General features: G+C 40.5%; 3 protein-coding genes across 8 annotated transcripts in view; 1 reads left to right on the top strand and 2 right to left on the bottom strand.

Moving 5' to 3' along the window:
• Window positions 1–5,178, top strand: part of LOC120569817 (TSC22 domain family protein 1-like) — an 8,729-nt gene extending 3,551 nt beyond the window's left edge. The window contains exons 1-3 of one of the 2 annotated variants that reach the window (XM_039817932.1): window positions 797–1,162; window positions 1,581–1,632; window positions 3,450–5,178. In XM_039817932.1, the coding sequence (XP_039673866.1) occupies window positions 1,041–1,162; window positions 1,581–1,632; window positions 3,450–3,719 (444 nt within the window). In that variant the 5' untranslated portion in view covers window positions 797–1,040 and the 3' untranslated portion in view covers window positions 3,720–5,178. Of the gene's footprint in view, window positions 1–796; window positions 1,163–1,580; window positions 1,633–3,449 lie in introns of those variants that run through there. The other variant, XM_039817933.1, reaches the window with a different exon arrangement.
• A 2,035-nt stretch (window positions 5,179–7,213) lies between these two features.
• Window positions 7,214–12,294, bottom strand: serp2 (stress-associated endoplasmic reticulum protein family member 2). The gene is made up of 3 exons (XM_039817233.1): window positions 12,114–12,294; window positions 8,569–8,641; window positions 7,214–7,299 (listed from the first exon to the last, which is right to left on the bottom strand). The coding sequence occupies exons 1-3, from the start codon at window positions 12,195–12,197 to the stop codon at window positions 7,259–7,261; spliced, it is 198 nt and encodes a 65-aa protein (XP_039673167.1). The 5' UTR covers window positions 12,198–12,294; the 3' UTR covers window positions 7,214–7,258.
• Window positions 12,295–39,114: 26,820 nt separating this feature from the next.
• Window positions 39,115–70,837, bottom strand: LOC120569768 (alsin-like). Of its 5 annotated transcripts, XM_039817830.1 has the most exons (42): window positions 70,606–70,836; window positions 69,971–70,030; window positions 69,415–69,614; window positions 68,626–68,786; window positions 67,336–67,560; window positions 66,941–67,131; window positions 66,684–66,716; window positions 66,393–66,587; window positions 65,341–65,465; window positions 65,007–65,221; window positions 64,777–64,864; window positions 64,255–64,430; window positions 61,061–61,229; window positions 59,623–59,719; window positions 59,243–59,320; window positions 58,546–58,773; window positions 58,058–58,229; window positions 57,569–57,764; window positions 56,262–56,327; window positions 55,767–55,926; window positions 54,813–54,944; window positions 54,017–54,145; window positions 53,662–53,685; window positions 51,854–51,924; window positions 50,350–50,416; window positions 49,627–49,805; window positions 49,156–49,221; window positions 48,761–48,859; window positions 48,338–48,502; window positions 47,877–47,988; window positions 47,137–47,214; window positions 46,703–46,839; window positions 46,247–46,402; window positions 46,022–46,136; window positions 44,901–45,058; window positions 44,658–44,756; window positions 44,286–44,468; window positions 44,102–44,147; window positions 41,909–41,970; window positions 41,190–41,339; window positions 40,896–40,992; window positions 39,115–40,689 (listed from the first exon to the last, which is right to left on the bottom strand). In XM_039817830.1, exons 3-42 carry the CDS (start codon window positions 69,432–69,434, stop codon window positions 40,651–40,653), a joined length of 4,959 nt encoding a protein of 1,652 aa, XP_039673764.1. In that variant the 5' UTR covers window positions 69,435–69,614; window positions 69,971–70,030; window positions 70,606–70,836; the 3' UTR covers window positions 39,115–40,650. The 5 variants fall into 5 exon arrangements, with proteins under 5 accessions (XP_039673764.1, XP_039673766.1, XP_039673763.1 ...); XM_039817832.1 differs by having other exon boundaries at window positions 46,247–46,399; window positions 69,971–70,837; XM_039817829.1 differs by lacking the exon at window positions 69,971–70,030.
• Window positions 70,838–72,089: the final 1,252 nt, after the last annotated feature.

The raw sequence follows: 72,089 nt of genomic DNA, 5'->3' as shown, positions 1-72,089 counted from the left end.
TTATTTCTATCTGATTATTATCCTCTGGACATACAGCTTGCGTTACTATAGATAGTATGGATAATGTTGATTATTTCATGCAATGTGCTGAAAAATATGGTGTGTCACATTTTTGTTGTGGGTGGTGTCTAATGCTGGTATAATTGTTTTTGACATACGGTTAGGGTAACCATAGCCTCTGTATACTACTTTAAGGGCTATAGTATAAAAATGCTGTGGTAAGCAAATTTTAACATCCCTGAAATTGAGGTAAATGATGCAACAACAACAAAAAAACATAATAGTGCATTTAATAAAGACCAAAACCTCCAAAATAGTTTATATTTATTAACATTCTGGAGACGAATAGCTGACTCCACATATCGTTTTTGTATGAGTCACTATAAAACCAAATAATTAGCCGAGGGATTCCCTGTTACTGGTCCCCAGGGATGAAAACCACTTCGTCGTCGTATTATGGAGATTAAAAACATGATCGCATCTCTAAGGTTAAGATTGGGTAAATTCCTGTTTTTAATAATGTCCAAGGCAGCACTAGTGGCGGGCACATTCACATTTGAACAGAGGCTGATTTTAATGTGCAATTACATTTTTGGGCTGTAATTCAACCGCCCAAAAATCCAGCCTTTCCCCTGACTGTTTTTCAGTACTACCGCTCTTTCTTCTTCCTTTCCCTATCCGGTTTTCCCCGGTTCCATCCACCTACTTCTTGTTCTTGGAATATATTATGCAAAAAAACGTGTCAGCTGAGCGGCAGGTGGGGGCGTTCCTGAATAGATTATTCAAACGGCCTCTCTCTCGACCAATCAGGGCCCGGCCTCTCAGCGCGTCGCTGTATAAATTATGCGGGCTTGTCCAGAGCTGCAGATTTCTGTGTAGAGACGAGATGAGCTGACCTTGGATTGTATTCGTACCGCTACGTTCGGTGCACGAGCTTTAACGGACAGAATATAGAATAGCGCGTGTGGATGTGCTTTGCGGCGCTGGTCGCGTGGAGGTCGAGTCGGGACACTGGGCCGTTCGTCAACGGACTGTAAAACATGAGCAGCATGAATACGCCGTGCTACACCGTGGCTATGGATCTAGGCGTCTGCCAGCTGAGACATTTCTCCATATCGTTTCTGTCGTCTTTATTGAGCGCAGATGTGAAGCTCGACAACAGGTAAACGCCGTGTGCTCCATAGGAGCTCTGTCCTTTTTTTTTCTTCAACAGTTCCATGCACAGCCGCCTCTGTATTCAGGGCTCAGCTCCCTTCACCAGTAATGTCACCGCTGTGTGATGGAGGTAGTGCTCAGTCGATGGATGCTACAGTATCGTTACACTCAGAGGCCACACGGCCATAAACGCTTTCCAGGAAAGGGCATGAGGAATTGTTCCACAGCAAAACCAGGCCATATATATATATATATATATATATATATTATAGAAATTTCCAGAGGCTTCCTGTAACGACCCACATTTCTAGAAAGACAAGAGGCTGGTTCTCCGTAGGCTGCGGCTCCCCATCGTTTTGTACCAAGGTTACAGAGCAGATTGGTTTAAAATGTTTTATTAATAACTCTTTTCTTCTCTTTTGCAGTTCGTCAGGAGCCAGCGTTGTGGCCATAGACAACAAGATTGAACAAGCAATGGTGAGTTTTCAACTTGTTTCTTTTCTTTACACTGTGGGAAATGTCGACTACAAGAATGCCTTTTAATCCATTTTTGTTTGTTTGAAAGATAGGATTTAATAAGGAAACATTCTGGGAATATTGGGATGAAGTAACTTAACATTGCACTTGCATTCCGTTGCATGCTCTTGTCTGCGTAGTTAATACATGTGCGGGACATGGACAACTGTGTGTGTGTGTGTGTGTGTGTGTGTGTGTGTGTGTGTGTGTGTGTGTGTGTGTGTGTGTGTGTGTGTGTGTGTGTGTGTGTGTGTGTGTGTGCATTCGCATTTAAAGTGGCAATCCTTAAGTATCCAGTCCTGGTTGATTTGGAATTTGAGTGAAAACAATGGAATTGTGCTGAGAGTTTAGCATTCTCGAGCATAGAAATAGAATGAGTCTCATGGCCTGGAGTCTTGTTGTTGAAACATGAGCTTCAAGTTTTCAGAATGGTGTGCATAGTTTCGTGTGTGTGTGTGTGTGTGTGTGTGTGTGTGTACAATAGAAAAACCCTGTAACAACAGCTTTTTTTCCCGGGAAATGCCACGCCAGACACCCAGTTTGTAATACTGCAATTATATAAATATTGTAATCTTCAGCAGGCCATATGCTCTATCATTGTGATAGATAGTAATTTAACCATATGATTTAACAGACAGTTATTTAAATGAAAATCTTCGAGATTACGGTTTTTAATCTCTGGCAACAAACGTTAAACACGACTTTTATGAGGCTTACTGTGTAGTAAAATTAATCTTACTTGGTGTTCTCGTCACTTCAGAAATAACTAATTATGATGGGGCCAAAATACTGTTTAAATGCTAATGTAATGGTGTATGTAGCGTCCTATACTCAGTATAGTAACGGTAGCTACCTCAAACTAACCGCTGTAACCAGTTTGAGACATCGTCACGATCGTGTTAAGTATTTTTTTGTATCTCTCTTTTTTTCCTAATGCATACATTTGTCGGATCAGTAGTGGTATTACATTATAATTCACAGCCACTTTCCCATAAAATGAAACTGAGTTTTATTTTCTGTTTCAGTCTGTCTGTTGTTGTCGCTGCAGCTCTGTTGCTAGGCAAACTGGAAGGCTCTCAGCCTGGTTATAAATATCTCGGCCTTTGATTGGCCCACACTTAAATGTGGGCAGGGTTAATGCTGTGGCACCCTGGGAATTCTCACATTTTCTCTTTATCATCAATTTTTATTATTATCACCAGCTTAGATTTAATATTGCAGCACTTTTAAATATCTGTTCCCACTTATGTCATTATGCATGTTTAGTTTGTATGCATATTTAGTGACATATTCCAATAGTGGACATTCACATATTATTATAATAATAATAATAATAATAATAATAATAATAATAGTCTGTATTCTTATAAATGTTTTTTTCCCTGCTGTATGACATGTTGTGACAGTTTGTTTATTTTCATTAGCGTTATTCTTTCATTTACATTGGGGGGGAATAGTTGTAATAGATTACAAAGCCAGGGAGTGCAACACATTTTGAGAAACGGCTTATCCATATCACTACAAAATCTCTGAGCAGCAATGTTTATAAAATCTTTTATATCCACCCCGGATAAGCCCAACATGTGTTGTTGTCAAATTTAATGCGTCTTAAACGTATATTTTAATATTTGATGTCAGAAATTGAATATACAATAAATAAACAAACAAATACAATACATCTGAAACAAAGACTGGGCAATAGATTAGTGCCTGACTTTTCTTTCATGCAAATTTGTCGATATATTCCAGTCTTAAAGCCATCTCTCTGTCTGTCTCAGGACCTCGTGAAGAGCCACCTGATGTATGCCGTGCGTGAGGAGGTGGAGGTCCTAAAGGAGCAGATCAAGGAACTGATTGACCGCAACTCTCAGTTGGAGCAGGAGAACACCCTGTTGAAGACACTGGCCAGCCCAGAGCAGATGGCCCAGTTCCAGGCCCAGGTTCAGACCGGCTCCCCGCCTGCTCCTTCAACATCTGCCACACCGGGACCCCCAAGCACCGCTGCACTTGCTCAGCCCCCCTCGCACAGCTCTGGCCCGTCGGCGTAGCCTGGTCTGCACTGACTGACTGACTTACTGACCGTTTTTTTTCCAGTTCTGCTACAGCAGCAGAGCTAAACCTTGCCTTCTACAGCAGGAGGTTACGCTGTTAAGACAAGAATTTGCACATATTTATCTCTCAGAAGGATGCAGCCAGCGGGACGTGCGGTGCTTTACAGCACGGTGGTGGAGGGGGGGACGATCTTGAGATGCTTTGTGGGATTTGGGGGTTGGTTTCAGAGAAGAGAATTGAATCATCGAACATTTGCCAAATAACCCTTGGACATATCAACTAGAATGTCTAACCAAGAAGAAACAAAACAGCTTATCAGTGGCGACAATATACTTAGCTATAGATACAAAAAATCAAAAAAAATCACTGTGCCTGTGTCTGGATTTTAGGCGATGTCAATTTTAGAAGGCGATGGAAGAGTAGGAGGGTGGAGGATTGTATTAGTTGTTACCTTTTTTTTTTTTTTTTGCTGAATGATGTAAATAAAAGTGGTTCTCTCTCAAGGCTAGATCCTAAAGTTACAAGCGGAGAGATTTGAGAGAGACTAAAAGCCTTCTTAGAGTGACAAATGAAGAATGTGAGCAATTATTATGACGGAGTCCCCATCTGGAATGGGGGAGTCGGGGGGAGGGCGTGGGAGGGTATTTTGAACAACACTGAGCATTGATGACGTTTCTTCAACTGTGGGTTGGTGGGGATGAACAAACCGTGGTTTCTTATGGAGATGATGATATTCTATTTCAGTATTTCACTTTCAAGCTCCTCGTTTTGCCCTGGACAAAGCTCATCGTTGCTGTTTTCTCAACCCTGCAGTGGCATGTCATTTAAACCTTATTTGACAGGGTTGAGATATTGGGCTAAGCTGCATTTTCTTTTTTTTCCTAAAAGTTTGATGGGCAGAAGATGATGTATATTTCTGTATAGTGTAAGTACCATGTAAAATAGTGAGGAGGAGAACAGAGGCTATCTTGGTCACACAGATTGAAAGCGGGTGAGCGATGAACGTGCTGGTCTTGCCCAGTCTGTGTCGTCTATTTTTAATGCTGTATTTTCAAGACTGTGGATGGACAGGAGTTTAGGTAATTTAACTGACAACACACAGCCAACCATACTGTCCATATCCCTTACTGCAACTAAAGAAACTCTTACTGTAAAATCATTTTCACTTTGCTATTTTTATTTCTGGAGTATTGCACCTTTTTTTTTTTTTTTTTTTTTTTGACCGTGAAATACTTTTTGGATGAACAATATCTTAAAACTCAACATAAAAAGAAAACTACAAATACAAACTGTAAGAGATGTTTTTTTTTTTTTTTCATCCTATGTATCAGTTGTATGCTCATGTTCTGTGCATGTTTCTGCAAAGACCGGTTGAGATATTGTAACATACATACCACAATTGCACTTGACAGCTGCACTTCACAACTTTCAATAAACGTGCTTAAGGAAGAATAACCACCTGGTCACCATCTCTTTCTTATTCTCTCTGGCTGCTGAGCTCAGTCAGTCTGGTGGATGCGACCGTGCAAATGTGCACCAAGCCTCCCAAGTGCTGACAGGCAGTTTGTCTCTGTGAGAATCCAGTCATGTGTGGAGTCCTAATGCTTCGTACATGCATGGCATGTAGTTGATTGTCCTCTGCTTCAGGGTGTTACTGAACCTGTCTACTATGTTGTTGAATCCTCTTGTTAGCAGTGAGGTTAAAGCCACAGCCAAGTGGTGTTCAGGTTGAAGCTTCTACAAGATGATGAAGTTCATAGATTCATTTTAAGGTTCAACTACAAACAAAATCAATTGGTAATGCTTAAATTCCTTATCATTTCCTTGGAAGTTTCTATGTAATTTTGCACCACTTAAATTCAGACAATATAAACTGTTTGCAATAATGTGTCTACGACACAAGCATACAATATAACATATATGGAGAATCTAACTTTAAAAGACAAAGCTATAACTTTTCAGTGTTCCATGAAGGCTATGAGAGATCCTGTATCCAAACTATAGTTGATAGTACTTTTTCATGAGTGACCGTGATGTACATGCCTCAAATGTTGTATAAAGCATTTATCTCCATCCCTTAGTTTTCTTAGTCACTTACATGAAAGACTATCCAAGACATCCTGATGCTGCTACATATAGTAATATGTTGTAGCAGAACTGTTCATTTAGGCTTAGGTAAAGTTGCTAAAAAGTTATATTTCACCAATACTGCAAAAAACTAATAACACCCAACTTTTAGTCAAACAACTTCTACATGAATTGATCATTTATTTACAGTGGTGCTCATAATTTTATGAACCCATGCTAAAGTTGACTAAAAAGAGGAATAAAAAAAATCATCTTTTGGAAATTGATCTTAATGCCTTAATTAAAAAAAATAGGAAAAATCCAACCTTTTAAGGACACCAATTTTCTTTGTGAATGAATAATGTATTGTAAATAAATTAATGTTCTTCCATAAAATACAAGGGGCATAAGTATAGACACCCCTATGTTAAATTCCCATAGAGGCAGGCCGATTTTTATTGTAAAAGGCCAGTTATTTCATGGATCCAGGATACTATGCATCCTGATAAAGTTCTCTCTGGTTTGATTAGCATTGAGAGATGATCTTATGGAAAGTACCCCATGCCAATCTCTAGGTATGGTGAAGGGTATGTGATATTTTAATTCCAAAGGCCAAGAGAACTTTATCAGGATGCATAGTATCCTGGATCCATGAAATAACTGGCCTTTTACAATAAAAATCGGCCTGCCTCTATGGGAATTTAACATACAGTAGGGGTGTCTATACTTATGCCCCCTGTATGTTAAGGTTAGAACATTTATTTATTTACGATATATTATTCATTCACAAAGAAAATTGGTGTCCTTAAAGGTTGGATTTTTCCTCATTTTTATAATTAAGGCATTACAATCAATTTCCAAAAGATGATTTTTTTATTCCTCTTTTTAGTCAACTTTAGCATGGGTTCATAAACTTATGAGCACCACTGCATTTGTGTGTGTGTGTGTGTGTGTGTGCGTGCGCATGTGTGATTACAAATCAGAAGTAAAACTGGGGTGCTTCCTAAATGTTTGACATTTATTTGAAAAAAGATTCTTCTCACATAACACAGACGAATACTTGAACAGACAGATATGGCACATTGTCAGCAGGAATCACTGGCCGCACACGCTCTCACATCAGCAGTCACAACTTCAAACACACACACACACACACACACCGGTGCCAAGTGAGTAATGAGACACACACATGTTCTCCAGCCGGCGTGGTTTTAGACTGTCAATAGAAAAGCTGTCTGTACCACAGACTGCAACACTGTAAACACTGATCGAGGGCAGGCAGATGTCCCCAGGAGGGGTTGGTGGAGGCAGTGGTTGGGGAAGCTTCTCTCTCTGAGGTCTGCTAGATCCGAAGCTTTGGCGTCAGTCTCTGGGCCTCTGGGAACGGGGGTCAGGGGTGTGCAGGTGCGGGCTAGCCAGGCTCAGTGAAGGCATGAGGGGGGACAGGAGTCCGGACGCTTCTTCTGCATCACATCCCCATTCGGATGCTCTGGATGATCTGAAATATGGCTGAGAGCACAACCAAAACACAGAAACAAAGCTGTCACAACCAGCACGTCCATAGGCCTTTTTCAAGTTCTTTAACATGTCACAGTAGGACAGCACAGGTGTAAATAATATGTTATGAAATGAATGATGGCTGAACTCCCATTTCAAGGTCAAGGTAAACTTTATTATTCCACAAGGGGAAATTCATGTGGTCATTCATTACACGCCCTTGTCACAACATATGCTCTAAACATATACACACCACAGACAAGCTAATAAACATGTATAGAGAAAGGAATAACAATACTAGAGAAATGACAAAAATCAACAATGACAATACAAAAAATCAACAATACTACAGAAATGACAAAGACAATCCGACATCTGACGTTTACGAAACATAAAAAATTGTACCATACCAACCATTGTAATTTTACCATCCAGTTAAAGTGCCAGTGCGGGATTGTGCTTGGTCATTATACAATCTGATCGCTGTAGGCACAAATGGTTCATTGTACCTTTCTGTTCTAATTCTCTGCTGTAAAATAAAAATGTTGCTTCTCATAAATGTATGATGAAGAGGCTGAGTGGGGTCATTAAGGATTTGGTCTTTTTTAGGGCTGCCGACACCTGGTCAAGTCCAATGATCTTACTGGCCATCTTGATCATGCGCTGCAGTCTCTTTTGGTCCTTAACATGCATGTTGCCAAACACACAGATAAGGCCAAAGGACAGAACACTCTGGAGGATACTTTTATAAAACATTACAAGAATGTGTCTGTCTAATCTAAAAGTGTGTAGTTTCCTAAGGGAAAACATCCACTGGTGCATTTTCTTAGTTTTGTTCAGTGCACATTCATTAAAAGTTAGTTTAGAGTCAATTTCAACTCCCAAATATGTGTAGGTTGAGACCCTCTCTACTAGTTCACCATTGATCTTAGAAGGGGGGAGGGGCTATTATTCTATTTTTGCTAAAATCTATGACCATCTCTTTTGTTTTCTTCACATTGATTTCAAGAAAATTATCAGAACACCACTGAGTGAAACCCTGTAATTCCCTCTGGAATCCATTCACAGAAGAAATGTCAGACTTAGCTGCATCAATGTCAGGGTCCTGGTATTGTCATGGCTTACTTGGAGACTACTATCTTTACTACCATGTTATTTTAAACCACCAGCATATTAGCTACATTATCTACTTAACTACTATATTAGCGTAATCAACCACCATATTAACTATGTTACTTTATTATCAACAAAGGCAAACACAGGTATGTAAAAGGTGCATACCTGATCCACACACAACAAATACAAAGAGGGCAAGCAGCCAGGGACCCACAGGATACTTCTCCTCTTGTGGTCGCTATGGGAAAGACACACACACAGATATAGTACATTAGCATTGCTGCTACAACAGAAATGTGACAGATGCCGCAGAGCAAAAGTAAAACGGCTGTGAGCGTGGATAGATTTACAAAGAGGTTTCCCATTTCCACCCACTGCTCAGGTTGCTGCTGTTGTTCCTGCTTTTTGCTTGGTCACTCTTTCACCTCAGACCTGCCACCACAGATTATCTTGTTTGCGGTGTTGCTCGCCAAAATGTCCACAATAACAACGCTGTGGTTGCACTGAACAAAACCCCAAGTGTCTAATTATATGCTAAAAGGTGCTGAGTTAGCTGGGGTTCTTTTTTTTTCTTCAAATTGTGGCTCATGTGGAAAAGAGGAGCAGAACAGAATGAGTCAGTCAGTCTAGACTGATTTAGGGAGAGCCCATCAGCTTCCCACCAGATGATATCATCTGTTTGGACATACAGTACATGCTGCTGGTGAGGGAAGTTGTTACAGTCAGGGATGGTCTCAATGATGCTGGAGGAAGTGGAAAACAGGGCCTGAGCAGCGTCTGTGTCAGTGTGTGATCTTTAAGCTACTGTTTAAACTATATTTAGTGACACAGGAAGGGGAGGATAATACATTGTCAGATTGTCAGATTGGGATTGTTGGGTTGTTAGTGAGAGTTTCAAAGGAATGAGCCTCTTAAAGTCCCCCTTCATCAATACTCTTGAGTAAAAACCACCAAGTTAAAGTGATGGTTCGGAGTAATTCACCCTAGGGTCCTTTGCACCATGATGAAATGATACCAAACGTCTACAAGTAGTACAAATAGGTTATGCTCTCATAAAACGATGGATTGGAAAGTTTTTAAGTACACCAGAAGTTTATGTAAATAACACTTGCCTGCTGGCTTCTGCTCTCTGCTGTTGTTGTTGCTACAGTCAAGAGCTATAGCGGCGCCTACAAATTACAACACCGAAAGAGATGCAACAAAAATATTTATTAATTTAACTCTTTTTTTTAAGTAAGTGCTGTAGTATAACTAGCAGGAGACAAGTAATAATTGAGGTAAGTTTGGAGACATTACCTTATTTAATCATTGAATTAATAAATATTTTTGTTGTAACTCTTTTCGGTGTAGTAATTTGTAGACGGCCCTAAGCACTCGTCTAACTGCAGGTAGCAGCAGCAGCAGCAACAGAGAGCAGAAGAGAGCAGGCAAGTGTTCATAAACTTCTGGTGTACTTACAAACTTTCCAATCCATCGTTTTATGAGAGCATAACCTATTTGTACTACTTGTAGACGTTTGGTATCATTTCGGGCATTATTAGTGGGGTAACTTACAAGATACAAACGTGGGTCCATTAGCCCCTGCGCTAAGCTATTCAGCTGATAACGCTACTCTAGCTAACTCTCCCAATGTTCGACCCAGGTGAAAAAAGCTTCTGGGGGGTGTTTGGCTCGAGGTCATGGTGAAAAGGACCCCAGGGTGAATTACTCCGAACCATCACTTTAACTGCTTACACTATGAGTTAAAGGTCCCATGACATGGTGCTCTTTGGATGCTTTTATATAGACCTTAGTGGTCCCCTAATACTGTATCTGAAGTCTCTTTCCCAAAATTCAGCCTTTGTGTGTGTGCCACAATGAGCTTTCCTTAGGATATGCCATTTCTGTGTGTGTGTGTGTTGAGGAGGAGAGAGGGGGTGTGGCCTTGACCAACTGCCACTTTGCTTGTTTGAAAGCAATGATGTCTCTCTCTCATGGGTGGGCCAAATTCTCTGGGCGGGCAAAGCAGAGAAAGGGGAGGTAATCTTGCTTCTTATGACCTCATAAGGAGGAGATTCCAGATCGGCCCATCTGAGCTTTCATTTTCTCAAAGGCAGAGCAGGATACCCAGGGCTCGGTTTACACCTATCACCATTTCTAGCCACTGGGGGACCATAGGAAGGCTGGGGGAACCCATATTAATGGTAAAAAACCTCATAAAGTGACATTTTCATGCCATGGGACCTTTAATTATGGTAGGCTATGTCTAAATAAACAAACACCCTTCAATAAAAAAAAATAAATAAATATACTGTCTACAGAAAATACATTCCCTTTCTTCTAATGATGAAATATAGCAGAGAGGATGGGTGGAAAAGTGTTTTTTAGTCACATATTACTAAGAATTGCAAGATTTTACAATTCTTGCAATTGATTTCTTGCAAAGATTTTAAAGTGGAAACATTTTTAATAACAGATTCAGAAGGAAGATGGCTCATATTCTATAGAGAGATAAATGGGAAAAAAAATATCCGATGCTCTGGAGCTTTTGATTGTATCACACAGTCCTCCTCAGCCTTCCTTTGTTGAGCTACTAAATGGACCTATTACAGTCAACTGCTCTTTCCAAGGTCAAGAATGAACTTTCAATGTCAACGTTTCAGCCCACATGGATGAGAGGTCATCCATCAACTAGCTTCGCTACCTTCTTCGTTGCTCTGCCTGGTTGTAGAGCTATCCTTTTGCGTGCAGTGGGAATTTGAAAGACAGCCGTTTATCCCGCCCCTCGGATTGAGCCCTGCCAATGGTGAGTTCCCAGACCCAACATCTTGATGTGGGTCTGGCTTGTCAGGCTACGAAGTTGCAGCTAATAAATCCAAACTTCTAATGCTGTATTATGGCTCATAAGCCTGCTTGTGATAATGTTGTTCTTGATTAATGAATTGCTTGTTATATTACAAGTTACTATTAGTCTATTACAAACAAATTACCATCATCAGTTTTTTCAGAGCTCAAGTTTTTGTGTTCAACAAAAATCAAAAAAGGTACTCAATTTGCAGTTGTTTACTATAGCCTTTACATTGCAATTTGGCATTTATTCAATACATCGAGCAGGAGCACTGGTTTCAACTATTTTCCAGCCGATATCATACCCCCTGCTCATCTTTTATTCTCACTATTCTACTCCAAACAAGTCCAGATACACTGCTGAGGGCGGTAAAGCGCAGAGTGAATCCAGTGTGAATAAATTACATTTTAATGAAAGAGCTCAGCTTGGTGGGTCATAATGTATAGGCTACTGAATATATCAAAGAGGAGGTGGCACCTCTGAGGTAAAATTGAACTTGGTTATTTCTCTCTCTCTCTGTGTGTGTGTGTGTGTGTGTGTGTGTGTGTGTGTGTGTGTGTGTGTGTGTGTGTGTGTGTGTGTGTGTGTGTGTGTGTGTGTGAGAGAGAGTGTGTGGCAATGGTTAAATCAAACCTCCAGAGAAGAGGTACTCCTGTATGACATAGACTCGAGGCTATGTGTGATAAGCAGGAAACACTTAACGGCCAGCTGGCATCATCATCATCATCATCATCATCATCATCATCATCATCATCATCATCATCATCATCATCATCACCATCATCATCATCACCACCATCATGCTGCTGTATTCATACCGGAGTGAACGTCACCTATCTGGGCTAATGTCATGCTGGCATCTCGCTGTCAGTTAACGGCTCACCAGCGTCTTGGCTACGTTTCCTCTCTGCGTGATGTTCTTGCTGTGTTTCTCGTTGGCCATGCGGATCCTCTGTTTAGCCACCATCTTCCGGAACGATTATAAATACCCGGGAGAAATTAGTCTGCTTTATTTTCTGAAGCTGCAGGCTGTCGACAGCACCCCTGCATCAAGCTAGGAGATCTCTGACACCACCACCACCGGATATTTGATGCCTTTTCTTTCAAAATACGAGCATGGAATATTAGTGGACGATGTTACCATTTCAAGAGAAGGCACTGAGAGACATTTTATTTGACAAATTACAGAAAGCGGATTTGTATTCGCCACGTTATTTGATCGTATTTTCCAAATTCTGAAAACAACTTAAATGTAAAGCGTCTGTATAAACTTTTATTATGAAGGGTATCACAGGAACTTACATGCTTAATTTTAGCTTTCTTCACGCGGCTCCCCTTTGCACCTGGCAGATATGAGCGCGATGCCAGGGGCGCGCTCCTCTAATCGATAATGGATTTTTATTGACAACTTTCGGGAAAAGAATAAAAGAATAAAGTATGATACGTCTATTCTGTCACTATTATATGTTTTACAAAGTAAACCAACAGACAGAGAGGAACTCTGGGAAAATGTTTACTGGTGCATATTTGTCTCAGGCTTTAAGCTATATTGCTGTCTTGTATTTATTTATATATTTATTTATTGCATATCACATTTCTGTCATACAGGCTAAAAACAGGGGTGAAAAAGAAAAAGACAAAGACAGGAAATCTAAATATTCTCCAAAGTGATAGTACATGAAGTTAGGCTTCATTGCAGGGCTGTTGTATTAGACTGCATTGGTTTGAGGTATGGTGTACTTAATAAACTGGAGTGTATTTGGCATCATGGGTTGTTTTCTTTTTTACTGCCTACTTATTCTCTAGAGCTTTGGCTACAATAATATTCTTCCGAAAGAACATTCTGGTGCATATTGTTAATGACACAAAGTGATTAGAGTTAATGAATTATTCCAACCCATATTTGCAGTAATTCCACACTATAGGATGCACACACAATCAGGGGCCCTTTTCACTCCAACAGACTGCAGCCTCTAGGCACCTTAAATTATACCCTTTGTATCTATTAATACATGGGTGCAATAACAGCCTGCTGGCAAGATCTTTTTTAAAGCGCCCATATTATACTCATTTTCAGGTTCATAATTGTATTTTAAGGTTGTACCAGAATAGGTTTACATGGTTTAATTTTCAAAAAACACCATATTTTTGTTGTACTGCACAGCTCTCTCCAGAGGCGCGGGAAGTCATTTCCAGCAGGGGGTGCGGGGTGCTGGCGGGGGGGTGCGCAGAACAACTCTACCTCTGCCTCCCCACCCCACCACCTCCATGAAGTAGGCTACATACTGCTATATACTGCACAGCGAAATATATAGGCACTAAATCACATGCCAATCACTACTGGTCAAAAGATTCCTTTGCAGCGGCCCGGTTTAAATCCGACCTGCGGCCCTTTGCTGCGTGTCATTCCCTCTCTCTCTCCCCGTTCCTGTCTATCCACTGTCACTATCGAATAAAAAATAATAAAAAGATGAATGACTAGTCCAGCTGAGCAGGCGTCAAGTATGCCTTTCCAGTTCAATAAACCAAGTACTGCCATCTGACTCACACATCACAAGACAGTGTTACAATTAATTAAATCATACCAAAGCGTTGTATGGCTCAAGACTATGGCGATATAGTATTCACTATAAATCACCCAAGCAGAAAGCACAATAGTAATTCTGAAACGTGATTGACTGAAGATACAACAATGCCATCACACAACACAGCTGAGTGAAGGTTGTTAAATAACAGTCACTTAGTCAGCTGCTACTTCACAAACTGCAAAAGCCAACATATAGGCTACTGCACTTGACCACTAAGTCTCACACAGGCCTATAGCAGCATCACAAAATTATGATGCAATACGTCTGATATGCATGGCTTTTCAATAAACTAAACTAAATATGTACATTATCTGGTCACACGGTCACAACAGATTATATTAACCTACTCAATTTACAGATAGCATAATAGCTCTTACCTTTAGAAGTTCTAATTTCTTGTCTTTTTCTTTGCAAAGTCGCAGATCAAATCCTCAAAGTCCAGCTCCCTCAGCAGCTCGCTAAACCCTACTACAGATGCGCTGCTGTGTGTTGGTAACTTTACAGGCAACGCAACAAATGTCTCCGGTGGACAGTGAATATAGAATCCACTCCCGTGGTACCGTTTCACCGTGGTGAAGGTGTCGGGTCAGTGCCTCGTTAGTGAGAGAGCGGGTCTTTCTGCCGCCAGCCTCGTCCCCCCTCCGAGATGCTGGACATTTAGCCGCCCGATTCTGAAAGGCTGATATCCCTCTGGGTATAACTTCCTCCCGGACGGTCTCTGTAATCGGTCCCCGTAGTGCAGGGTCTTCAGAGATGATGGTACCTGAGGGGCCATTACCTTTGTCTTTTTCCACAACAACTTCGCTGAAGTTAACGTTAGCTACCGTTAGCTGTGGCAGATTGTAGCTGGTAGAAGGCAGCGATTCTTCCAAGCTAACGTTGGCTAGCTCCTCGACATCCTCCTCTTCGTCATCCCAGCTCTTTTTAAAAAGCTATTTATTCGCGGGACATTTTTTATAGCAGCCGCTTCTTTCTCTCCCTTTTCCACACTTTCACTCGCTGATACAACCCAATCTGACCGGGGATCAGTTACAAATTAATTCCACTCTTTCAATCTCAACTCGTTCTTAGAAAACTGATCTTGATTCAGTGCGATGTAAACAACCTGCTCTATGCCCACCCACCTTTATCTTTAGCCAATCTACACAGTGCATGCGGCCTTCTCCCAATCATTACATTAAACAACTTTTATTTTATTCTGATTGGATAATTATCACCATAATGATTAATGCCCATTGGGTAATACGGGCTTGATCGCAGTTTGCCAACAAGGGGTGCTGCCGCCAACAAGGGGTGCTGCCGCACCCCCAGCACCCCTACTTCCCGCGCCTATGGCTCTCTCTCACTGCTGCAGATCCTCTTTTCACCTGGTTTCTGTTTTGGCTACAGAGTGAGACCTCTTTTCTTCTTCTTCTTCTGTACTATCTTTGATTGCACTCGCACATGCTCAGTAGCTCAGATGTAGATCATGTCAGCTAGCTAGCTCCATAGAAGTAAAAGACAGGCTGTTTCTCCAACTTCAGTCAGTTACAAGGCAGGATTAGCTGGGAGACTTCTAAATGAGGGCGCACATGTAAGTAGTTCTTTTGTAGATTATGGTGAACTTGTGTGTGTTGTAGCAGTGCTTTGCTATTGAGAACGAGGTACCATGCTAGTGTTAGCATTAGCGTTAGCATGCTAACGCTAACGCTAACGCTACGAGCTAACGGTTGCGGTTAGCCAGCTCATTTCGGATTGTGACGTCACAGTCCGAGCCGATTTTGAACAGCTCACCAGGAGACTGAAGGCAGGACACATTCAGAAACCGTATCTCACTCAAAACAGCATGGATGGATTTTTTTCAAAGTTTGTATGTGTGTGGAAGCACCAGAGACACAAAAGAACAGCCCAAATACCAGAAAAAGTGTTTTTTTCATAATATGGGCACTTTAAGGTCAGCTAAGTCTGGCCACGTTATTGTCATAAATGAAAACAAACAGGATCAATATGAATTCTAAGCTCAGGCTAACGACTCAGCTTTATGACGAATCAGTTACAGCTGACTTACATCATTCACTCCATCTAACAAGACAAGCTAGTTTGCTGCTCAGAGAGAAATGAGGCCTGATAAAGAGAGAGAGAGAGAGAGAGAGAGAGAGAGAGAGAGAGAGAGAGAGCAGATGTTGCCTAGCAACTGCATCAAAGGGTTTGCTTGGGAAGGGACACACAAAGTCCACCAGCGGAGAGAAGAAGAGTCGGTCGAATAGTCTATACAGCTGACTCATAATTAAAGGACAAATCCGGCGCAAAATGAACCTAGGGCTTAATTACATATGTGCACCGAGTCGACCGTTCTCTGGGATCTGTTTTTGTGCTAATCGAATGTGACCAGTTTCATCGCAAACCGCTAATTAGCTTATAACACTTGTCGTCGGGGCAGAGGGTAAAGTAGCAGTCACGACCAGTCGAACGCCGTGCTTGAGCTATGTTACTGGTTGCACGGCGTTCGTGGTTCGACTGGTCGTGACTGCTTTCCCAAGATGGCGCCTGCCCGTATACATGAACGGTACTGTCTTTCTAAACTATCTTTTTAATAAACTGTCTGTACACTTCAAAGTTCTCAATGCTTCAGTTTAGGGACCCTATTATACTACCGTGGAAGGGTGGTGCTATTCTGAGCCTTGTTTGTGGTATTGAAATAGCGATTTCTTTTTACTTTACCCGTGCCCCGACAACTAGCGTTATAAGCTAATTAGTAGTTTGCGATGAAACTGGTCACATTTGATTAGCATGAAAACAGATCCCAGAGAACGGTCGACTCGGTGCACATATGTAATTAACCCCTAGGTTCATTTTGCGCCGGATTTGTCCTTTAAGTGTGGATGGTGAAGTGCGTTACACTGCTATTCGTACAAAGTGGAGGATTCCTTTGGTGGTCTCAAATACAGTGACTGACTGGACATTTGTACTGATGAGTTATTACATATGAAATGAAAATCTGAAATCTCTTCATGTGTGAGAGAGAGACAGTTGAGGAGTTGTGAGGAAGTGAACAGAGGTCCTGGCTGCAGATCAAATGTCCTTGTGTGTTCAAAGTCACCATTAATAGGATTTCAAGCTTCTCTCTTTCCCATCCCCGGGGTCTCTGTGTGTGTGTGTGTGTGTGTGTGTGTGTGTGTGTGTGTGTGTGTGTGTGTGTGTGTGTGTGTGTGTGTGTGCGCATGTGTGCGCGTGTGTGTGTGTGCATGTGTGTCTGTTCATATCTCAATTAAGTCCTTACTCAAAAATATCACCTGTGTGGCTGGGTTAGCTCAGTTGGTAGAGCAGGCGCACATATATAGAGGTTTCCTCCTCGACGCGGTGGCCGCAGCTTCGACTCCGTCCTGAGGCCCTTTGCTGCATGTCATTCCCCCTCTCTCTCCCCTCTCATGTCTTCATCTGTCCTGTGGAAATAAAGGCCTAAAAATGCCACCCCCCCCCAAAAAAAAATACCACCTGTTTGTCATTCTATAATGTGACCATTTCTGCAATCAAACATCAATGAAAACACTTGCTTTAAAACTATCTATCTATGAAATATGTTCATCTGATAGATGACGGAGAATTTCAGTTTAATTCAGAAAACTAAAGGATTAAAAAGGTATGGATATATAGGTGTTCACAACTTTAGATGGAAGCAAAGTTTAAAATACATAAATAACTAGAAATGCAAATGATTTAAAAATCTGACTAGTGATTATCATAATGGTGTTATGATTTTGTTTATGAGCTTTTAAAATTCTTTGATCTATGTTTTCAACATTTGTTTGTCCACCAAGTTTTTGACGAATAAAGACTTATATGTACTGTATATAAAGGTTTACAACCAGTGTCACGTGTTTATGTTGCCTGGCATAAATTTAGTCAAATTCGCTCAGCACTGTGGTTTGCTTTTCCTGTCTCCTCCTTACAAAGGATTCTTTACAACTTTCCTCAAACTCATGGCGTTTTCCATCAGGGTCAAGAAAACATCGCTTGGAAGGACATGTTTTCGTCAGTATTGACAACCCATTCCTGTCAATATTGCCTCGAAATGAAATGTCTACAATAAGTTCTGAGCAGGCAAGACTGTGAGGGGGAGATGCTGTGTTGACAGCAAAGAAACAAGCTTTGCTAAATGTGCAACGTATTCATTTCCTTCTACATAGGTCCAAATGTACAGACCAGGTGTACAGCAGTTCTCCATCTGTTTAAACACTGGGTTTTAAATTTACACATAAAGATAACACAACTTGACAGTAATAACAGGGATGTAAGTACAGAGTGACCTTTATGTTGCTCTTACTTAGACCAAACAAAATGCACACAAGGGGAGGCAGTATGCAGCTGCTCTGGATGATAATTATGCAAAAAAAAAAAAAAATTGTTAACATTGTTGTTGTTAACATGAATGCACAAGCAACACAGCAGCTGTAGTGGAGGAATTTAACAGGGAGAATACCTGAGATGTTGTCGTTGTATCAGGGAAGCACATTTAAGACAATATCTGAACACAAATACAATGCAGGACTGCACACACCCGCGGTGCAAAGCTAAACCTATCTCACTTCAAAGCATCTCCATTGTCAGAAAACCCCACCCACAGTCGTAACATTGAGAAAATCTGACCTAAATTCTGGCTTGTTTACGTCAAAACCTGCTCCGGTAATTACAGTAAACGCATCCCGCGGAGCAGGAACATTGAACCACCTCACGAGAGGAGGGCAAACGGTAGTTAACGCTAACAAAATAAACCAGACATGTAGGAGATGAATTCAGGTAAAGAGAGACGAGGGTGGAGTGGTGGAGGAGGGAAGGAAGTGTTTGATGTCTGCGTGTGAGGGTGTGACATGAACAAAAAAAGCTCTGTATGAAAACATATAGGTGGGTCACTGGGTTGGAACTCATTACGCCCCAAACAAGCCCCCTTCTTTTTCTTTTGATCACCAGGCTCACTCGGTCACCCACTCCCACTGGCCTTGATGCTGCCAGGCCAGACAGAGCTTCGTCTGTGATTTCATATACAGTAACACACACACACACACACACACACACACACACACACACACACACACACACACACACACACACACACACACACACACACACACACACACACACACACACACACACACACTCCGACACACCAGCAGCTCTGGTACGTCCAGTCTCTATATCATCTCTGTCAGTAGTAGCTGCTCGCTCTCTAAATCCCTCAGTGCTACTGTCACGAATGTGAAACAACACAACACTTTTCCTGCCACAAGCGCAGGTCTTTAACAGTGCCCTGGAAAAGCCCAAAATGCTTCCAGCTGTATGTTATGTTTATTTATTTCAAATACATGGCCAGGACTTCCACTCCCAAGGAAGAAAACACCCTGCCTGTGAAAATATTTACTTGAAACTGTAACTGAAATTCTCCAGTGAGGTCCAAAAATGCAAATTGCATACCATGAAAATAACATGTCCATTAGCAACACTGCTGGCTTTTCTTTTTTTAAACAGTGAGCTGAGGGCAGACAGAGGTGAAAAGTGATTGATTCAGTGAAATGAAGGTCACTTTGACTGTAGGAAGCCGCCGGTGTGCTTCTGGTGAACTTGGTCACTTATTACCTGGTTAATGATTGTTTGCACACTCAGAGAACACCTAACCTATTTGAATCAATATGTTATTTCTGAAAAAGGAGGATTTCACGATGCGTCACAGCAAGGCCTGACATCAGTGAATCATACAGTACGAGGAGGGGATGAAAATAGGAAGCAAAATAAAAAAGAGCACTGGTTTAAAATAAAATATGTCAATGTGAAGGTTTTCCCCACAGGAGGGATACACATATAGGCTACACACACACACACACACACACACACACACACACACACACACACACACACACACACACACACACACACACACACACACACACACACACCAACACACACACACACACACACCAACACACACTTAATTTAATTTAGTTTCCCTTGACAAGAGGTGATTTACCTTTCCGAAACCTGGAGTATCTCCATGTAAATAGTGCACTTTTCAGATGATGGGGGATGCCAGCAGCTCCACCATGGAGATTAGTAAATCCTGGCATCAGGGTGACCTAAACTGGTTCATTTGCCCCAGAGACTGGGGAGACTGGGAGGGTGAGGTGTAGCAGTGTCATCCACCCCACCCCACCCCACCCCACCCTCTCCAGCTATGTGACCCACTTTGAATGCCAGACTCAAGGACTGACTGAAGTTACAGTGAGAAATATGCTCATTTTCTGAGCCACAGCCCACGCTGTTATCCCGAATTAGTTGACTTTACTAGAAATGTGCGTGGAAACCCGTTGCCTTAAATCGTCTAAGTTCTTACACAAGGTGAAACTTAACAGGTCAAGTTGTATTAACACAGAGCGGTAAGTTGATGCAGTAGACAAATCCAGATTACATTAGTAGTCATTACTAAAAATCATTAGTAAACATAAATTACTTTTTTCTGAAGTCATGTTGTCTAAAATAAGCATGATAAGTTATACTTTAGTGCGTAACTTTTTTTACATTAATGAACGTCGGTTACATTCAAGCCATTGCCAAGTGAGTTGCTACAAAGCTAATTAAGACTAACAGCTCCACACAACTCTCTCTGTATTTCTCAGTATGGCTGTGTTTAGAAACTTTCACGCGTAGAAAATCGAGTGAAGATAATGACCTCTTCTGAAGAGTCCATCATGTTTTTTTAATCCTCCATGTCCTCCTTGGCTACTAGCAACTGCGTGGAGGAGGGGTGGGGGTGGTGCGCGATCATGGATGCTTGTATCATGTGAAAGCGCCGACAGTGTTGTTGTCATTTCTTAGAATTCCTCATTGGGGAGACAGAAACTACGCACTATAGCTTTACACAAGCGTTGAGAATCATCATAACAAATATAAAACATTGGGCTACTTGTCACTACTAAAGAAATAATTCATCATTATAAATATTGTTTTACCTTTATGACAGTATAATTTTAAGAACAACATACCCAATACATTTGTTGTGGATAACATAAAGAAAACAGTACGCAGGAAAATGTCACTCAGGAAACTCAGCTATTAGATTCCAACCTGTCTACTTCTCACTGCCCAGACCCCATCGGTCCCCACCCGGGTCTCGCTCATGGTGCAACAATAAAAGTAGATAAACATGAATACTAAATCAACCATACAAAACTAAACCCCAGATAACATTAATGTACACTCAAAACATTATTAAAACACACTTTAACTAGGACAGAAACTGTTCAGAAAATCTTTCCCACCCATGACCCTTTGCATCGCTTCAGCGTAGAACAGTTCAAATGACCCCGCCCCTCCCATCCAGAAACTTAAAGTGATGGTTCGGAGTAATTTCACCCTAGGGTCCTTTGCACCATGACCTCGAGCCAAACACCCCCCAGAAGCTTTTTTCACCTGGGTCTAACATTGGGAGAGTTAGCGTAGAGTAGCGTTAGCCGCTGAATAGCTTAGCGCAGAGGCTAATGGATCCGAAGTGTCTTTTAACATTACCCCACTAATAATGCCCGAAATGATACCAAAGGTCTACACTAGTATATATAGGTTATGCACTCATAAAACGATGGATTTAAAGTTTGTAAGTACACCAGAAGTTTATGTAAAATAACCTTGCCTGCTGGCTTCTGCTCTCTGTTGTTGTTGTTGCTGCTGTAAGACGAGTGCTTAGGGACATCTACAAATTACAACACCCGAAAAGAGATGCAACAAAAATATTTTTAATTTAACTTATTTTTTAAAGTAAGTGCTGTAGTATAACTAGCAGGAGACAAGTAATAATTGAGGTAAGTTTGGAGACATTACCTTATTTAATCATTAAATTAATAAATATTTTTGTTGTATCTCTTTCGGTGTTGTATTTTTGTAAATGTCCCTAAGCACTCTTACGCGCCGGTAGTAACAGCAGCAGCAGCAGCAGCAGCAGCAGAGAGCAGAAGCCAGCAGGCAAGTGTTATTTACATAAACTTCTGGTATACTTACAAATTTTACAATCCATCGTTTATGAGTGCATAACCTATTTGTACTACTGTAGACGTTTGGTATCATTTTGGCCATTATTAGTGGGGTAATGTTAAGACGACACGATCCATTAGCCTCTGCGCGGCTATTCAGCTGATAACGCTTACTCACGCGCTCGCCCCCCAATGTTCGACCCAGGTGAAAAAAGCTTCTGGGGGGGTGTTTGGCTCGAGATCATGGTGCAAAGGACCCTAGGGTGAAATTACTCCGAACCATCACTTTAACATCTTTAGTTATCTCTGCTTAAATATGATCTGTGCACTACATACTTAAGCTGATTATTACAAACAACTAGTGTGATTTAGTAATGAACATGTTTTTTTTTAACAAAACATGAAAGAATAAGTAGTGACCACTAAAAAGTTTAATTACAACTAAATCTGGGTTAATAGTGCAGTAGCCAAACCTGAAACCAGACTCCTGCGGTTGAAACACAGGTAAAGTTCCTGAGTTCCTAAATAGGTTCCTGGATTCCTGGAAGGGTCATCTGAAACTGGATCAATACACAAACACACACCCACACGCGGGCATTAAAACATCACATATTTATGGTCATGCACCGTGACTCACTGGCTCATGCCAGAGTGCGGAGTCAGTCGCGCACCCACCCAATAGATCCTCGGTGGCCTCGGTTTGCACTGTGCTTTTCAAACACAGCCTCAATCTGACATTGATAGTTTGCTCTCCAGGACATCTAATCTGCTCTCACTGTGACCTCACACATAATCCAGCCAATGACAGACATGGACTCAGATTCAGTGTCACTTCTTTTAACTCATCCAACTTTCAACAGAAGCCACTCTTCAGGTAAAGGAGTGGGAATGTGTGTGTGTGTGTGTGTTAAAACAACTCAAACTTCATGCTGCCTGGTATGAGCTTCCTCTCATCTGTCTTTCTTTACTGAATCACTTCGAAAGAATCTTCGCTCTCGCTAGCCTTTTCCCTTGGGCTTTCAAACACATATCACGGTCTCTATCAGTCATGTGGAGGTAACAAGGGCCACATTTCCCCCACCCTTGACAACTGAGCACACACATCTGCTGGTGAAGACTGCGAGAGGTGGTTGAAAGCTCTGAAGCAAAGCGACAGTAATATGTGGACCTTGAGTTCAGATTATTTTGTTGAATTACTATTTCAAAGGTCAAGAATGATGTGAATAACAGCGAGTCACTCACATACAGCAAGATACACAAGAAAATGACCTCATTCCACACAGACGTGCAACAAACCACAACCAAATACAGGTACAAACTATTAAATAGCCAGGGTCAAGTAAAGAGACACAGGGCAGAGGCCAAGGCATTGTAACTCTTACAACGCATAACCTAGTAGAAAAAAAAGGAATACAATAATCATATCATTCACAAGTAAGAATGGTTTAAAAGTAAAGCTGTTAAGCCAAAAACATCTCTCTTTGGGAAACCCATCTCCTACAGGGGCCAGGAGCTGTTTTTTGGTGATGGATTGGTTCTCATCCCTCTTCGTCCTGATGATTAGTGCTCCCAGCACTTCTTTGTGTGGTTTATCTCGTGGTTATGTTGCTCCAGCTCACTTCATATTTTGCTGCTGTCACAAAACCAATGCCCTGGTTAAGCAGCTAACCGCTGCTGTTTGAACCACTAGTTAAACAAAGCAGCCGCAGACAAAAGAAGCACAATGACTGCAAGCCTGAAAAACTGGGAGATTGCAAGAGCAAGGGGGGGAAAGGGCACACACACACATATATACACTTACAGTATGTTTGTAAAGGCAAGGGTGTACACACACATCTCACATGCACTCACACGTGTGCATCCAGAAGCCAGCAAAAATGCACAGCAAGATGAGCCACAGAGAGTTATGCAAACAATTTCAACTCATTCTATTCAAAATTTAAATCTATTATTGTTTTGAATGGAGTGAATGTAGGGACTCTACTTTCCTGCACTCGACAATCCCCTCACCTTGTTTATGTCTCAGTCTCTTAGCTAATCTAAAATGACATACATACACACACACACACACACACACATATGGATGTGATGGATGTATGAAGTGGAAAACTGCTTTGGGTGTGGTGCAAGAAAGAAAAACAAAAATTTGGAGTCATTCTAGGATCACCGAAAACCATGATGCCATGATGTGCCAACGTCTGTTTTAGTCATTTATTTTATTTTATGTAATTCAATTGATCATTGTATCATATTTAAACTGCAAATTCTTTCTTTTACATTACAGTAAAGCATTCTTTTTCCCCAGATGATGATCTCAGCATGTGTGTGTGTGTGTGTGTGTGTGTGTGTGTGGGCGGGGGGGTGGTTGCCTGGTGTGTTTTGGAAGTTGGTGAAAAAACACTGTAGAAACAAAGGACAGTGTTTGTCCTGATGACATCGTCATTCTTCTGTTTGGGTGCATGAGGACGGCCAAACACACCTCCTTTTACTGTCACCCTGATGTGATGATCACGACAGCAGGACTCCAGATGGTCGAATAGCTATATATTGACCAATACCATTTCACATGGTATGCACAATTAACAGTGTTTTAAGTGTTGCCTTTATAAGAAATGTCTTAAATATTATGTAATTTACTGTTAAGCATACAAAGCAAATAACAAAGACAGAAACAAAGGTGAGCAGCCGGAGCACAAATTCAGGTTACTATAAGATGTTCCTGCTCATAAATACATTTCAAATACATTTGTGATCTTCGGCTACATCATGGGACAGGTCTGCTTTCTGTCCCTCAGAGTCAGAACTAAACATGGAGAAGCAACGTTCAGTTTTCACGCACCAGACATCTGGAAGTAAATCCCAGAAAATGCAGGATGCGCTGCAACTCTCAGTTTTTTACAGTAAATCAAGGCCGAAGACTTTTCTGTTTGACACTGTCTTCAAGTAATTGTCCACTTCTTACACTGCACTGTAACTTGTATGGTTGCATTTTATATACCTGTCTTATTCTATTATTCTATTTTAGCTTTTTTCATTTCCTATTCTCTTTACTGTATATGTTTTACGTAATTGCTCTTTAATGTTGAAGCACTTTGAATTGCCTTGTTGCTGAAATGCTATATCAATAAACTTGTCTTGCCTTAAATGAAAATGTTGCAACCTGAATAAGATTAACCTGAGTTACATGACTCCTTCCTCAGCAGCAGATTGATGGCAGTGGCACCTCTAAAAAAAATGTAGCTTAGTTATTTGTGTGCGTGCGTGCGTGTGTGCGTGCGTGCGTGTGTGTGTGTGTGGTAATTAAATGGTTAAATCAAACATTCCTTATTGGGATGTGAAAGAAGATCTCTGTGAGTGATGTAAGTGTGTGTGTGTGTGTGTGTGTGTGGGTGTGTGTGTGTGTGTGTGTGTGTGTGTGCGTGCGTGCGTGTGTGTTGGGGGTGGGGTTGGGGGGGGGGCGGTGGAGAGATGTAACTCCATCTTAGGCCTCCACATGACAGAAAGAGTTGCGTGTAATTAATTGATGAGCATTTCTGGAAACACATCACACTGCAGAAATTCACTGGCTGGATCCAGGATTGTGTCTACAGTAAATACAGATGAAAGGAAGAAAAATGAGGAGCAAAGGGCTTTTCTTTTATACAGGCATTGCACATTTCACATCTGAAGCATTACAGTTCAGTGCAGTAAAGTGTGTGTGCAGCAAAAGAATAACACCCAGGGGTTTAACCACTAACATTACCACACACAACAAAGAGTTCAAACATCATCAGGGCTTCTTTCCATTTGCTGTCAAAAGCCAATCTACGTGCTTTCTTGTTGCGGCCATTTCAAATGTTCTTGTTTCCTCCAGGTTTTCCAGATTAATGGATCAGCAAATATTTATCATAAACACCACATTTATCTAAAAAACTTCATTTATTTAAAAAACTGCGTTTATCTTTTACATTATTTTTTCATCTCACATAGCTTGCAGTATGAACCCCATGGCAGACAGTGCCCTTTCATTCCTGTAGTCACTGTATGGACAAGAAAGACACAAAAATATATTAGATTTGTTTTACAATTTCTTATATTTCTTAACATTTGGCATTCTCATCCTCCTGAAAATGTCAACATGTGATCAAGTTTGTAATATTTTGCTGTTTAACTTCAAAGGCCCTCCTGGGCAGCACTAGAGATGTGAGTCAGGTCAATATGAACAGGTAGTAATTAAATGTCTAATGGTGCATTCAGATGGAACGAGAAATTCAGAGATTGCACGCATGCACACACACTCACAGTTTACTGTAACAACGCAACATGTTGATTTCACCACAAACTGCAGCATCCATTTTGCCCTGCTGTAATGTACTTCAATAGGACAGCGGTTTGTTCCTGCACAGACATAATACTTGCTTGAGATAACCAATAGCCACAGTTGGGAAAGCTTTCTATATTTTGCTTTGTTAATTATCATTGTGTGGCAATGCAGCTGTGAGCAGGGACTGTTTTGGAAACTCTTCCACCGGGTGTGTTCAGGGAATATTGACTATCGGCTGTTGAACAGTTAGTCTACTAAAAGAGTTTGAATCACCCTTTCTTTATTTTCAGTAAAATAAAGAAACTTCATTAAGTTAAGTAACTCGGAACAAAAATGAAGGTCACCGCCAGCTGACTGGTGTTTTAGGGTAGTTCATTTTCATGTCATTTAAAAACATAACACTGAATTAAACAATTTACATACATCGTGTTGATTTTCTCCTGTTTTTGCCTGCAATAAGACCAGTTTAGCCAGTCACAATTAGAGAAGTCACTCTTGGCAACAGCGACATGGCAACAACTACACGGCAACGCACAGTTACCTTAATGTTTTAGCGTCACAGCAGCTGGCGCTCTTTGACAAAGCTCTTTTATATATATATATGTATTTTTTTATGCTTAATGCTTATAATGCCCATATTTAATGCTGTCTTTTTTTAAACTTTATCATTGCACTGCTATAGTTTTTATATTACTATGTTTACATTATTCTCTTATACTGTCCATATTTAATGCTGGTCTCTAGACTTTATCCTTGCACTATTGGACCTATTTACACTACCACCATGACACACACTCTCATAGAGCGTTACCATACATACTGAATCACAGGGTCAGTCCCTGCCCTGTCACTGCAAGCGGCTCATGCTTATACATCCCTTATTCATGTGGATTTTTATTTTTTATTTAGTTTTTAGTGTTTAGTGTTTAGTATTTTTTCTTTTATCTTTTATTGTCCATGCTATTCATGTGGATTTGCTTTTTTATCATCCTGTTTGTGATGTATGTGAATATTGTGTGTGATGTCTGTAAGCTACTGGGACCTTGAATTTCCCCTTGGGTAATAATAAAGTATCTATCTATCTATCTATCTATCTATCTATCTATCTATCTATCTATCTATCTATCTATCTATCTATCTATCTATCTATCTATCTATCTACCTATAAATGGATACCTACGGTACGTGAAGGTGCTGGCTCCTGTTGTTGTGGATATAAATTTATCTTGCATCTTTGATACAACAATGTTGCCACAAATTCTTCCACACGTTTATTCCGTTCGTTCGTGATGTGTTAAAAAAAAAGGCCTTTTCTTTTAAAAAATAAATGTTGGTTTGTAAAGCAAACATGCTCTAGTTAGTCATTATTGAAATGTTGCAGCACAGCCAAAAGAACTGAAACTATTGGCTGTCTGGAGAATGTCTGAAATTATTCTCTAAGAATTTGAATGCTATGCTTTTGAAAAAGCTCAGGAGGTTAGGGGCTGGAACTTGCAAAACCATCTGCGTGGGCCATCTCAGGCCAAGTCTTTCGTGAGAGGTAAGGTGCTTTGGTTTCACTTGGGCAGACAAAGAGCCATTGTGGCTGCAGACTGTCGTGTAGATAACACTGCTCACAAACATGGCTCTTATCCAAGAGCTCATATGGCTGTGGTGGTGGTGGTGTGTGTGTGTGTGTGTGTGTGTGTGTGTGTGTGTGTGTGTGTGTGTGTTTGCGTGTTTGTCCTTTGGGAGTGATACACGACACCCCGAGTCATCACTGAAAGTAGCGGTAATGAGCACATGGCGTGGGAACAGCTAATTAATGCACACCGACCAGCTGACAAAAGTCCTTTTGGTCTCACATTTTGTTTTACTAGAGTCTGACAAGTGACAAGAAGACAATTGGAGCAAATACTGACATCAATAAAAATATCATATTCATATCATTATTGAGCTGAAATATACAGAACATAGAAGTAAATTGCATGGCCTTATAAAAGTTTTTTTATTTTTATTTGTTTGTCTCGCTCTTCCACTTGCTCGCTCTCCCTCAGACTTGAAGTGCATACTAGGTTAGAAAAGGTTAATTTAAAAGTCAATAACATTAAATGAAATTGCCGTCCTTAACCTAAACTTGATTTGTGTTCACTGGCAACACGCTGTTCCTTTGCAGGAAGTAAGATTATGCAGGCTACTTGTGCAGTGAAAAGTCAGTGAGGACAGTCTGATGTACAAAGTGCATGCCTTGTGTCCCATCTTCATGCTTCAACGGTTAGCCAAGGCCATGATCTTGGCCTTAACCTTCAAGTGTTTGAGTTGCATAAACATACCAATAAAAACTTTTGACAAAAAAAACTAATTTACAAATATATTCAATATAAACAGTTTGTTAACTATTGCATAATGGCCTTAAAGCACTATAAGGCAAAGCAGACTACAGTGATGGACTCACTATTGTTTGACAGGTTAGTCAAATGTTTCTTTCTAGTAGCTCTGATGCCACCTTCTAATGTTACATATGATAGGACTGTCAGGGTCCTGCTGTGACTGCCTGCCTTTGTGCCACGCTGGTGGCCATTTTGTATATTGTGTTGTGTTTTGTGCTTGTTGCTGTTTCCCATGTGCTCTGTGGTTACCTGTCTGTCATGTGTCTTTGTCTCCACCCATCCCCTTATATAGTCTGCACTTCCTGTCTTGTTAGTTTATCTCCATTTCTGCTTTCACCTGTTCCCAATTATGGTCTTGTCCAGTCCCCTGTCTTCCTGTTAATTGGTCTGTGTATTTCTACTCCTGGTGTTCTTCTGTCCTTTGTCAGTTTGTCTGTCTGTTTGTCCTGTGAGAGTCCTGTTCGTTTGTAGTTGTAAGTTTGTAGTTGTAAGTTTGTAAGTTGTAGAGTCAGAATAAGAATAAGAATAAGAGTAGCCAGGCTAGCAGCATGCCACTGAAATAGCTTGGATGACTAACTATTGGATGGATTTTCATGAGGTTTTGTACAGACAATTATGGTTCCTAGATGATGAACCTTACTGGTGATCCTCTGACTTTTCCTTTAATGCCAGCATGAGACATTTTTGGTTTTGAGTGAAATGTTTCAACAACCATTGAATAGTTTGCCATGAAATGTGTTACATATATTCATTACCACTCAAGATGAATTGTACTTCATATAGCGCCATCGTCAGATGAGTGGCGTTATTTGGTGATGTGGTATGAAACACAAGTAATGATGCATTGGTTAACTGCACTTTGAGTTACAATGCACACAAAGTTGACCAGAGTAAAAAATGACACTTTTCTAGGGCTGTTTGGAGACTTAATTTTTACAATAACAATAGGATTTTCAATAAAATCGAATAAGACAGTAATGTGCCCAAATCTTTTACATTTTGGGTAGAGCAGCAACAACAACATGGATGCAGAAGTGTGTGCATTTTACGAATTGATCATGCTGACAATTTGTTTTTATTTTGCATGTATGTTTTGATGTTTGCGATATGTATGCATGTGATTTTACTGTAATGTAGACCCACAGTTTGAAATACATTGAATTAAACTGGCATCCATTACAGACAGACAGACACACACCCACACACACACACACACACACACACACACACACACAGTTTAGGATTTGTGTGCAGAGACATTCCTCTCAACCTTTTACAAACACCAACCCTCATTCCTTCAGTCCACTTTCAAATATACCAAAAGTTCTGCTTAAAAAAGTTACAATCGTTGGATGCAAGGCCAACCAAAACGTTTATCTAAATGTCCTGTGTACAACAGTATCTTATGTGAAAGGTAGTCCTTATTTATTGGCTTTTTTTTAACACATAGATTGCCTAAATTTGGCGAGATCAAATGCTGAACATAGGGCTAAACACATATTAATCTTGACTTTGACTTTGCAGTTTCAAACTGACGTTTAAAGCTTTGTTCTTCTTAAACAGAGATGAGGCATTTTCAGTTTCTTTTCTTCTCCATTGCATTGTTTTACTTTATTACTTTGTTGTCCTTTACACGAAGGACAGAGTAACTAAATCTAATCTGGAAATGATGAGCATGAAGTCTGCTGGTGATGGAAAATCCTTGTCTGTTCCAAACTCCCTCCTGCAATTTGCCAGTTGCTGGAATGCCAAGGAACACTGAGCACAGAGGAGCACAGTGTTTTATTACCCACCTACCCAAATATGAATCTAGCTTGAATGGGATTGCTGTATAAAGCATGCATATTTGATCAGCGGCCCTCTCCGAAATTCATTGTCATCCAAAAAATATGCAAAAAAAAAAGACAAATCACAGTGAGGCATTTTCATAAAAGAACCATGTATTTCTATTCAAGATGGATGGTATAATTGGCTTCTAATGTGTTTGTGCACAGAGCACATATTTGAACATAACTGACTTCATTGACAGCTTCAGTTTAAAATATACTGGCATTACAGTAAAAACACATACTAATTCAGTGGAAAGAAATTGGCCTTTTAGTTTATGTCCCTGGCATGTCATTAATATCCCCTTATTTCAGTAAGATGGAAAGGGTATTAGGATGTTTATTGGTGAATGAATGGTGATGGCAGAGTTACTGTACGTACTGGAGGCTTGGCCAGGCCAGTGTACCACGCATGCCAGCATTTAGTCACATCAGGTGACTGGGTCAATAATCCTGCGTCCTCCTTCAAGCCCGAGGAGGGTCAGAAAACACACACAGAACCGGAGAAAGAGGAGAGGACAAATGAGCTTTTTTTGTTTCTATTTAAAGAACAAAAGTTATAATTTTAAGACTTCCCATATTTTGGTTATAGTTCTGATCCGCTGATTTGGATTGACAGCTAGGCCACTGAGTAGCAAATCGGCCACACCACAGTAATTGTGGGCGTGGTGTAATTAATAAAGGTAAATTGGAAACATGAGTAGAAGGTTTTGGAAGTCCAAGCTTTAGTTGGGACCAAACACACTTTTTTAACAATCTAGTCATCCTGTTTCACCTTATTTGATATGATTTAAGAAACCATCAGTATTATTTAAGTTCCCTGATTCACACACATTTGGTTGGATCATAAAGATTTCTTTCTATAGGTAGGATATTTGAGTTTTATTATTATTTTTCAAACAACGAACGCATGGTGCCTGGATCAACAACTAAGGAACCAAGGTGCGTTAACACCACTCTTCTACTGCTGGGGCAGTGGCTATGATTTTGAAACGGAATAGCCACTACATCATGTTTGCATGCTTTCTTCCTTTCTAACAGCTTTCCATCCCCTCTACTGTCAAACCTTTCTGTCCTTTACATAAAAAATCACAATGAAAATGTTCTTGCAAGTTATCCTCCATTGCCATTTGGAGCTGCTGATGTGTAAATCTGTTTATATCAGACGTATCCTTCTTAGTCTGAATATAGATAACTGTTTACATCTGGTTTCTAATCTTTCAATTAAATGAATACTCACACTCAAAAACATATTCTGCTCCTTCTTCGTGCGAGCAGGATGATTTTCAGCGGGAGAAGTAAGAGGGTTAACGTGATGAGACTTTATAACTCTTTCTTTCTTCCTTCTCCACCTGCTTTGTATTCTCTTCTGTGCTCTCCCTGTCTGTCTCTCTTCCGCATTAATTTCTCTCGTCCTCTCCGCAGACAAACACAGCTGAGGTACGGGCAAACCACCAAAGTGTGGGTGTGTGTGTGTGTGTGTGTGTGTTAGAAACTGTGCCAACCTGAACCTGCTGAACTGCAGCTCTGACAGACCCTCAGCTCTTTCTCTCTCTCTATCTCTCTCTCTCTCTGCAGATGAGTTGGATGTCAGCACTCGCTGTGTGATACAGCCAGAAACACAAACCAGTCCATTTGTTATATATGCACACCTTTTTTGATTTACATATCCTCGATTTAGGAGATAAAATACGCGGGTAGGAAATTACTGATGAAACCTGACTCATATGGCACAACACGTCTCGACTGAACAGTGTGTTCCTTTAGCCAAAGGTGGCTGTAAAATGTGTGCAACGTCACATCAAGTCTGCTTCGATCCAGATAAGAGGAATTAACTGTATGAAAGAAACAAAGGCGCAAATTCACTCATTCTCTTTCCCTCTATCACACACAGTGAAGCAATTTTCACAAATTTTAACTATGAAGTTCTTAAAACTTGATTCCAGCAATGGAATCAATATTGAAAGAGGGCTAAACAATAGCAGACATACCGTGCTGTATACCAAAAAGTACTGTAGTTTGCTTTTACCGCTTACATTTTCATCGAATACATTCCAAGGTTGATGATTATGATTAAGAGATGAAGGCCAACAGGTATAATATTGATATTGTTAAAGACAGGAAGGCCTTCATCTCTTGTCGTCCTGGAGGATTGTCACACTGTCATTGTCAGCGACTGTGTTTGGTTGGTGTTGGTTGGGCGCTGATCATACTGCAGCTTTGTTATTATCCACATAGTTTTCCCCATCTCTGGGTTTCCAGGGGCTTGAAGGGTGTCTACATGATTTGCTCCATTTGTGGGCCTACCCCGTCCTTAATTAGGGTTGGGTACCGAAACCCGGTTCTACTATGGAACCGGTTCCTACGCAAACGGTAGTATTCGGACCGGGTTAGAATGCAAATTTCGGTTCCTCATTTTGGTTCCGGAAGAGTTTGAAGCTGGTTGGCATACCAACTCAACATTTATTTAGTTGTTACTTGTTAATAGTGTAACTGTTATTTGTTAAATTATTGTAGTTATGTGTTCGGTGACCTAGGTTTACTTATTATATATTGAAGTACTTTAAAACATTAATATATTGTTAAATTTAAATAATTTTTAATAAAAAAAAAACTCCATAAAAGAGCATTTCTTTTTCAAGAATCGGTTTAGGAATCGGAATCATTTTAAAAGTACCGGTTCGGCATCAGAATCGTAAAAATCCGAACGGTACCCAACCCTATCCTTAATATTGCTATTTTCTGTAGTTTCTCATCTCCCTCGCTGACCCAAAACTTGCAAGATAGTACCAGTGTAAATTGATACTGATTTCTTGGTTACATATATTAGATGAAACGTCTAAATCTGTGTAGTTCTGCTGAAGGTTTTGCTCCTAAAGGTCAGTGCCTCTTTCCACATCTAGGCTACAAAAAAAAAGCTTCCACGGTCTCTTTTGCTTCTGTCTTTCCAAAACACAAGCCAGCAGGTTTGATATTTCTTAAACACTCTGCAGTTCCTGTGTTTCCCTGAATGACCTCGGGCTTTGACACCTGGTTACAGGCCACTGACACTGAAAACAGGAAAAGTATAAACAAACAGTACCTGTTCTGTTGCATCACTATGAGATTCTGCACCAGCCATAGTTGATTTTCTACCCGTCGCAGAAATGACCATATTCCACTGCAGCAGTGCCTAAACTTGAGCCACTGGCGTACACCAATCCTCACCAGAGGATATTATTTCATAAGTCATTTGCATACTGTACATAAAACTATGTCGCATCTAAGGTAAGTATACACAAACAAACTTCTTTGTTCTGTGGTTTGAAGACAAACGGAGTTTGTGATGAAAGGTGGGTCTCTAAAATTGAACTTCAGCTCCAAATCACACATCGCTTCACACGCTGTGAATTATGACATCGACATCACCACATACATGCTCTTTTATTCATGTGTGACATTAATGTTACTGTATTCTTGCAGGAATAATCTCCGAGCATGTTTCAGCTGGACAGTTAACATGTAAAAATAAAGCAAAAAATGAAACGGTTGCAGGGGCGTAGGTGAAAGTTGTTAGAGAATAGTTTCTTCCGCTCAACATTGAGACTCAGCAGATTCTCCCAAATTAAATCCGACTCTCAGTATAATCAATACTTGGGAGGTTTTCTCTGTGCCGAGAGCAACGACTTGAGATTTTAGGGGAAAATACAGCGTCAGCCGTCAGCATCTAACTTAATGTTCCTTCACTGGTCAGTTTAATCAAATCTAACCGCCAGCAAAGAAAACTCCTGACCTAAAATTGAAATGCACAATATTAGATTCACTGCATTTGCTGCTCAGACAGACAATGAGCTGACGTAAAACGGTCTTGGGTATCATGAGAGATCCCCCCCACACTCACACACACCTACTGCAATGTCTTTATCACACCCATGCAAGTGATTAAGTGAGTAATTACAGCATGAATTAATAATGAGCAGACACCTGCTCTTGTTACAGCACAGGTGCTGATCCGTGATCAAACTCCACAGGCAGGTGTGACCTTAAGGTAACACTGGAGGCTTTGGTGGCACTGAGTTGTAAGTGGAGTAGATCTGAATCCACACTGGCTACATCTGCAGTCAAACACAGTTACAGTATCTATGCCAGGAACATTGCACATGGGCCTGAGCGTTGTCCATGACATTGATGCAAACAAAACGACCTGAATGGAACTATAATCAAGGTCTTAAACATTGCATACTGAATAGACGCATAGCTACGGTTTCATGATATAATATAATGTGTATTCCGTAATACTAAAGTTGTCAGTGTAAGGTAGTAGCCCTAAGTAGGCCACTAGGCCACTGTTGCCATTACTATAACAGATGCAGTTCAGCAATTTTCGTAGTTTACACTTGATCTGTGTAGGCCGCCATGTTTGTTTAAAACTGTATGTACTCCGTTAAGGTAAGCGGTTTAATCGGTGGCGTATACTATAAAAGTGTAAATATGTACATTGAGAACCACCCATTCAGCTCATTTGTTCACATGTTGCTTATTTAAGTGTGGAGTTACAGTTTGTAGGGTCAAGTACTGCAAATTAGTTTTTATTCACTGGGTGTACAAATTGGTTTGGGGTTAAACTATTGTGGCTAGCCGGTGGGCTAACATTAGCGGTGATCAGCATTTAAGATGACTTGGTTTGTTTAATAATTCATTTTTTTATTACAAGGAACTGGCTTAAGCCCCACACACCCTAGACCAGTGGTCCCAAAGAGTCAAAGCTGTCAATTGTATGGAAAATATAACAGCAAAATTACAATTCAGGATGGTTATTTGAAGTGGTCGCCTGTCATAAAGTGTGTTGAATTAGAACTGGAGACTTCTAACCTCTCACATCTTGTGTGTTCGTAGTAGCATGTTGATTATTGTGTATATAAGTGCATGTCTATACTACCTGTTTCTGTACCATGTTGTGTGAGACGCTTTGTCAAGGATCTTGTTTTAATAAATGTTAAAAAAAATAAATAAAAAAAATGTATGTGGCAAATCTATTCTTGTTAGAGAATTGTTTTTACACTGTATTATTTTCACGTTAGATTGTTTGTTTTGTGGATTTATTTCTAACACTAAAACTGTATGTACTCCGTTAAGGAGATGAGGGAACCAGCCTTCTCTGTGACAATAAAACCCGATGGTCTCAGCCACAATCTTCAACCCAGCGTCCCGTGCCCCCTTCTCTCTGCACTTCACCCCTAACATCTAACACAACACAGAGTATCGCAGCAGTGCCGAGGGGTACCCCTCAGACGGCACAACGCACACAGGGAGCGGGTAACATCAGTATTATTGAAAAATAAGCAACCTGTGGGTCGTCATCCTGCAGATCAAGAGTAGGACTTCAACTACTTCAGTCAATCCTCATAATACTCAATAAAGAAAGACACATTTTCATGTCATACTTTCAGGAACAAGAGAACTAAACATATTTACTGAAGAACTTTATGTATCTTGCCTTCATCAGTATTTCTTACATTAACTTAGAATAAAAGGACTATGTGTTAAGTGAAAAGAAGTGGCTCATACTGTGGAGACTCTGGAGAATTATCAGCCAACTCTGCAACCCCACGCAGCTTTTACGTGTGTATGTTGGATGGAGTCTCTCCACTCTCATGATGCCCTACCATCTCTCTGGATACGGTGCCATTGCGTACCATCACTGTGTTCTACATCAATAAAAGCAAAGAGTTCCCTCTTGTGTCCATTTTGTGCCATTACCCAACCTATAGCGTGTCGCCGAGTTGTGGTGTTGTGTCACTCAATGTCAATTTTAGTAGTGTAAATTTTCTTTTCAGTATTCTTTCACTTTTTTTGCATTAGACTGTGTATTGTAAAATAAAAAAAATAAAAAAAGCTTCCTTATCATCAAACCGCACCTTATAGGAGGCGAGGATGTGTTTTTTCAGGTTGCTGATGTTGGAGTATGTGCACACTAACTCCCACATAAGGGTATTACGTCTTCATCATGTCTGTTGACTCCCTTTAATACTGAACACAAAGGGCCCATTACACAGCTGTCTGACATAAAGGACTATGCAAACAAATAAATGAAACATCAATTAATTGGTCAAATTAAGAAGGCATTTATAAATAAATTGCTGAACAGTGAGCCAGACTGCACAGCTGTACAAAGGGGGTTTGCTTTGGTCCTGGGTTCAATCTCCATCATCCTTTAATACTGTAATAAGCAGCCACTATAAACACATGTTTAAAAGAGAATACAGTAAAATTAATTTACCTGTGATAATCTGGCCTGTTCAACAGCATGCAGGGGATGTGCCCCCCTGGTTTAAGCTGAGAAAAAAAAAAAAAAAATATCCCCATACATTTTTACTCAACATCTCAATCTGAGGTTTAACAATGTCCATGTTAACTACAGGAGAGATGAGTCCACACACAACTCACGTGGGATCTGCACACTGAATGCCACTGATCCTGTTTATTTGTATGGTGGCAATAAGAGCGCTCCAGATTGTCTTCTTTATTAACTGGGAAATTTAATGTAAGGATAAATAAAAGACTATACAAAAAAAAAAAAGTTGAGTAATTTGGTTCAGTGACCTCCACTAGCCTCCACACTGATGATCTTGTGACTGCCAAACCAATAGAGCACATTTGGGATGACGAATTCAGGCTGTTCTGGGGATAATGGAGGTCCTACCCAGTATAAGAAAGGTGTATCACTGAGTACGTTTACATGCACACCGATATTCTATTCCTATTATTTGCATGTAAACGTAGTGACCACTGAGTGAATGTGTAAAAGACAAATGAATAAATTCATCAGAGTGATAACATGAATAGGATCATCTCCAACATGACTGACGGTAAATGTCTTGCTGAAGGCAAAATACTTTGAATGACAGTGACTTGGTTTGCAAAACTCTAAACAGCTTGCCTTATACAGTCACCACAGAAAGTTTTCAATTCAGCAAGTTTAGATCATTTTCCAAGTCTGATAATCGGATGTCAGCCTGTCTGAGTACCTATCTCTGGATGATCTGTACTGCTAGTTACTGTAACTGTTAAAAGAAAGAAAGAAAAATAATATTCATCAAGAGACATTTCCAGAATGGAACCACATTTATTTATATAGTCAACACTTTTCATTTCTCACTGCATTTATTCATCTAAATTAATTAACATTCTGCAATCAGTTCCCCTGATCATCTCTTTCTATACATGTATGAAGTTACAAAAATATAGACTGTTAGAAAAATAATAAACTCAAGCCATACATTCAGCCAGGTACCTCATGGTGTAAAACCTCCAAGAAATTTAGGTTTTTACAAAAGACCATGTTTTACATGTTTGAGCCCATAAAAATGAAAACCTATGTGCACTTTATATTACTTCTACTATTACATTTTCTAAATCATTAGACTAAGTTAATTTCAGTGCAATAACATACCATAATGGAATGTTGTATGTGATGGTTGGCAGTACTGAAAATTGCAGGTGATGTGTTGATACTGGGCTAAGACATGCAAAACATCTGTCTGTCCTTTAAGCTGGAGCTATGGAGTCCAGCTGAATGCTTTTATCTCATCCATCCTTAGTTGTTACATCTGTATTACACTACACTGCAGTCGTTTTAATAACCAAAGGAAAGAAAACTGTCCCAACACATACATGTCTACATTCTGCAAAAAAACTTCAGTGACAATAAATACAGTACAAACACATTTCAGTAACGGTGAAAGAGATAAAATGATTTTGAATCAAATCTAATTGAACAGCTGCTTCTCTATCATTTTGGCAAGTTTTTTTATTTTTTTTTATTTGTGAATACTGCAGTTCAATCTGACTGACATTTATTCCTGACATTAAAACAAGCTTAGTTAATCAAGTCAGTAACATTGACGGCAGTATCATTACGCTGGAAATCATCATGGTTCTCAGTGGATTTTTAAAAGTTTAAAATTAAAATGATTAATAATAAGCCAGGGTTGTGGGAAATTCTCTCATATAGGATTTATACTTTTATTATATCTCTGATACATAATTTAATCTAATAATAAATTAATGAGTAATATTTCTTTAGTGATTTAAAGGTCCCCCAGGTTCTTAAAAAAAAACAAAAAATTGAATTGAAGTCAGTTTGTCATGCCAGATTGTATTCATAAACTTTTACTTTTGCCATAACAAGGAGCATTTTAAAAAGAAACTGAGAATTATTATTTTTGATGTCCTGAAAAGATCTGACAATACAGTACAGTACAATACAGTCACAAAACAAACTGACAGAAAAAGAAAGTTTTAAGGACCTTGATGGTTTTTGTTAGCTAACTAACAAATTAGCTGTATTAAAACACCCAGTGATAGACAATGATGGCATACATATGCCATATTTCTTTGATTTTAGAGAGTGCAGTAGCTCATAAAAGAATAGTGACTTTATAAAATGCCCCATTTTACAATGTGAATTAATCCTTTAGTGGACGCACACAGTAGACATCACTTTTTCGGGCTTAACCTTTCACCAAATTTCATTAAAATCAAAAAGTTTTTTGACAAATCCTGCTCACAAACTAACAGGACACAAAACAGAATGTCCTTTATGGAGACAGGGAACAATCCTGGAATATTTTTATGTATATTTCTATAAATATATATATATTTTTAAGGTAACCTGGATGCCAAAACGATTGCACGACAAAGTGAATATAATCTGTCTTCAAACACTCTCCTGGCTGTTTGTTAAACTAAACTAAAAAGCTGTCAGTGCAACATGACAAGTGTCCCTCGTCAGATTTGTTCATACATGCTCACCCTCCAAACCCCCGCCCCCACTACACACACATTATAACAAACTAATTGAAATATCTCAAAGAGAATGAACATTTCCTTAATGCTTAGCTAATCAGTGTTCCCTCATTACTTATCTTAAGTAAAGTAAAAAATCATTTCCCTCTGTAGTGACAGGTTACTGCCCTACTGGTCAGCTTATTGTATACTAGTTGAGAATATCAGACCTGAGACAAACTACTTCATGGTTAGTTTCAACATGCAGAAGCACGCACAGGTTGGGTTTGTATTACAGGACAGTATGTCGTAAGTGTTCAAAAACTAAAAATTATTTTAACAATCTAAAGAAACTGAAAGTCTCTTTAGTGTCACGTACACCTCCCTTGCATTCAAAAAGGTACTACATTTGTTTGGGAAGTGAGAGGAGATGCTACTGAAATGGAGCATTTTTGATTTAAATATGCAAACAGGAAGGAAGACGATTTGCATCTAATTTACATTTGCAGGAACATACTGTTACACGAGAAGTTAAGGTTTCTGAGCTGGTGATTTTGGTTTGGCTTCTGAGGAAGAAATAGCAAAACCACGGCTGAGACATCAAGTGCCTCAAGCTGTTTCACTGTTTTCACACAAAAACTCAACTATGCGACTTTTGAGTTGTATTCTGTTAAAAAAGCAGAACCCTTCATCCAGTCTGCTTTTCAGACTGACCCTGACCCTGCTGTATTAACACCATCTGTGTCTCCTGTAGCTGTCTCAACTGCTCAAAGTTAAATAAACTGCAGCTACCATATACAGTAAGGTACCCGCACCGCAGGTTTCATTCACTTTTGATATTTGATAAGTAACAGTGAATTTTACTGTGGTTGGAGATTTACTGTTAAATTAAATTAAACTTGTGGAAAATCACAACTCTAAAACCTTGACGTTCCCTTTGAAGAGTGCCTGACCTTTAAAACAATATATACATTATTGTTTCGATTTTCAGTTAATAGCCCATTATGTTCACTGACTTCATCAGTGATGTGGTTAGTAAGTTCCCTTTGTCTGGAGTAACATACAGTCCAACACCTCACAGGGACCTTACTGTATATTCTTTTGAATCACCCTTTAGGGAAAAACTGTCAAATAAAAAATACTGTAAATGAAAACTGCACTGTTGTTACACCTTTTCAACAAAATTGTTATTGTTGAAACTGAGTATTACTGAAAATCTAATGTAACGACATCTTCCCAAATGTTATGAAGACGATAATGCAGTTTCCTAACCTGTCCAGAAGAGGGTGATGTGTTACTTCCCTATTAAAACTGTCTACCATTAAAAAAAGAAAAAAAAGAACTTTGGTGTGCTGTAACATACTGAAAAGATCAACCGTGAACGAGGTAAGAGACATCATTTCTCCGTTTGACAGAAGGAGTAACACTGTGAGTGCAGCTTCCCAGTGGCATCCAGTAGAATACTGGTGGGTTGACTCGTTTTTGTTCCGGCAGCTTCTATGTGCTAAGCACATGTGCCTCTTCCGGCAGTGCATGCATTGCTGTTTGTTGACTGTGTGGTATCTTGCTTTCTGCTCCTACAAAGCCGACTCATGCTGGATCTGGATGTAGCAGGCCTGCAGCAGAGTCATTTCATTGATGATTAACTCAAGAAGGACTAACGACTGATGTTGTTGAATATATTATAGGAAATAAGAAGGATTATAAGGCTGCTCAATCCTCTAAATGTCTTAGTCTTAATGTCTTTAGTTAATAAACACATTTTTCACCATGAGGCATTATCTGTGCGTGTGTGCGTGTGTGCGCGTCTTGGGGGTCCCACCTTCAGTGTGGTGAACATCAGTCCCATCTCTCCGTGCTGAACGTTGGGATCCATTAAATCTTCTATCAGACTGACCTCAGCTCCCAGGTTCCTGATCCTGGAGAGCAGGGCAGCAGAAACACAACATGTTCAGTCACCAGCCTGCAGTGCCTGCTACGAATGAGCTAATTGGTAACAGATATTGTATACAGCTAAGCTACATTAGCTGTATACAGAGTAATAACTGAATGACAGTAAACAATAATTAAACAAAGGCTGTGTCTGTGCGTGTGTGCGTGTGGTAACACTGTGCACCTTGCCCTGAGCACAACATAGAGGAAGAGAGGGAGCAGGTCATCCATGCACCACAGGAAGTTGCTATTCAGCATAGGTTTTACTTCCTGGGTCAGTTCCTCAAATGTCTTCTGGATGACGAGGAGTTTGTCTGACGGAGTGAAGGTGGTGCTGCATGTGTCGGGAGACATACATTTTTTATTTATATACACATGATAATGCATTTTTTGGGCAATGTCCTAAGTTGCACTGTTATGCAAACAAAAGAAATTTTGCTGAAATATTCTGTCACAGCCTTGGTGAAGGGATGAGGTTTGCTTGTTTTTTTGTTTTCCAGTACTGGTGGTAAAACTTTTAAAATTGGACTTGTGGCTGAGTGAAACCTCTTTTCAGTCCCTCCATCAGTTTGCAATCTTGTTATCACAAGAATGAGTGAAAATTCAAATAACAAAAAAAAACTGTTAAAGATTTCATGCAAACTGTCTCGAGCCCCAATAATCCAACGGATTCCAACGGATATCCAAAAACGGTTTCTGCCCCAAAAGCTGTAAAAAAAGCACCATGTACCCCCCTGGCACACATCACAAGATACGCCAAATCAATGAAAACCATTTCAAACGTTGTAACTAAACTGTACCATATCCAACCATCATCTAAGACTTTCACTTTTAGAGTTTTTTTTAGGAGCGGTACATGGTCTGGGAGAAAATATAAAAACACCACAAACACATGGCAGCTACCTGATTTGTTGGAGTGTCTCTACAGCAGAAACAAAGCAGGCATCTTTACTGCTGGACACAATCTGTGATAAAAGTAAAGAAAATCAGTTATAGAGGAAAAAAAAAAAAAAATGCAACATCACACTTTACACTTATGTTAGAATCACAGGTAATCCCTTATGTGAGTTAGTGCTGGTGGAGGAAATAGAGTGCAGGAATTGAGAAAAGGTCCATGTGGAGAAAATAGTACATTTAGTATGTGACAACTAATCAGCTGTCTGACTCGTGGAGGAAGCATACTGGAACATTTTTATTCTGTCCACAAAGCAGCATATCGTTCACTTCCCCGTGCCCCCCTAGGGAAGTCTGATCACTGTTTAATTCAGATGGTCCCCACCAAAAGATCGTTTTGGTACGTGTGGACGTGGCCCTCACTAGCCAAACCAGTTCAGCATACATCTAAAAGATGGACGACAGAGGCAATTGGGACGTTACAAGACTGTCTAAACACCACTGATTGGGAATCCATGCGTGCCACTTGTGACTCCATAGACTCATACACAGACGCTGTGTGTTCATGTATTTCCTTTTGTGAGCAAACCTGTATTCCCACCAAAACTGTGGTGAAATATAATAACAAACCCTTGTTCACAAAATCCCTCAGGGTACTTAGGAAGATCAAAGAGCAGGCCTACAGGGAGAAGAATGGAGAGGAATACAGGCTTACTAGACAAAAGCTAAATAAAGCCATAGGAAAGCAAAAGCTGCCTACAAAGTGAGGATGGAGGAACAAGGATGACTCCTCTTCAGCCTGGAGATCATTGAAGAACTTGACAGGTTATAAAAATAAAATACAACAAGTCACCCCATCTTCTAAACTGGCCAATGATTTTAATGTATTTTATACCAGATTTGAGAGATCTCCCTGCCCTTCCCCCTCCCCTTCCAGGTGGGATCTGGGTGTCATTCCCACACTGCCTCATAATCATGAAGTCCCATTCAGGGAGGGGGAGAACACCACCCCTCAAAATAAAGCCCCCTTTGATATTGAGGAGAAGGACGTGCACCGGCTATTTAGCTGGCAGAATGTAAGGAAAGCAGGTGGCCCCGATGGGATCTCGCCTGCCACCCTGAAGCACTGTGCCAGTCAGCTCGCTCCAGTTTTTACAGACATTTTTAATCAGTTGATTGTCTTATGCAAGGTTCCAGCTTTTTCTCAGTCATCAACCATTATTCCAGTACCGAAGAAGAACAGTGCCGTGGGCATGAATGACAGACAGACCGTTGGCCCTTACATCAGTGGTTATGAAATGTCTTGAGCCGCTGGTTCTGTTTCATCTCAAACCCATCACAGCTCTCCATCTTGATCCACTGCAGTTTGCTTACAGGGCAAACCGCTCAGTGGATGATGCAGTCAACTTAGGCCTGCACTATGCTTTGGACCACCTTGACTCTCCTGGCTCCTATGTAAGGATGCTGTTTGTAGATTTCAGTGCCAACAAACCCAACAAAAGACAGTGGAAATGGTGATAGACTTCCGCAGATCCCCCTCCTCTCTCCCACCCCTAACCATCAAGAGCTCTGTTGTGAAGGAGGTGGAGTCATTTAAATTCTTAGGCACTGTCATCACAAACAACCTGAAATGGGAGGAAACCAGTTCCTCCATTATCAAGAGGGCTCACAGTGGAATGTTTTTCTTAAGGCAGTTAACCAAACTGAACGTCTCCAGCTCTGTTCTGTCTAGGTTTTACAGAGCCACTGTGGAAAGCCTTCTGTCAACATCCATTACTGTATGGTTTGCCCTCAGCATCGGCCCAGGCGAAGAACAGACTGCAGCGCGTTGTGCGCACAGCAGAGAGGCTGACTGGACAGAGGCAGCTGTCAATCAGTAGTCAGGAAGAGGGCAGCTAAAATTGCTGCTGATCAGTCCCATCCAGCAAGTGACATTTTTAGGCTGATTCCCTCAGGAAGAAGGTACAGGGCGATGAGGACAAGCACCTCGCGCCACCTCAATAATCTTTTTCCAAGAGCCATTTCCCTTCTGAATAGCTGATCCATTGCCCCCAACCATCACTATTTTATCTTTGGATTATTTCATTATTAATTGTTTTAAGCATGCTTATGCAGCTATGAGCATATACTGTTTGTCAAGCTTCTGTTACTGATGTCAAATTCCTGTCTGCTGATGCATTTGGCGAATAAAGTGATTCTGACCTGCTTTTTCTCTCCCAGAATTGACATCCACACAGGCCAGAACTTCCTACAAGAGAAACAAAAAGTAAGCATGCAGCTCTTACCACAAGTACACTGTTCATCTAAATGCCATTTAGAGACAGAACTTGTGGGTGTACAAACAAATGTGTGTGTCTCCGTGTGTTTGTTGACTCTACACACTCACTCCTGCACTCCCAGGAAGCTGAGCAGTGACTTGTCGGGCTGTTTGTTGAGTCGGAGGATGCGCTCCCAGTACTGGGTCTCCTTCTGCTCCTCTTGCAGGCAGTACAGGGTAAAGAGAGGAGGGTAGAGTCGAGGAAGCAGCTGAGGGAGGAGCAGAGAGGAGCAGCTCACCACCACAACACTGCTGGAGGAAAAAGGTGGAGGAGGGAGAGGAGGAGAGAAAGGGAGATGAAGGTTCTACATACAACACAACCTGTCTATTTCAACAGGTATGAGGTGGATAAGCTGACAAACTTATCGTTTCAACAATGATCCCATCTGATCGGAGTCTTGTTTGGATCACCACAGCGTGTTTGTGTGTGTTGACACTCACTATTGCTCTGCTATGTTAGAGTTGTGTCCGCTTTGAGATGGAGAGGCAGGGGGGTCTGGGATGATGCCGCCATCATCTGGTAACCCCGAAAACAGAAACCTGCAGGCCACAATTTATGTTATTTAGTAAAGTGACGTAAATCTTTTTATTTATTTTTTTTAAACATACCATGCAAAGTACACTAGATACACGTCTACTGAAGCAGTGAAGAGGCAATCAAAAAAAGAGAGAACTTGAATCTACCTGATAATGCTGTAGAAATGTGTAAGGTAAGCCAGAAGCTCCTGGACGGCATGGCTGAGCAGCCTGCGGTTGGATCCCACACCGACGTAAGTCATCCTGTAGGCTGTCACCAACGTCTCCACCAGCCAGCCCAGAGGGTGATGAGGGGTCTCACACGCCTGACACACACACACACGCACACACACACACACACGCACGCGCACACGCACGCGCACGCACACGCACACACACACACACACTTAAGTATTACGCAGACAAAACCACAGCTAAAGGAACAGACCGTGTTTTCTTTGATTCAGTCGGAGACTAAGGCAGTACCTGCCCTTCTTTAAGGTGCTCTAAGCGATGTTGACGACACTTCTTGTTGACGTTCGAAGTATTTTCAAACAAAACGAGGCTAGCTCACCCCTCCCTCCTCCTCATCACGTCCCCTCTCCCTCCGTTCCGTGCTTCCAAGCACTAACCCACGCCCCAAATCCTTCTTGTCGGCTATTGGCTGGAACGCCGGAAGATTGTTTGTTATGTTTCTTGGTGCAGGTTGGTGCAGTTTGTTTTTGTTGGCGTTTGTGGAGCCTGGGCTGTCTACAGAGACCGCGTTTTTTTAAAGTGTGTTCAGGGGACATGCAGCTCGCGGATAGTGAGGAGAAGAGGTTTTCTGTATGTGACAAAAAATTTTGTAGCCTAACAAACGCATGCCATTGCTTAAAGCACCTTTAAAAAGGTACTTTGAACATCAGGTACATCTGCAAAAATGTCCTTATGTGTACTTCTTAGATATTTTCCCTCTTCACCCATTCTCATTAGACAAAAGCCTGATAGATTCTTCACTTGCCAGTTTATTAGTGTAGTACACTTAGTTAACTAAAACCACTGTAATGCAGTCAAAAACAACAGTCCTGCAATAAATCAGACCTTCATAATGTTAAGACTTTTAGGTGTTGATTAAATAATTTATGGTGCTGGTTAATTGTATTAAGTTATACTAAAAGGTATTTGTAATATTTTGTTTACCAGATTATAACAATAAGGATTGACAAAACAGCAAAAGCACATCATGTTATACCTAATTTATGTTGTATCAGTCTGTACACACATACGCACGCTCGCGCACACACTTTTACCTTGATGAGGTATCTTCGTATGTTGTCATAGTTTGCGGTGGTCACCGGTTCTCCGTGCTGAGGAATGATCTCCAAACACTCCAATACTTTACGCTGAGACCTACTGAGATCTGGGCTACACACACACACACACTTAGATATGACAGCTGCATATCTAAAAAAAAAAAAAAAAAAGGTATGATACCATTTACATTTGCTTCTCTGTGTGTGTGCTGCTGGATCTACCTTTGACGTCGTGCAGTTGTTATGGTAACAGCGATGTTGTCCCAGGCCACAGTCCTCTCTCCTCTCCCAGGAGCATCACAGCCCAGTCGACTCCAACATTCATCAAACACACAGAGCCATCTCTGACCTGCAGGCACCATGTACTGACCCAGCCTGCTGCACATGCACACATATAAACACAACATGACCACCAGATGATACAAAACTCTGTCTTAGACTTGAATACCCCATTTCCAGTAACAACTATCTGCCTCACAATAATATTCACAATAGATTAACACACCTGAACAGGTAATATTAATATTAAAAGACATAGACATGAATATGAATAGACACCTGCATACTTCTGGACTAGCTGCTCAACATAAGTGCATTCACATGGCATTATTTAAATCAGAAAATCAGTTCAGGACACAGGTTAATTCCAGGTTTTTAAGAGTACAAAGTAATACTCACAGCAGGCTGTTTCTCTCTTTGTTTTCTGGTTCATCTGCAGCTGGTTTGGTGTAAGTTCCAACCACCTTCAGCCCTGTGGTCCACTCTCCACTGAACATGCCCTGCAGGCAGTCACCATTAGCCTGGGATAAAACACCCTGAAGAAAAAGGGAAGGGAGTTAAATGGTATGAAATTATAGTCTTGCAGTTGTATTGGTTGGGTTTTTTGTTGACTGACTAGGGCTTCTTGCTAGTAACATGGAACCATTTGGTGAGATTTTAAGTTGGAATTAAGTACAAAAAGACAAGTAACTCATTTTCAAAATGTATTCCGAAACAAGAAGACCCAGTTACATTACGAAGTAGTAAAAACATGGACAAGATACCCGTCTGCTAGAGAGCATAACAAACAGGCAGACAGAGCACATAGATCAAAAGGAGATGGCGCTTTCTACCTTCCCGTTGACAGTCCAGTCATCAGAAAACTCCCCATGTAAAACGGTGTCATCATCTGACATCAACAGACCTGGACCCTGATACACATCAAACAACAAATAACAATTACACATTGAAATTATTTTATTTACAATGTTTTCATCTTATCATTGCCTGAAGTCATTTGGTACCTACAGTTGATAATGAGAAAACAAAGTGGCACCACCTCCTGTCTTTAAGTGACACTACACATCAGAGCATCCGCATATAAGTTGCTGTCATCCACCAAAATCTACTTGGTAATCCAGGTATAAAGCTCCTAAGACAAATGTTTTTTCAAATTCCTTGGCACAAAAATCTTGCTTTGGACTCAAACATTGGACTCAAAGCCTGTATATGTTTTTATAAATGATGCCTCATCGGCACCATTCTTAAATGTTTTGTATTGTTTTTATTTATATATATATATATATATATATATATATATATATATATATATATATATATATATATATATATATATATATCTATCTATCTATCTATCTGTATTGTGTTGTCTCTATGGACCTCTGTGTCTTGAATAAAGTTGATTGATTGAATACCTCCTTTAAGTGGAAAACTCACGCAGACCTTGTCAAAGCACACTGATGCCTAAACTTCCTCAGACTGTTGAAGGCAGTTGTGCAGTTGAATCTCTTTACATCCAGCCATTAACTGTATATGCTAGAAGGATGAAGTACATATTTTAGGGTGAACTTACACACATCTTGTTGTCTCTGAAGGTCCCTTCAAAGTACACACCACACTGGGTGACGACCACAGCGCTGCCATGCCGCTGCTCTTCCAACCACTGTCCCATGTACTTCTCACCTCTGGGGAGAGCAAATGGGAGCAGTCACTAATGACAGTTTGTATGTCTTCATGTACAACATTTAAATTAACTTAAAGTAAAATCAAGTACAGAAAGGAAAATGCCTGTTTGCAGTAACAAATGTACGCAAGATTCCTCTGAAATGCTTTGGACTAACAACTAAAACCATACTTGATCATAAAAACAAACTGTGCTTATTATGCATCTCCCAAATAATCAATTTTTCAGCTTATGTTACGAAAATGTGGATGTTCTCCTGAAATGATATAGTCATTTATTCTTCCTTTATAAGCCAATATTCTCTCTCTTACTGAAGCTTTCTTGGGTATGAGCCAAACCATTAATCAGACCTGGTGATGTCATCGTAGACTCCATATCCCGTCTTCCTGTCGTGGACCCACTGGCCAATGAAAACACTGGAGGAGTTCTTGGTCAGCCTCCCGGAGCTCAGCATGCCATAACCGTGCCGCTGCCCATCACAGAAACAGCCCTCGTACACCTCACCATTGGCATACCTTCAGCAGGTAGAACCCACAGAGACATGAATACACACACAGATAGTGGCTCTCTGTATGTTCATGTGCAGAGCAAGGTGCTAAGACTGACAGGGTTGTGGGTGTGGGAGTCAGACATGATGCCCAAAGACTGAATATTGCCTTTACATGAGTGACTTGATCAGTCTGTGACTTGGTTATGTACAACTTATACACAGGTCATTTGTCCTATGCTACCCTCTACTTTACTAAAAAGTTAGTAGAAAACAGTGTACTGACTTGTACTTGCCGAAACCATGGATCTTGCCATCTCTCCAGTATCCTTGGTAGCTGTCTGGCTTCTTTAGCACTTTGTTAGGTATTATACACTCTCCATAGCTGGAAAGAGAATAATAAGAACAATTGTACAAACTATTGAGACAACAGTTTAATCTTTGCTAGTTAATTACACAGATATAAATAGCAAAAACCACCAGCTGATTTTAGGCATACTGGATGTTTAAAACAGAACAGGACTAAAAACTACCACCACTATTTTCTATAGTATAGTATTTCAATATTTTAACTTCTGATTACAGATCTCCCTAAAAAGGTAGAGAGATGTGTCATATTGGAAATGAACAACTTTACACGTTAACCATCTCTTTAGTACTATACCAGGTGAATGTACTTACCCATCCTCCTGTCCTTTCTTAAAGTTCCCGCTGTAGGTCCGTCCATCTGGCCACTTCATGGTGCCTCTGCAGAGGCAAATACATGTAACTATCCAACTATTTGCACAAAGCCAGTTTTACACTCTGTAGCCATTTAATTAGCTACTACAGGAGGAATCACCTTCAGCCTTCCTTCTAACAAAGTCTGTATTCAACAATGCTGGAAACTGTTGTTTACAGTCAATGCTGACTTCACTCACTCCCTGCTAATACTTTGATTGATCAATTTACTTTCACGCTGTTCCTCTTCCCCACACAGGTTTCTACTACTACCGATTTGAAATTTGTAGGCTTAACTAATGTCACTGTCGTCATCCTGAAACCATATCCAAGAGTTTACAGAGGGCTGCCAAAAACTAATGCACACACTTGAAAATACATTTCATGGACACACCTGTACGCAAACATTATTCCACACACACACACACACACCTGCCATGAACTCGTCCTGCCAGCCAGCTCCCGGTGTATTGGCCGTCTTTAAACCGGCCCTCTCCGGTGAACGTGTATGAGGCAGTGCGAGACATTGCTGTCATCCCTGGGGAAGACCCCTGACTTGCACCACCCAGCACCTGATCCACCGCCTGGTTAATAGACCGTAGCCACTTGTTCTGGAGAGAGACAAAACAAAAGTAGAGAATTCTGAATTAAATGAGACATCATGAGACATAATCATTATGCAATATGCATTGACAGAAATGTGAGTGCCTCCTGACTAAAACTAATAAAGTATCTATCTATCTACCTACCTACCTACCTACCTACCTACCTACCTACAAAAAAACGTAAAAATATTTATCAGCATATTAGGAAAGTTGTGTTTTAGTGTCAGATATTTGTATTTGATGCTTGCAGCGGATGGCCAAAACATGAAAAGCTGTTAGTAGTACAGTACATTGAATAGAAATGTTCCGCTTTCTTGCTGTTGCAGTAATCATGCCGAACCATTGATAATTCCAAGACACGGTTAATATTTATCACAAAATGTCATAATACTTCTTAATATTAAAAAAACATTCTACATGCAACCTTAATCATTTAAATTGTTGTCCTAAATTTGCAGCATCATTTGCAAATAATAATATGCATAAAACTTCTTGAATAACAAACCATGCTGCAATAAGTGGGTAATAAGTGTATAAACCATAAATGTACCTTTTCTTGTGGTGTCGAAGCCACCAGGGTGAAACTCTCCTCTGGACATGTAATTTTGATGGCATAGCTGAAGACACACACGACAAAGACAAAAATAAACTTGATCTGCATAAAATGTTTTAACAATGAATGACAAACCATTTTTCAATCTGTGACACAGACATCAACCTTCACCGCTATGTATGATGTAGTTCCAGAGATATACCCAGATATCAGCCCAACAGCAAGCAACCACCAAGGCTGAAGGCTGTTTTATGGTCCTGCGCAGGTTCCATGCAGAGCTTTCGCCGTAGCCTACGTAAGTGGCCTGATGTTTATACTTGTGCGCTGGTGTGTGTGTCGAGCCGGCATGTGTGTTTTTGTGTGTGTGTGTGTGTGTGTGTGTGTGTGTGTGTGTGTGGGGATTGTGTGGTAGAGCGAGGGAGAAGTGAGAGAGTGACGCGATTAGCTTTGGAGCGAGTAGCGACTCTGGAGTCATAGTGAGAGAAACAAAGTGTCTCCCCTGTGTTTTCTGACCACGGTGGGAAATCTGTAGCAGGAAAAGTGAACCCTCTCCTTGATTTCATGTTGTTTATGGAGAAGGAGAACCAGGAAATGAGTCGGGGGAAATGCAACGCTACCAAGCCACGGCCGAGCGACGTGCGTCACTGCGGCGTGTAGTTATATTTTTCGAGAGGTGCACATCAGGCTAGGGCGTAGGGTCTGGCGTAGATGCAGAGGGGTCTGTGGGGGTACGCCGTCGATTCGACGCACAATTATAAAAAGGCCTTTAATGTTCACCAGCACTGAAGTGCCTTAAAAAGCAGTTCATCTATTAGCCACTAGATGCTGGAGCCAAAGAACTGAGTCAATAAAAAGTGAATGACGAGAACTCATTTCACTTCCTCCAATGCGTGTCTCTGGGAAAATGGTTCCATTACCTTGATATTACAGTTTAAAGAGCAATTTGTTTCTTTAAATAAAAGCCATAATGTTTGCTGCTAGCTTGACCCGCTTCAGCTCCATCCATGGGCAAACAAAAAAAGATTTTCTGAGTGGTAAACTCAAAATCCACAATCTTTCAGACCTGGGTGACATCACACTGTGCCCATGTTTGTGGTATAAGCAAACAAGGCTGAAGCTATAGGATAACATTACTGTACATGTTGGGGTAGATGACATGTCTTATCATCATGAACACCGAATTTCTTTTTTTTTTTTTTTTTTTCTTTTAAAAATGATTTTTTTGTTGGCATTTTCAGGCCTTTACTTGACAGGACAACTGAAGACATGAAAGGGGAGAGACGGGGGAACAACATGCAGCACATGGCCGCAGGTTGGAGTCGAACCCGGGCCTGCTGCGCCGAGAAGCAAACCTCCACACACGGTCGCTCGCTCTAACAACCGAGCCATCCGGGCGCCCGAGGCTCACTGATTTTATAGCCACATCCATCACTTTTTATTAGCATTAGTCATGCTAGCTTTGTTATTCAGTCTGGATTTTTTTTTTAAACCAACAACTCACAGTCCGCTGCTGTCTTCAGTAAGTGGTTTTGCCCACAGACCGGTCAGAGGGTAGACGTGATGTGTGGAGAACTGCAGAGAGAGACACACAGCAACGGTTCAGGTATTTTATCACCATCTTTCTGCAGATGTGGGACATTGATACTTCTCACATTATCTGAGACTACCAAATCAATGTTTACAGAAATGACCCATATATATTTGCCTCTTTACATGTCTCACTGTAGTTTTGAATATTCTTGTGAATAAGGGAAGTTATACAAAATATCACAAATGTAATTTCAGTTTTACTAGTGTGTGCCTGTAAGGAATGTTGATTTAGATGTCACTGTACGGTAACACCACTACCTAATTCTATTACAAAAATCACCTACTTGTCAATAGTTTCCTCTATGGAGTTTTGACTTTCATGGTATTTCATTAATGGGTCCACATAACTCTTGAAAAAAAAAAAAAAAAAATACTAAAAACTTAAAAAAAAAAATATTTCACAAAGCATATATTAGGTTTGTCTTATCTCAAGTAAGTTTCAAGTCTCTGATGGGTTTTTTCCCTATATACTGGAATTAAAAATAAAGGCTTCCTTGAAGGTAGTGAATGTAAAAATCTACAGTATGCTTAATTTTTTTTACCAATGGTTCACCTAAACAAATTTTAGTTTTTGTTAAAGAAGGAAAAGAAAATCGCTATACTCAATACTATCGAATCGCAATAAATCGAATCTGCACCCATGTATTGTGATTAATCGAATCAGGACAAAAGCATATTGTCTGTCCCAGCCTTAATGCTTTAGAGAATGCTTAGCAACAATACCACGTATGTGTGATTTATTGATGCTTGCAGTATAACTTCGTCCAGTTTAACTAACAAATCTCAACTATTAAATGTACTAGGCAAGATATGTATCCATGTGCAATGCAGGATTAACACCATATCAAAAGGTCTACTACACAACACAGGACATCAACCCAAAACCACACAGAGAGAAATAGTACAGATTTCACCACTATCTGCTGCCTATTTATACACCAACCAAAGCAAACAGATAGGAGGGCAAACTATTAGTTAGGATTCAGTACCAAACTATTTTATACTGAAACAAACACAAAGTAGAGAGGGAGAGACACACAGGACAAGTCAAGAGTAAATATGTTGTCATCTAATCAGTGACAAACACGTTGTCTTGTTGCTTGTGTCTTGGATCAGATGCTTTTGAAAGCCATGCAGCTGTGAGTTGCATCCTTTCACCAACATGAGCTACTGCAACTATGACCTCATCTATTTTCAGCACTGATTGATTAATGTTACGGTTGCAAACACGTCTAAACTCATATCCACACACACAGCAGCCTGTTTGGTAGACAGACATCAGGACAACGTGTACAAACTAAATCTTAACACAGAACATTTGCAATGCTAAGGTGTGCAATATTACAAAGCCCAATAATAATTCAGTTAGTCTACTCTCATTGGGGTTAGGGTTGAAAAATGAAAAAAACAAAACATTATAACCTATAGGATTTATTGTAAGGCTCTTGGCCTGAACTACATTAGTTTATACTAGATGTGCCTAATAAACTGGCAACTGAAAAAATGTATTGGGTTTGGCATGAACAATCTCTATAATGTTACAGAAAGTCCTGTGTTAACATTTGTTTGTTTATTTATTTGCTTACTAATCCCTTGTGAACCTGTCAGAGTGTAAGCACTGAAGAGAGGCCGACCCGCCCATGCTGCTGCAGCGCTAAGCTCAGGGTGGTTAAACCTGTTGGAGGTGAAGTTTGGTAAACTGGTGCCAGATATACTTACAAGGTTCTGAGAGGGAATGGCAGCCTAGGTGAATAAAAGATACAATGTACAAATATAAACTTTATTTACACAACATGGTAGATGTCAAGAAACTACACGAGGACAGATCCAGTGGAAGCTTTGTCTGATGTGAACGAGACTAACAAAAATCCTGCGGATTTTCTCTGATGTAAGCGTTGTGCTCGCTCCGCCCTGCAGTAGGCATCGTTAGCCAATCTTATTTACGTATAAACTTCTGGCTGTAAAGAAAAAACTGGTGTCCATCAAGGATTTAAACTACCTAAAAGTAGGAGAAAAACAATATAATTTGGATATTATTTTTACAGATTTTTTGTGTTTGCATGTGTGTGTGTACCTGTGTGTGCACCAGTGTGTCATTGAATAATATGAACCAGTGGTTGGAGAACCGCCCGGCATTCTGGAGAGTCAGAGATCTGTTGCTGCTTTCACACACCACACGACGCTGTGGGAGACGCAGGACCTCCTGATGAACAAACACACATGTATATTTGCTGGTTAGAAATCTGACAAACTGTTGAAAACAACTGTGTCTTACACTTTAGAGTAGATGGACATGCTGCATTTATGAATTCCCACCTTGAGACTTTCTGTACAACTGTAGAAAACACTGCTGTCAGCTGCAATCTTCCCATTTTGGTGACTTTGAACTTGTGTGTGTTTATTTAAAAACAATTTTTTTTTACAAAATTCATCATTTTGGAGTTAGGGTTTGGGTTACCCTAACCCCAGCCGTACCACTGACCTAACCTCAGCTATCTGGTAACCTAGAGGACTCGAGTGGTAAAGCTCATATTGGAGCAAGTGGAATTACCCAAGTGCCCCCTGTTAAGGTCAAAAAGCTCTCTTTGTGAATAATAATACATTTAAAAGGAGCAAACAGACAGCAATATTTGCTAAATTAAAATGTTCCTGTATCCTGTGAGCAGGAACAGCCTCAGTCCTGGGTAGTGAAATAAATGTCACAAGTACAGTATAGGATCTCAGAGATATTATTTTGAACAGCATACTCTCTTTGTCTTCTGTGTATCGTAGTTTGGCAATGTAAAATCTCTCATCGTTTTCTCACCCAAACAGTATAATCAGGAAGAATGATAGCAGGTCTAAATAACTTAACACAGAGTGGTACTCACAGTAGTTTTTCCAGAGTGGGTCTTCCAGAAGAGGAAGGTGGTTTCAGCCTCCTTCTTCTTCCTCAACAGGGACAAAGACAGGGAGTCATACTGACCACAGCCCTGATGGAGGGACTGATACTCTGTAGTTAACTAGGTGGGAGAGAAATTAAGAGAGGTTAAAGGGATACTTCACCGATTAGCATTAAGCTTTGTATCAGTAGAAACCCGGTAGTATTTTTGAATGACCGTGCTTCCCTCCCTCATGTCCCCCTGAGACGAGACGAGAGCTGTATTGTGTGTCTGGAAAAAAATGTTAATGTTAATTCTGCCCACAAAATGGAAGAGACAGTGGAATATTTTCTATTCCTTAACTTCTGCCAAGACGGCAACACTCTCTAAATCTGTTATTATGATAATAGTAAATACATATAAAGTATGTAACACTGCTCACAAAATAACCACTCTCAAGAGCTTGACAGGAGTGTAATTATGTTAAGGAGACTGAAAAACAATAGAGGAATGTCTATTACCAGTAAAAGGTTTTGGAAATCACCAAACTGCTCAATTCAGTAGTAAAGCCATATTCTCTTCACATGTTGAACATGGAAATAAAAGACTGCTAAGCTTTAGTTTGTCATTTTAAATGTATTTTATTTACTGCTAAATAACTATTTCATATGTACATTTTTGTTATATTATGTAAGCTACAGTATCTCTGTTTCAATGTGACGATACATTCAAAGCTTGTTTTTTTAACCATTCTTACTATAACTTTATAAACTATCTGAACAGGTGTTGCAAAATGGGGAGTATCTTATATTGAAGCTAATGCAATATCAGTAATAAGTTACGATACATCCAAAGTTACTCATGGGAAATAAACACATTTGGAAAAGGTGGAAGAGAAAAGAAAAAGAGAAGATCAAAAGAGTGTTTGAGTAAAAAACAACAAAGAGAGAGCTTCCTCCTCACCACATCGTAACAGGCTGCCAGTTTGAGCAGGACTCGGCTATACTGGTGGAGTTGCTGCAGAGGCCAGTACAACAAGGAAACCAGATCAACATCACCACTGACAGACTGGTCCGATACACACAGCTGAGCGAGCATGGTCTGCTGAGAGCCTAAACACTCACTGGACAGAAACACACAGAGAGACAAAGAGACATACCACTCAAGACTCAATTATCTTCAGTATTTTAATCTAAATATGTGTTTGTTTTCAGTTGATGGGAGCAAATCCATTTGCTTTTCTAAAAATGTTCTGTTTGGCAACTCTGCACAGGATCACTTCCTGTGTTTTAAGTTTGTGGTTTGTTTTGGGAAAACAAATACAGAATAGCTGGCTATTTAGCACGAGCATGATCATCAGCATTAATGGTGAATGTTTTCTCTGCTAACATTGGGGCAAAGCCAAGTGAGGTTAGCAGGACTCAAGTGAAAAAAATAAAATAAAATAAAGGAGCTTACAGTGAGAGTTTATGGAGTGATCGGAATCCGCCCATCACGTGGAAGTCACCTAGTGAAGAACAATACCTAGAGAGACAGCAACAGAGAGAGGAAGAGATGTTAATTTGGGTTTTCACTTGAATTCACATACTAGATACAATATAAAAATGTCAAATGTACTAGTCCTGGGTAAAAACCAACTTGTACCCTCCGTCCGTTTACTGTTTGCACTATCTACTGTCAACAGAAACTTTGCAAGCTTTAACTATTTGCTCTGGAAAATCAGTGCCACCATCCTGGTTTGTGTTTTAAACCCATGTAACTGGTTTTCCAAATTCTTTCCAGAAAATCAGTTTACAGTTTGGTTACAGTCTGGACAATAATAATTCATTCAAAAAGCGTTGTATTCAAAGAGATTTATGGAGTCATTGACAGTACATATTTTGTATGTAGGGTTGTAAAATTCCAGGAATTTTCAAAGTTGGAAACTTTCCATGGGACTTAATTTCCATTAGGAATTAATGGGGAAAAAAATGGATATTTTAAATATTGCTTGTTATAATACTGTTAGTCTATAACAGGGAATTTAAATGTAGTAAAAAAACCAAAAAAACATCTTGCAGCATAATCTTGGTTAAAACAACCTGATTTAATGCAACTTCAGTTGAATGTCCTCCCATATTCGTCAATGACATGCACGCACGCTGTAATCAGCATAGGCTACTACATACTTATACCATTGCTATTATTAACCTATGTGTGTTAATTGTATAGCCCACTAACCGTAGTACATCAAAATTGGAATGTTTAAAAAATTCCCCAGCTAAACCTTTCATGGAAAGCAATATAAAAATATCCAGTTTATTCCCATTAATCTCCATTTATTCCGGTTAATTCCCATGACAGTTTCCAAATTGGAATGTTTCCAAAATCCCCCATCTGAACTTTCCATGGAAAGTTTCCGGAAATTTACCGGAAAAAGTTTCGCCCCTTTGCGACTCTAATTGCATGTGGGGTCTTTTGTTACAAAAGGGGACCATTAACATTGAGACAAATAATATAAGCTGGTATTTACTGTAATTTTTTAACTGTTAAAACTGTTAATGGTGTTAAATGAGAGTTTAATACAGTTTCTTTACTGGCACTACAACAAATAAGTAAATGAGAGGAACATTAAAGCACATGGAAAGAGTTAAACTGGGACTAAAACTCCAAGAAAATCCACAATAAGCAGGAGACATGTATAGGTATATTTGCTATAAAAAAAATATGAGAATGTCCGTATTAATAAATACAGTATGGGCTTTTCACAAAAAGGTGAACCTTACTCTTTATAGATGTCCAGAAAGTGCTCAGCATGTGTCAGCAGGGGAAGGGAAGTGACATCACAGCCCTGCACATCATGCAGGAAGTAGCTGAGTGACGTGGAGTGTCGACCGATCAGGAGGCTCAGACGAACAAAACTCTCACAGAGAGAGAAGAAGAGATGAGTGCATGGCTCACCTAACGACGGACACACACTCTCTGTGCAGGATAACACACAGACACAAATATTAAGTTGATGCTTTACTACTAATTACCACTTATTAGATGCTCAAAATTTATTATCTCACAGATAATTTGTTGTATTGTATGCACAGTTTTGTTTCTATTTGCAACAATTTCATATGTTTTCATTTACATTTAAGATGAACATTTAAAGTCACATATTCAAAATCCCCAATAGTAAGGGGGTCGGCGATGGAAATGCAGAGTAGATGCATAACAGCAGTTGGTGCTAATCAACAAAGATGGAGCCAGTACAGAGATGCTTTCACCTCTGTTGCGTAGCGGTGTGAGGAGGCGCTCCGTGACGGTGCTTGACCAGCAGTAGAACTGTCTCTCTCTGGAGGCCAGCTCATGGATAGCTGAGATAAAACCCATGACGTTCTGGTCTGCCAGCACCGCACAGCTCTGACCGCCACTGCACACAGTGCTGATGTAACCCATCTACACACAGAAGAAATACTTGTTAGTCATACATTAACAGCAGGATTCCAGTAATCGTGTGGTTTCTCGCTGTTGCTTCTATGTTTTGTAATGTTTCTCAGCATTCTCTTGACATTCTCCCTTTGTTCCACGTATATCCACCAGATTTCAAAATGGCAGCTGTGAATGACTACCGTCTCTGTGTGGTGTGTGTATCTGTTTAAAGATTTCGGTCAATACCACAAATATAACTTTATAAAAGGATACTTCTTTGTACTTTAACCATACTGAAGTATGAGTAATAAACTACAAACAGTTGTGTTAAGGACCTACAAACCTCCATGCAGAAGGGCAGCAGGGTGGGTCTGACTGTATAACTCTCCGCTCTGTTGGGGGACCTCTGACATGAACTTTGACTCTGGTGGGACCTCGGACTCGGCGCTGACGTTGGCTCATGCTGCTGGCCGCAGTACAACAGGACCGGCTGGACACAGTCTCCATCAGCCAGGAGGAGGGAGTGGCTCTGACCGGCTGACACGTCCCAAACCCGAAGACCGTCAGACAGCTACAGTGGCCAGCCAGGGACAAAACACAGAATGCTATTAGTCTATTTACTGATTTGTTATAGATCTGTCTATAGGATTACTTACTACTGTACTTATTTTTATATGTTACCACCTGGCACACAGTGCTATTTTCTTCTCACTATCTGTTATTTCAGCACATTTGCATTCATACTGTATGTCCTTGAGTATGTTTTACAATACGAACGACATCCCTCGATATGTTCATTTATAATTTTCAGTAATACATTTCTGTGTAATATGCTGTTAGGATATGGCATACATTGATTGATTTATTGACTAACTGATTCACTGATTGTATGAATGACTGAATTTATGTCAAAAAAAAGAAATGAGAAATAAGAAATAAGCATTTCAAGAAATAAATCAATATATGACTAAACATGTGAAATACTGTAAATTAGTTAAGCACTGACTGAATGAAAGAAGAGACATGACTGACTGCTCTACCTTTGCCTGTTGAGGTACAGTGACAGGACTGTTGACATGACCGAGCTGTCCACACATGTTGCTGCCCCACGAGTACACCTGAAAAACACAAGATAAGTTAATTGGTGTAAATGTGTGTGTGCTCTCGTACTTCTATGTTTGTGAGGACCAATTTGACTTTTAGATGACTACATTTCAGTCAGTCGTCACTTCTCTAAAGCATTGTATCAGACTTGATTTAAAGCTTAAGGTTAGACTTAGGTTACTTAGGGTAAGGCATGTATTTGTGATGGTTAAGGAATAGTGTCAGGGGCCAAGGAGCATATTATGTCAATGAGAGTCTTCATACAAACATACAATTACATGTGTGTGTGTGTGTGTTTGTGCTGTGTGTAAGTTACCTGGCAGTGAGCAGTGAGAGCCAGTGAATGGTGTGACCCTGTGGCGACTTTGATTACCTCCTCCCCTGTCAAAGACTTGATACACAGAGGCTGGAGTCTGGACACACACACACAAACACACACTGCAACAGCTTGTCTACATTGGAGGCATTTCAGCTGCGTTTTTATCCAACACGCATGTCTGCACAGGCCACATAACGGCTTGAATTTCACTAGAACTGCTTACACCTAAACACAACCCAAAGTGTATTTTTAGTATATGCACGTTTTACATACTACTACAGTGACTATCTGACTGTGCTAACATGCTGCTCATATTACACAGACATCGTGTAAGAGTTATAAGTCTAGTCTTGTGTATTTCATTTCTTTGTGTCTTTTAAAGTAAGTGCATTTCACAGAATTTATTTTCTTATCTGTAAAGTAAGTACTATGACACAATTACAGCGTTAATATATTAATAATAATTATATAATGATTTATTTTTAAATGTATTAATGACGTTATACTCCTAATTTTTTAACGTTTAAGTAGTTAAAATCTAACTAATTAACTGTCTTTAATTAACTGATTTACCCAAAGGGCCCTATATTAACGATCTAAGCGCACTGTGTGAAGCACCTGGCGCGGGTGCATTTAGGGCTTGTACGAATCCACTTTTGCTGGTTTAACGGCGGAAAAAAGGGTCCGTGCCCCAGGCGCATGGTTCAAAAGGGTTGTCCTTAGTGTCTTCATTAATTCATAGGTGCATGTTATGTTTTGGGCGTAACATGCACCTTGGTGCATTGCTATTATGATGGCGGATATTTCACATTGTATTTTTATTTTTAATCTTTTGCATGTTTGTGTGCTGCTGCGCTTCCCTTTGTGTGTAACAAGCATAGTGTGCACGCGCTGTTTACGAGCCTAGGCGCATTTTACTAAAGTGCTGTTAAAATAAAAATAAAATTCTGTGTTATTGAGTTTAGACCAGGTTTTTGTTGGTCAATGGCACGATCACTTTCCACTGCCCCAAGATAGCAATATGCCAAGAATTCACCTGAACACATCTCCATGTAAGGCCAGCACGCCCACGGGCGCAAAGATGGGCGCAGGTGCATTTGCTATTTAAACGACGCGGGCGCTGGACGGTAAATTGACAACTGTGTCGGTCTTAAACTAGCAAAGACACTTGCGTCGGGCTTTGCGCTGAGCGCGCCGGGTGCAAGATAGGGCCCAAAATGTTAACACGGCTATAACGGCATGGCATTTTCACATGGAGCCAGTGAAGACTGAACCTCCAAATCTGTTGCAGGACAAACTGTTATACTGACGGTTTATGTCAAATTATTTTCTTTTATACTGATTTATGTTAATGTGTAAGAATATATTATAAGTATTGTAGCTATTATAAGTGGGGATATACTATAAGCGTATGTGTGTACTTGTGTGTCCACACCTAGCGAGCTGATCTCCGTGGCCCAGTTGCCCCTCAGACCCGCGGCCCCAGCTCCACACTTCTGTCTCCAAAGACGGCAGCCCGTCTCCAGCCTCCTCCGCTGCAGCGACCTGGGACCAACCAACAGAGGATGGCCTGCAGGCACAAGACCGCAGTTGTCGTGGAGACCCTGAAAGAAAAACACATGATCTAATGGTAAAGTCCTGGTAACAGTGTTGTTTCAACCAACTGAACCATCACCTACTAGTTACATTTGAGCATCTGTCAAGACTGCAAAAGCCCTTCATCCGTCATACGTAACAACAGCCACTACAAACAGAGGAAGTAGATAATGTGTCTCAAACTACAACGACGACGAAGGAAATATAAGACATGAACAAAAATCTATATAAATGTCACATATAACAAGTATAACATAAGGCTGTAGCTGGTCTGTGTTGCCTCATCTCTACAAACAATGTGCACAGAGTTCACATACAATTTTCTCACCAGCCTAAATAAATGTTTGTTCACACCACAACAGGTTTGGTATGAACACGCCCTAATAAACTAGTGAGCTCCCAGCATCCCAGCAAGAGATGAGTTGTGTGGAAGATAATGAAGTTGTTCAGCCACACAGGCTAACAAAGGTTATACATTATTTACTGCCATTCAATATCTAATAAATACATAAAGCTTTTGAGGACTACTAAAACTGAAAAAGGTCTATATGGGGGATGGTTTTAGGATGTGTGTTGAAGGATGAGGGACTTTCATTCCGACACTTATGAAACTCTGGGCAAACCAGAAAACAAGAAGTTTGTCTGCTGTGTCTGATAATTTCCCTAAAAGGTCCAACCATGTATTTTGTGGCACTATCGATACACTTCATACATTCTCCTGTGGATATATAAAGTGTAAAGAGACTTTAAATGATTAATTGAGCATAATACGATTAAGGGTAAAACATCACAATAATCGTCATTTGGCTTAGGCAATATATTGTGACTAAAGGACTTTCTGATTTTTATGTGGTCATTTTTATTATCTTATAATAGTTAATTATTATGTTATCTCAAGAAAGCAAATAATGTTATCTCAAGATAATGATACATTTGTTATGTGAGCATGTGTATGCTGTAATCTTGACTTCCATATCAGTTGATCTGAGCTCATCAGATCCAGGAAAACCCATTATTGCTCAGTGTGTCAAAGTGAAAGTCAAACAAAGGCAGAAATTGTATTGTGTGTTTTATTTGAGATAAAACGTGTATTCTTGTTCCTTGTTAGCCAGGCTGCAACTTCACAGAGTAACCCATTTCAGTGATTCTGGGGATATTGTTTACTTCATTGGTACTAGATAATTTGTGTGTATTTATGTATATGTGTATTTGTGTCTGTGGTGGCCCATTTAAATCTCATTATCTGTACACTTAGTATGAAGCTTGCACCAGCAGACAGTTAGCTTAACCTAGCACAAAGACATAACAGGGCGAAACACCTAGCCTGGCTCTGTCTAAAATAAAAACAATACTACTACCAGCAACTCTAAAGCTAGCTAAAGCATGTTAATTAGCTCATGGCTAAATATTTCTTGGTGAACAGCCTCTTCCAGTCTTTATGCTGAGCTAAGCTAATGGCCCCCTGGTTCCATTCTCAATAGAGTGCGGATCGGGCCACATTTTACTGTCTGAGCCTGGCCCGCGTCTTCTTCTCTACTACTTATTTCTTATTCACAGATTAATTTGTTTGTACGCCCTCTGATGTTTTGGCGAATACTGTAACAAACAACGAAATGATGAATTAACATCTCCGTGGATGCTTGTAGCAGACGTGCCATCTACGGAGGCCCACACTTGGTGTCACACGCAAGTATAACCAAACTTTTAAGGCCTCTTTACAGAAGCCGTTCCCGACCTGTCGCGCAACAATGTGACGTAGATCTCGCTGGCGCACCAGCATTTAAAGTGCGCGACCAGAGCTCATGCGCCACTCTATTTTTTTCAGCGGCGCGCGACAAAGCGGAAACAGGAAGCATGGACTAGTTCGAGGGCAAGCTTTCCGAGCAAGTGCGCCGACAGCAACTGCATTCTGACTGGTACCGGATGCCAGCACTCTCAGAGTGACTGCAAGTCTCTCTTGTAAACTTATGGCACTTTTCCATTACATGGTACCTGCTCGACTCGCCTCGACTCTACTCGCCATTTTTGGTTTTCCATTACGAAAAAAAGTACCTGGTACCTGCTAACAGATACTTTTTTTAGTACCACCTCAGTTGAGGTTCCAAGCGAGCTGAGGCGAGCCGAAAAGGTGACGTGAAAACCTGCAGGCTGCTGACTGGTCGGAAAGAATCGTCACTGATCACTGCATTGCTAGCGAGAGACGGCATTTTTAAATAGTTTAGCCAGCGGTGGTTTTTTTGCTGCCGGAGGCTCCACGCAGAGCTTTCTCCGTAGCATACAAGTGGCCTGATATTTATACTTGTGCGCTGGTGTGTGCATGTGTGATGTGTGTATGTGGGGAGCTGGTGAGCGAGGGAGAAGTGAGAGAGTGACGGCGATTATCTCCACAGCGAGTAGCGACTCTAGAGTCATATATATGTGAGAGAAACTAAGTGTCTCCCCTGTTCTTTCTGACAACGGTGGGAAATCTGGAGCAGTAAACGTTAACTATCTCTTTGATATCATGTTGTTTACGGAGACGGAGAACCAGGAAATGAGTCGGGGAAAAGCCATTAAAGCAACGCTACTAAGCCACGCCCACGGCAGTCGTCTATCATCCTCATTTGTTTCACGAGGATATTGAACTCACCACATTTATGTCTGGCGTTATTCAAAGAACGAATATTCCACCTTCTTTTTCTTCGTTTCTTTGCAAGCAGGCTCAAAAGTAGCTGTAATAGTAGTTCTGCAATTGTTTACCTACTTCTTCTTCTTCTAGTCTGTAGAAATAGCAAAGTCAGTAGCCTTTCCTCAGTTGCGATACCTCGGTCCAGGAGAAGACTGCAACTAATGTCGTGACCACCATGCGCGAGTATAAACAGTTACGGCGCTCCCATGACGTCACACTGTTGCGCGACAGGTCGAGAATGGCGAGTATAATGAACGCTTTAGGCCCCAGGATCACATCACATCAATCTTCTTATCTAACTCTTGGCAAGAAAGTAAATATTTCCCAAACATGCAGTCAAGTTCTTCACACCCTACCATTCTTACCACGGGTGGGTATTCCAGGCAGGGAGCGTCTCCTGTTTGTTGCTGCTCTGCCCTTCTGGTTTATATTTGTGAGACTGGAGCTTTTCTGCCCCTGCAGTGTCTGCTTCTCTGCCTCCAGACAAAGCCGAACTTCTTCCAAACACACTGGGGAGGAGGAGTACGGCACGGCCACTCCACTGCATAGGAAAGCAAATACACTGTAGATGAGAGTCTGTTGGTATGTGGATATACTGCAGCATAGAAAATAACAAAAGTCAAGCTTAACTTTAGAAAATTAACACAGATAAACACTATCTGGGTTATAAAGTTAAGCTTGACTTTTTGTTATTTTCACAGTGATTAAAGGTGAAGTAGAATAACTTGAATAAAACAAAGACAAAAATAGCACTAAAAATGTTCTTTCTGGAGTGAAAACTTCTCAACATGACTTTTTTTCTGATTATTGAAAACACTGATGAATTGCACTGCCTAAAATTCTTAACCAAAGTGCCACATTATCAACTACAGAAAACTTGGTCTTACTTGTTGTTTTGACTCTTGATTGGCGAGTCTTCTTTGTAACTGGAAGTCAACAGATCCGTGGAAGGAGTCGAGGAAACACAGCTGTCATCTGGAGAGAACAAGGGCAGGAGAGAAGGAATAAAAACATTTTAGGAGAAAGAAAATAGAATGACGGGCAAACAGCTATGAAGAAATAAACAAATAAACCAACCTAAACACAAAGGCATAAGGAACAAAACGGAATTACCAACCTGAAGTGTAACTGCTCAGTGAGTCGGTATCTCCCGGCCCGGTGGTGTGGCGCATCTCGAATGAGTGAGTAGAGAGTTTCTGAAGGAGGTTCTGAAGCTCCATCTCGTCAGGAAAAGTGGAGTTCTTATTGGCTTCCCAGCCTGATAGGGGATGAGACTTGGGGCTGCCATCTGTGTCAGTGAGAGGGTGAGTGTGCCCAACTGAAAGATTAGTCCTGAAGTTTTGCAATGAAAGAAAGGGAAAGAGAGCAGAGAGCAGAATTAAAAACTGAAATAGAAAAAGTTTAAATGCAAAAACATAAAAATGAGACCCATAACTTAGGTAATACCGTACTGTTTAGTGTTAGATTTGCCATTTTCAGAAAATGGACAAGAACCGGCTGCAGAGCCAGGGCTGCTTCCAGCTGACCTTCCCCGAGATTGGAACTTTCGTCTGGGGCCTCTTGTTCTGGGAGAGGTCTGGGAATGCAAACCAAACAGGGGCATCAACCAGGACTAAAATAGCTGAACCTCTAATGGCGCTTTTCCATTACATGGTACCTGCTCGACTCGCCTCGACTCTACTCACCGTTTTTGGTTTTCCATTACGAAAAAAAGTACCTGGTACCTGCTTACAGATACTTTTTTTAGTACCACCTCAGTCGAGGTTCCAAGCGAGCTGAGGCGAGCCGAAAAGGTGACGTGAAAACCTGCAGGCTGCTGACTGGTCGGAAAGAATCGTCACTGATCACTGCATTGCTAGCGAGAGACGGCATTTTTAAATAGTTTAGCCAGCGGTGGTTTTTTGCTGCCGGAGGCTCCACGCAGAGCTTTCTCCGTAGCATACAAGTGGCCTGATGTTTATACTTGTGCGCTGGTGTGTGCATGTGTGATGTGTGTGTGTGGGGAGCTGGTGAGCGAGGGAGAAGTGAGAGAGTGACGGCGATTATCTCCGCAGCGAGTAGCGACTCTAGAGTCATATATATGTGAGAGAAACTAAGTGTCTCCCCTGTTCTTTCTGACAACGGTGGGAAATCTGGAGCAGTAAACGTTAACTATCTCTTTGATATCATGTTGTTTACGGAGACGGAGAACCAGGAAATGAGTCGGGGAAAAGTAACGCTACTAAGCCACGCCCACGGCAGTCGCTATGACGACCAGCCATTCTGAGGCGGTACTAAAATCTGCAATGGTAAACGGACGCACAGCGCGTCGAGGCGAGTAGAGTCGAGTCGAGCAGCTACCATGTAATGGAAAAACGCCATTAAATGAGCCTAGATACTTAACCTTAAACATTTTTTACAGCGTCTAGATTTTGTAATGTTATATCTTCCTGATACAACAATATATTAAGTCTGCCCAAACATATTCCTTTCTTTAATTTCTCCTTTTTGGAGTACAGTTTACCTCGCCGGTCATGACTTCATTCAGCTCCACCCCCAGGGGACAGTAGTGACCAGCATCAACTGCAAACAACTCTTCCCTTTCTGTCACTGAATAGTGAGGCGACTGACCCCGCTCCCTCTTCTCAGTGAGATTCTGGCTATTCTGTGGAGTTAAACTGCGAACCAGGGCCAGGCTGTGGTAGGCACCACAAGCCACCTGTGGGAAATAAATAGAGATGGTATTTCTGGAAACAGAACATAGAATTCTTTGTAATTGAAATATGGCAATGAATATCTGAGGAAGAGAAACTACCTGAATGACATGTCTGCCTGCCAAGTGCTCCACCTGTGGCAGAGATAGAAATAATACAAATGTGTTTATTACATTTAAATACAGTTTTGTCAGGTGCTCACATGCAAACACATACCAAAACTCCATTGATTCTCCAACAATCAGTACAAACATTTAGTAAATATTTAACAATAGCATAAACATTGGTTCAGTCAATGTTTTTTTCATTCTGACTGAATTTTGAATGATGAAATTCAATGCGCTTTAAAACAAATTACCTTCTGTGGTCTCCAAACAGGGAAGGTGTTGGTGACCAAGCCAAGCTGGCAGCCGCTGCCCCACGCCCACACCTCGTTGCGGGCCGACAAAGCCAAGCTGTGCTCCCGTCCAAGAGCCAGATCCACCACCCGAACCACTGCTGGAGGAACAACCTCACTGTCCACCACTGTGACCGGGCAAGGCTCTGGAACTGACACAGGATTATTTATTTTTTTTACATAGTTTGCCTGACATGTATTAACTGATAAATACCAAATAACTAAATTGGAAAATGTAAAATATATACAGTAGGGGCAATGACAAGTCTGGGCAAGCATTAGGTAGGACAGTCAATCAATCAATGGAATGTGGGAAGAAAAGACGTAAGGAAGTTGGAAGTAAGGTGGTGACCAACCTGTGATGTTTGTGATTGTGCCCCTCTCGGTCTGCCCACATTGTCCTGCAGTGTTCTCCCCCCACATGTAGACATTGCCCTGCTCGCTCAGCGCACCGCAGTGGAAACCACCAGCAGCCACACGGACCACCGTCTTCCCCAGCAGAGAGACCTCCAGCACCGGAGCAGACACCGGGATGCTCAGATCCCTCCACAACAGCTCTCCGAAAGAATACACCTGTCCACCTGGAAGACAGCAACAACTGAGTGGAAACAAGTAATTCTGACTTAAAGATGCCTATTGACCCAAATTTTCCCAAGAGGATGAATAAAGTATCTACAGTATCTGTCTATTGTGATGTCATGAGAGGTGTTTCTTTGTTGCAGGTGGGGTGTAGGGCAGAGACAAGCCAAAAAGCGGTTGCAGGAAAACAGAGGTTTTATTTTAAACAGTCTTTTCAGAAAATAGTTCAACGAAAAACAGTAACTCGAACTCAAAAACGTACTTGGAGTAAAACTACTAGGTTTAGCAAAGTCCTGGTAGCTTAGGTTCTTTCCCCATGAACTCTGCTTTTCTTCTCTCTGCCTCTGCTCTCTTTGTCTTCTTCCAGTGCATGAGCACCTGCAGTAATCAACAGGCTGAGGCATTTGCACCTCCCTGTGCAGTGCATTCTGGGACTTGTAGTGTGGGTGGCGGCCATTTTGCCAATGGGTAGCCACTCCGGTAGAGCAAAATAGCGTCCCTCTACCACACGTCCCCTTGTGATGCCACACTATCTATCTATCTATCTATCTATCTATCTATCTATCTATCTATCTATCTATCTATTAGAATTAGTAGCTTAGGATAAAAACATTTAGTTGTTTAAAAATGTATGGATGGAATATTATTATAATTATTATTATTATTAATAATAATAATAATAATAATAATAACTGTTGAAGATGTAATGATGTAACCACAGCAGAGTTCAGAGCAGGAACTTTGTTACAATCCCCGGATACAGATACACAGAAAAAAAGTATCCCTTTCCAATACTGGTGGGACAACATCATATATATAAAATATTATATTCAATAGGTTGAGAATAATAATTTTAAATCAGAAAACGATATATGCGTGTAATAGCATTGAATCATTACATAGGCCTGCTTTCACACACACACACACACACACACACACACACACACACACACACACACACACACACACACACACACACACACACACACACACACACACACACACACACACACACACACACACACACACACACACACACACACACACACACACACACACACAACTACCCTGTGTCAGCAGGAGTCCATGGTTTTCTCCCAGAGTGGCCTGCAGGACAGGCCTGGACAGGAGCACTCTCTCTGGACAGAGTTGCGCACTGGGGCCCGCTGACTGCCAGATGTGGAACAGTCCTTGCTCTGGAGGTGTGGGGGCCGGCTCATCTGCAGGGCTGCAATAATGCATGCCAATGAATCAATAACATTAGCCTAAAATGGGGCTTAAATTTAGACATAACCTGAACTAAAAGGCTAGGCTTAATACATGATGTCCAAACCCAAACCAGCTGAATACCAGGTAAACCTGGCAACCACCATCCAGTTCCAGAAACCACCTGAGACTGTAAATGTTGAAATGTATTGTGGTTTAGTGACACAAACATTCTCTTAAAGTTGGATTAAATTCCGACTCATTTATCTGTCGACTGATACTTGTTTGTTCAACACCTGCAGGTCCTGACATGCAGTTATGTTTTGAGGGAGAACATCTTTAAGTGACTCACTCACACTTAACTGGACAAAAATATATTAAAGAATTGCAATGCAAAGGCACAAACACTGGCCAGACACTCTTTTGACGTGGGTATCATATTTAACCATCTTTATACAGTTTGTAACTTGTAAAGAATTTTGAACTGAACTAATGGTATTAAAGTTGCTATATACCCTAATTTAAGTTTAACTGACTGACTGAAAGATCAGTGGTCTCACATTTAGTGCTCATATTATGCTTTTTGGCTTTTCTCCTTTCCTTTATTGTGTTATTTTGTGTGTGTGTGTGTGTGTGTGTGTGTGTGTTACCTCTCATCTCTGTTCTCCATCACTTCAGACTCTCCATTCCACAGGACAGTGAAGGCATCTTTATTAACATTTTTCCAAAGCTCTTGACTTTCGTTCACTCTTAACAATAAACCAGTTTACATGAGCACGAATAATCTTCTGTACCGTTTTGACACCTCTTTGATTCATCTGGCTTCAAGTGCTTGTTCTTTCTAAAACACCTGTTTGTAAAAAGAAAGATAAAAAAAAGATATACAGTATTATTAAAGTGAGGCATGTAATAAATGCAATAAAGGCAGGTCTCAGAATCAGAATATTCTTCATTATGTTTGCAGTTACAAATGCAATTTCAAGGGCTACAGCATTGACGGTCAAGAGAGGATAAGCTTAAATTCCTTTTTAGTGTGCTACAGAAATCAACAGTGAATTCGAAAACTTGCTTGACATTGGTAATCCATCATAGTGAATATTTAGTCACCTTATTATTGATACATTCATTCATATATATTGCAAACATATACTTGTTAACATATAATAATCTTGCTTGACAAAATAAAGAGACTCGAGGTCTACTTACTATATCTTTTTCAGAGGTTTTGAAATGCATCTTACAGTCTTCATCAGTTTGCTCAGAGACCTTGACTCAAGATTATTTTTTGTCAAACTACTAACGTTGATTCAAGAGTGAACTTGTGTGATATTGATTTCAGTCATGAGCAGGCTAGTTTGTAATGGTTCCACGGGGAGCAGAGGAGTGGTATCTTTTGATCTTTACTGGATTCTGCTGACAAGTCACAACAACTCCTTACCCAGTAAAACTATTTGTTATTGTTGCTCCATGCTTCTTACGTGCTTTACATTAAAAGCCATATATTACCCCGTATCATTGGAAACACACATCACATCAACACAGAACTCGTAACTACTCTAGGGTTAACATAAAGTTACCTATCAATTTACACGGAGATTAACGTTAACGTTAGCTAATTAACAACAGACATGTTCTGTCACCGAGTGAAAATAGAGACGATTGTCATATCTTGCTAAGTATACATTCGTCAGTATTTAACATATAGCGAAATTAACTCCCCCTTAAATAAAACATGAAGGTAGTTTATTATTAAAATAAGTGAGGTAAAGCTAGTACACCGATAGTTGGTTAGCTTAATGCTAGCGCTGCTACAGAAGCTAACGTTAACTAACTAAACTTACCAACTGCCAGCTTTTAACTCGTGAGAAAGTCGCGGAGATGTTTGAATGAGTCCGGATAACTGTGTGTTGCTGTCACAGCAGAAAACACTGAGCTATGGCATTTTTTATTCCAATCAGTGCTACGCACTGAAAGCAGAAGTTGTCTGACAGTTCTGTGTTGTTGATGGGAGCCACCTCTCCGATGGCAGCCGGGCAGGGACAAACACTGCGGCGGTGCCACACCTGTTGCTGCGGTATGTAAATGGAGCAAGGAGGTTCTATTCTTTTACAGTTCCAGACAGTACTGCAGTCTGGCTGCCAGCGCCAGCATGTCCTTTTCAAATAGGATAGGCCTAACGTTACCGTTATCTGTACCTTCTTTGAACGGCATCTGGCAACATTTGCATGTCCTAGACCTAGAATAATGTAAGTATTGGATAAAAGATGGTCCAGGTACCGTTTGTTCATTTGTTTTTGCTGTCACATATGAAATCGAAAAAACGAGAAAACAACTCCTTTTTCCGTTTTTCTGTTTTTTTAGAAAAACGAAAAAACGAAATTATGACTTGATTTTTGGTTTTCCCGTTCTTGCACGGAAATCAGAAAAACCACTTGATATTCCGATTTTCCCCTGTGGGTGGTGCTAAATCTGATTGGCAGGATATGCATTCATTGTTTTTCAAATTAAGAGTTTACCCACACTGTATTTGTTAACCTGTAAAATTAATAGTCTATATGTAAAATTAATAGTCTATATGCATGCTTTTTGTCACCCAATTATTTGGCTTAACTGACTGAAAAAATCTATTGAAATAGCCTAAATGTAAACATGTTCACGAATTGACAGACAAAAGGCACAATCTATTTTAGATAGATACATCTAAAAAATACAAAATAAATGAAAAAATAATAATACTAAATAAATAAAAAAAATCCAATGAAAAATCCACATGACTGTACTAAGGGATGTATAAGTATGAGTCGCCTCTTTGACTGACCCTGTGATTCAGTATGAGAGTGTGTGTCATGGTGGTAGTGCAAATAGGTCCAATAGTGCAAGGATTAAGTCTAGAGCAGCATTAAATATGGACAATATAAGAGATCAATATTAGAGGTTTGAAGTAATTAGGTTACAGCCATTGTTCATGTATTAAGTTATGTTAGACCTCAGTCCAGGCTGGTGGGAGGAGGGAGGGAGGGAGGGAGGGATTTTGCATACATGGGCTAATATAGCCAGTAAACAGTAAACAGTGGGCCAGTGGACAGTCAGTAGGCTACATAACTGTTATTGTAGGAGGTAGTAGAAGTGGTGCAGAGGGAGGAGAGACAGACAGCAGAGAAGTCTGTTTGGTTCAGAACCCTTTATCTTTGACCTTAGAAAGTGCTGCTTCGTTCCACTACAATCCAACGTTAGCATACTCTATTATAACTATTATGTAGCTGTATGCTAATGCATTAAAGTAATTTGTCCCCAGGGCCATACAACTCTACAATGCTTCACTAAA

Source organism: Perca fluviatilis, chromosome 12 (genome assembly GCF_010015445.1).
Source record: "Perca fluviatilis chromosome 12, GENO_Pfluv_1.0, whole genome shotgun sequence".
Lineage (NCBI taxonomy): Eukaryota > Metazoa > Chordata > Actinopteri > Perciformes > Percidae > Perca > Perca fluviatilis.
This window is presented reverse-complemented; position numbering and strand designations above follow the sequence as displayed.

What these genes read in the sequence shown, in the direction of transcription:
- serp2 (XM_039817233.1), bottom strand. Translation starts at nt 12,197, where the DNA reads ATGGTGGCTAAACAGAGGATCCGCATGGCCAACGAGAAACACAGCAAG. An exon ending in GAAACGTAGCCAAGACGCTG is followed by an intron (nt 8,642 to 12,113) that starts GTGAGCCGTTAA and finishes TCTTTCCCATAG; the next exon opens with CGACCACAAGAGGAGAAGTA. An exon ending in ATTTGTTGTGTGTGGATCAG is followed by an intron (nt 7,300 to 8,568) that starts GTATGCACCTTT and finishes TTGTGCTCTCAG; the next exon opens with CCATATTTCAGATCATCCAG.
- LOC120569768 (XM_039817830.1), bottom strand. Translation starts at nt 69,434, where the DNA reads ATGGAGAACAGAGATGAGAG. An exon ending in CACGGAGATCAGCTCGCTAG is followed by an intron (nt 59,720 to 61,060) that starts GTGTGGACACAC and finishes GTGTGTGTCCAG; the next exon opens with ACTCCAGCCTCTGTGTATCA. An exon ending in CATGGTTTCGGCAAGTACAA is followed by an intron (nt 48,503 to 48,760) that starts GTCAGTACACTG and finishes TACCTGCTGAAG; the next exon opens with GTATGCCAATGGTGAGGTGT.